Source organism: Chionomys nivalis, chromosome 17, assembly GCF_950005125.1.
Source record: "Chionomys nivalis chromosome 17, mChiNiv1.1, whole genome shotgun sequence".
Classification (NCBI taxonomy): domain Eukaryota; kingdom Metazoa; phylum Chordata; class Mammalia; order Rodentia; family Cricetidae; genus Chionomys; species Chionomys nivalis.
Window position 1 is genome coordinate 56,624,700 of NC_080102.1, and position 58,157 is coordinate 56,682,856.

The 58,157-nt window shown below is 51.4% G+C and overlaps 3 protein-coding genes across 3 annotated transcripts; all 3 read left to right on the forward strand.

Moving 5' to 3' along the window:
* The first annotated feature begins 29,745 nt into the window (after window positions 1-29,745).
* On the forward strand, window positions 29,746-34,209 carry LOC130888951 (aquaporin-2). Its single transcript, XM_057792350.1, has 4 exons — window positions 29,746-30,105; window positions 32,646-32,810; window positions 33,196-33,276; window positions 33,928-34,209. Exons 1-4 carry the CDS (start codon window positions 29,746-29,748, stop codon window positions 34,135-34,137), a joined length of 816 nt encoding a protein of 271 aa, XP_057648333.1. The 3' UTR covers window positions 34,138-34,209.
* Window positions 34,210-40,274: 6,065 nt separating this feature from the next.
* LOC130888639 (aquaporin-5) lies at window positions 40,275-44,402 on the forward strand. The gene is made up of 4 exons (XM_057791874.1): window positions 40,275-41,489; window positions 42,491-42,655; window positions 43,098-43,181; window positions 43,718-44,402. Exons 1-4 carry the CDS (start codon window positions 40,749-40,751, stop codon window positions 43,901-43,903), a joined length of 1,176 nt encoding a protein of 391 aa, XP_057647857.1. The 5' UTR covers window positions 40,275-40,748; the 3' UTR covers window positions 43,904-44,402.
* Window positions 44,403-51,067: 6,665 nt separating this feature from the next.
* Window positions 51,068-53,335, forward strand: Aqp6 (aquaporin 6). The gene is made up of 4 exons (XM_057792425.1): window positions 51,068-51,460; window positions 52,088-52,246; window positions 52,490-52,570; window positions 53,099-53,335. The coding sequence occupies exons 1-4, from the start codon at window positions 51,068-51,070 to the stop codon at window positions 53,294-53,296; spliced, it is 831 nt and encodes a 276-aa protein (XP_057648408.1). The 3' UTR covers window positions 53,297-53,335.
* The last annotated feature ends 4,822 nt before the right edge of the window (window positions 53,336-58,157 follow it).

A 58,157-nucleotide genomic window follows, 5' to 3' on the forward strand; every position in this document is an offset into this window, starting at 1 on the left:
CTTAAAACATCACTAAAAATTCTGAAAGCAGCATCTAGATTGTAAGCCTTGCCCATTGCCCGTACTCTGTGGTCAGGAACACTTTACACTTCCAGTAACTACTAGGTCCCCCAAGGAGTATTAATTATCTATCTGCTTGTTTTTGAGACTCCTGTAGCCCAGGCTATCTCAAACTCCCTAAGCAGCTGAGGATGACCTTAAATTCCTGATCCTCCGGCATCAGCTTCCTGAGTTCTAGGATTACAGGCGTGTGCCACTGCACCCTGTTTATGAGGTGATAGGGGTCAAACTCAGGGTTTCACACGTGCTAGGCAAGTATTCTATCAATAAAACCACATTCCCACCTCACCCTGATCACTCTTAGCACAGCGCACAGGCACTAGGGGTGTGACTCCGGGGAGAACACATTCTTAACATTGTCAAGGCCCTGAGTTCAATCCCTGACATCGGAAATAAAACCACAGGCCAGCACACGCTCCGTTAGTCATCAGGGCCGTGTGACATCACACACTAAGCTGCTTCTGGAAAACTCCACTGTACATTCCTCAGCCGTGTGAAAAGGGCAAACGACACCTTGCATTGTGCAGACAATGGTTCTGACTTCTCGGATCCCCGTGGAAGGGCTCAGGGGCTGCCAAGATAGTTAAACCACACTTGGAGAAACGCCTGTGGGCACACTGTAAAGGGCTACTGTGCCTGACTTAAAAGCACTATAGAAATCTACCCAGAATCAGGGGTAGTGCAAACACACCAGTAATCCCAGCTTGGACAGCTGAGGCAGAGGAACCACGAGCTTGAGGACCCTGCCTCAAAAACAAAACAATGACAAAAAATCCAGCATTGTGTAAAAATTCCTCAATTGTCACATGCACCTTGTCAAAGCCTCCTGACCCTCACACAGCCAGAGCGCGCCCTGAAGCCGGGGATGACACTACATTAGGCCCAACCTTTGTCCCCTTCCGGGAGGAAGACTCAGCTGCGTAAGTTAGACATATAGTTCTGTTTTGCAGGATTTTCTTTTATTTAATTAGCATAAACACTATTAGATATTATAGCATTTTAAAAAAATTATTTATTTCTATTTTATGTGCATTGGTGTTTTGCCATGGGTGTCAGGCCCCCTGGAACTGGAGCTAGAGGCAGTTGTAAACTGCCATGTGGGTGTTAAGAACTGAACCCAGATCCTCTGGAAGCACAGTCAGTGCTCTTACCCACTGAGCCGTCTCTCCAGCCCCCATTATGGTATTTTTTTAAGCAAGTGTGGTTCCTGCTTCTCCCCCCCTGACCCTCCCTCCACTCTCCCCAGTCCCAAGCTCTCCTCTTCTGTGTCCTGTGTGCCCCTTGCACCCCTCCATCCGTCCTCATCATTTCTCTTCTTTTTCCTCTATTTTGGAGATTATAATATAATTATGTCATTCCTTCCTTCCCTTTCCTCCCTCTAAACCCGCCCACGGACCCTGCTTTGCTCTCTTCCAGATCCATGGCCTCTTTTTTCATTAGTTGTTGGTACACACTTGATGTATGAATAGATCCTGCTCGGTCTGTATCATGCTACCGCGTGGATGTTTCCAGGGCTGACACTTGGTATTGGATAGCCGCTTGGTGTGTCTTCTCTGGGGAAAGACTGCATCTCTCCTGGTCTCAGCATTCCTTGCTTGCCTGGAGTTCCTCGCCCAGGGTTTGCCTTGTGGTTTTTCCCCATCCAGCTCAGCATCTCCAGGGTTCTCTCATGTTTGAGTAGTTGTTGGTTAGAATTTTGGGGCATAACTTCTGACATTCCTAGGGGACACAGTCACACAAACGCTCCAGTCCACTGGTTCTCACGGGCTTCCACTCCTCTTCCGCCATCTTCCCTGAGCCTCAGGTCCTTGCCACTTATTTCCACTCTCTCGGTCTCTTTTCTAGTTTTTTAGGTTTTCTAGTTTTTCAAGGTGTGTGTGTGTGTGTGTGCTAAAACTTAGGAGTTGTTCCTCAAGCACCACCTTTCTCCAACCCCCGGTGTCATCACCTGCTGCTGTTTTTGTTTGTAACTTTTGTAACTTGGATTCTGTCCCAGGCCCTTACACTTGTGCGACAAGTGCTTTATGGATTGAACTGCCTCCAGGGCCTAGATGTCATGGTTGCTACCTACCTCCTCCTCTTTTTTGAGACCCTGAGCTCTGGGGCTCAAGCAACCCTTCCCGTCTCAATTTCCCAGAAACTGATCACAGACGCACATCACCACACCCACAAAATGAGTGCTTCTGTCCTTGGTTCTACCTTGAAACTCTTCCTGGCTCCACAAGTCTGCCCTTCACAGGGCAGGAGCAAGACTCCCCAGGGTGAGGTCTCCGCAGCCTTTGCTTTGGGCATAGGGTGAGAAATGCAGAGAAGCAGGGTCTAACTGACGGTGGTCCCAGGAGTGGATGGATGGCCACATTCTAGGCTGCACTGCCTCCTGAGAGTGGCCCTCCACTTGTCTCCTAAATGTGGTCCTCCACTTGTCTCCTGAGTGTAAGCATGCTTGCAGCATGGCAGAATACTGGTCGGAGTGGGAGCCTGTGTGGTCTGGATTTCAGAGCAATGTTCCTGCATGCGGATGGGACTCAAAGTCACACATCCGATCAGAGAACAGAGCTCAGGATCAGGTGGCTGGCACCAATCATGAGGCCGATCTCTGTGACAGACCCCTCTTACACAGTGTTCCTCCAGCCTTACCTGAACCCTTCTGGGACCTTGAGGGGACTTTAACTGCATTCCCACGGCCATGGTGTCTTGTCAACATTGTCACTTGTCTTTTGTGTCTGTGAGAGCCCCCCTCAAACTGTACAAACTTCAGACCTGCACGCTGGGACGCTGCTTGGGAAAAGCAGTGAGTTTGTTAGACTGTGTAGCTACAGACTCTGCGGCTGCAGCCTTGTTTGTCGTTGTCCGGAACGGGGGAAGGGGGGGAGCGGGGGGGGGGCGCTGCCTCCAGACAGGGCAGGACTCAGAAGGAGTCCACGACCCAGTGTGTTCTAGACTTTTCTGCCTGAGGGGGTAAGGGGCAAAGACACTCACACACACTCTTGATGGTTTTCTTCAAACCTTTCTTTCTTCTTCTTTTGCATTCTCTATTCCTTCTCTCATTCTTGATACTTTCTTTCTAACTCTCTCATTCTTGATGTTTTCCTTCTAGCCCATTTTAACTCCTTCTAACTCTGTCTCTATTCTTTTCTCTATTGTTTATATACCCCATAAAATCCTTCAGGCAATATAAGAATTACAGTGTGTTTACGCTGTTTTTCACATGAATGAATACAAGTGAAAAACAGCATGTTTTCCACGTCCCTCACATGACTAAACATTTTACATATTACAGGTAAAAATAATTATCCCAAGAACCCCCATACATTTATACCCAAGCAACTGGTTATCAATCAGCCATGTGGGCACGCAAGCTATTCTCAGTCAGGTCTTTTACTGGAAGGCTGGGCTTTGCAGCTACAAAAAAAGGGTCAATTACTTTATCATTTACCTTGAAAGGTAATCTTATAAGGAATTCTTTTTTTTTTTTTTTTTTTTTTTCGAGACAGGGTTTCTCTGTAGCTTTGGTGCCTGTCCTGGATCTAGCTCTGTGGCTTCGAACTCACAGAGATTCTCATGCCTCTGCCTCTTGAGTGCTAGGATTAAAGGCGTGCACCACCACTGCCCGGCTCTTATAAGGAATTCTTAAAGGAATCATAAATCTAAACTTTTGTATATGAAAAAGAATCAGTCAGCTCTACTTTAAATATTTAGGGTGCATACCCTCTCATCAATAGATTTTTATATCAGGAGATTGAGGGCAGAAATTAATGATAGCCTTTGATCATCAACCGACCCTGGCAAGGAAAATACATCAGCTAGTAACAACTGAGATGCTTTGTGTTTTTGACCCTACCCTAATGAATCTATAACTTAGCTATGTGCCTTGTGAACTTTAGATCAAGGTGTCTGATCCAGCCAGAAGTCACTTTAAAGCTTTGTTTCGGCTAATGATGCACAGGAAACCTGTGCTTGCGTCTTTCAGCGTTAAGAGAATTAGGGCCGGCCTGACTCCTGGGCCTCGATTGTTTTTCTTAATCATTAACTTGAGCCACAATCTATGCAGTTCCTTAGGCGAAACTCATAGGCCTTGGCTGTGTAGCGTTTCCTCGTATTTATTTTTATCCATCAAAACTCTGTATACACTAACATTATTATTATCGACTAGACAGTATAGCTTAGGGAAGAAAGATCCTCCTGACAATCCACATGTGGATGTAGCCATGAGAGACTCATTACATCACAGGCAGTGGGATCTCCCACACCCATTCACACGGGGCCAGATACCAGAGGAAGATGGTTGCTGGGAGCTGATTCGAGTGGCCGCCATTACAAGATGGCGCTTGGCCCCGGCCTCGCTTGGTGGACAGCTCCATATTAGGCAATGCAGTGGAACCGTGCCTCTCACATGTGCAGTGACGATGATGTGCATAGGGCCAATCCCGTGGCCAGGAGCATCGGCAGGCGCGCATCTGCCAATCCAGGCACGACTCGTTCCCTTACCCCCTATATAAGCAGCCACCGCTTGGCGCTCGGGGCCCCTCGCTTCTGCTCTCCCTTCAACCAAGAGGCTCCAATAAAGCGTGATTTGGGATGAATCCTCGTCTGGTGATCGTCTTTTCCTGCTGGTCAGGGAGTTCGCCGCAGATGGTAACAGCAAACATGTAAAGGCACAGCAGAAGAAAAGACGTTCTGGGGTCTGTGGTCTCGGGGCCCTGCCCAACCAAGACCAGCCCATCAGAGTGTTGCCTCCCGGTGGGCTGACACCGTGAATGCCCCCCGCTGCTCCTCTGACATGGCCACAGGCACTTATCACATGCCAGGTTGTTCGAAGCCCTGACACACTTTGTGGTGTAAACATCAGAGCTGTGGCTTGGCCTCTTAAAGTTCCATTTTCTGTAACCATGACAACCAGACATCCATCCCTCACTGCTTCCTACCTGGGTCTGTGCATGGCTGGAAGGCAGGCCCTGCCTTACTGCCCTGACCCACAACTCAGCAGGCGTCAAGGAGGTGAGCACTAGACTGTGCTGACGTGGTGGCTGTCACACGTGTCTTGGAGGACAGCAGTCCAGTGGCAGAGGCTCCACCATTTGGAAACACAGGCAAGTCGCTAATGTACGCAGGGATCAGTGGCACTCACAGCTCCCTCACCACCTGGTTCACAGGATCGGACGGGCTCGCCCACGGAAAGCACTTGACAAAGGGAACACAGAAAGCACTTAGTAAGTCTGAGGGATTCCACACTGTCCCAGGCACGCAACTTTGCTTGTGGACAGAGAGAGCTCTCATAAGTCAAGTCCTAGTTTGACCAAGCAAGAACTGCTTGTGTTCCCATGGTAATGGCCTCCTGGCAGTGCCAGCTGGATCACCCCAGAGCCCTTCCCTGCTCCTCCTGTCCTACAAATGACCCTAGCTAGTCCCCAACCCCCTGCAAGTCTGCATATCACACAACAATGGCTGTAATCACCCTGTCCTTCTTCCAGCACCTTCCAGGAGCAAGCCAAAGGAATGCTTTCTCTTTTTGATTTTAAGCTAGGCATGAATTATCCTTGTTTTTGTTGTTGTTGTTGTTGTTGTTTGTTTTGTTTTGTTTGTTTATTTGTTTTTTCGAGACAGGGTTTCTCTGTAGCTTTGGAGCCTATCCTGAAACTCTCTCTGTAGATCAGGCTGGCCTCGAACTCACAGAGATCTCCCTGCCTCTACCTCCTGAGTGCTGTGATTAAAGGCGTGTGCCACCACTGCCCAGCTGAATTATCCTTTTTTAATGAAATAAAATTCATGTGATGTAAAAATTACCCTGGACAGTTCAAGGCTGACTGTGGCTGCCCGTGCGTTTTGAAGGCAGAGGCGAGAAGGTCAAGAGTTCGAGGTAAACCTCAGCTACAAAGCAAGTTTGAGGACAGCTGGGCTACAGGAGACCCCATCTCAACAAATAAATAAGAATAAGTAGATAAACAAAAAAGCTATACAATTTAGGGGGGTGGTATATCTATACAGCTGAGCACTGCAATCTCATTCCAGAGTATTCTTCATGACCCTTGGAACCCCTCCACACTGGCAGTCACACCTGGTCACCCTTTTTCTGTCTCCTAGCAACTGCTTACTTATTGGCCCTCTATGGATCTGCTTGCCCAGGATTTTCCATATCAATGGACTCACAGAATGCATCCTTTCTGTGATTGGCTCTTTCCCTTGGCCTCCTTTCTGTGATTGGCTCTTTCCCTTGGCATGCTGTCATCAAGCTCGTCTGCATGGGAGCACGTGCCAGAATTCCCTCCCTTTTTCAGGTTAAGTAGTTCCCTGTGTGCGTACATCACTATCCATCCACCTGGGGACGGGCCTGGGTTGGCCTCGCCTTTTGGCTACTAGGACAAAGGGTGTTGTGACCCTTGACACACTGTCCTTGTTCAAGTCTCCTTGCAGCGTAAACCTAGTCGTGTTGGGTCACATGACCAGGCTTTTTCTTTTTGTAGCTGTTGCTTCTGTTGTGGTTGCTCAGATATGGCCACACTGTTTGGACCGTCTTTCATTCCCACCGGCAATGAAGGAGGGATGCCTTTTCCACATCCTGCCACCGCTTGATATTGTGTTTTTGTTTGTTTGTTTGTCTGAATAGCCCTTCAGGCAGATGTGAAGAAGTATCCTATGGTAACTTTGTTCTGTGTTTCCTGATGACGAATGACACCTGAGTATGTTCTCATGTGCTTTCACTAACCATTTGTGTATGGATTTTAGAGAAACTCAAATCCTTTGCCCACTTTGAGATTGAGCTGACTTAATTGTTGAAATGTAAACATTCCTATATATTTTAATATATTAAACATATGATTTGATAATACTGCCTCTAATTTTTGAGGGTTTTGATGCTGTTGTTTGTTTACTTGGTTTGGTTTTTGATAAAATATCTCATGTATTCCAGGCTGGCTTCAAACTTGCTACGTAGCTGAGACTGGCCTTGAACTCCTGACCCTCTGCCTCCACCCCACCCCTGGGATTACAGGCGTCACCTTTCACCCTCATCACAAGGGTTTAAAATATTTTTAGTTATGTGTATATCTGTGTGGGTATGTGCATTTAAATGCCATACCCTTGGAGGCCAGAAGAATATGTTGGATCCCCTGGAGCCGAAATTTCTGGTAAGCCGTCCAATGTGGGTGCCAGCACAAGAAGCCAAATGCAAGTTTTCTATCAAACTTGTGTTTACACCAGAAACTCAGATCTTTTTATCTTCTTCACCTTGTAGGACTGCTATGCTATTGCTTCAGCACATACACCCGCATCCCTGGTAAGAATCTGTGTTTACACAAAAGCCCTGCTAACCCAGGAATTCGATGGCCTGGAGCTGTGACCCCATTTCCCCTCCTCTCTCAGTTCCTGTGTGCCAAGTCAATTGAATAAGACTGTGAAGTGGGACCCCAGCTAATTTGGGGGAAGACGCAGTCACGGCCCAAGTTAAAAAGCAAAGCTGAATGCACTTCTGGTCTCTGTTGGCTCCCAACACCCTGGATCAAGAGTGAAGGTTTGCTTGTCAGGGCACCCTAACTGGAGCAGAGGTCTCTTTCTTGCTAACCGAGACTTATTTTTAACACTGGGAACTGAATTTAGATCCTCTGAAAAAGTAGTGCTTGCTTGTAAAGACCAAAACATCTCTCCACATATCCAAGCATTCTTTTTTGTTTAATTTTTATGGTTCTGGGGGGAGGAATCCTGAGTCATACATGTTCTAGACACGTGTTCTAATGCCCTGCATCCTCAGCCCATAAAAGCTTTTATCTTTTTATAAAATCTAACTCCTCCTCCTCTTTCTTGTTTCTTCAATGTCTAAATTGTTCAAATTACCCAATTCAATGTCTCTGGCCTGTCAATTTGACCTCACCAGATCAAACTAAACATGTCTGTCTTGATTCTATTTCCATAGTTTAGGTACTTGATACATAGTCCTGTAGTCAATTTTAATATCAGAAAGTGTGACTCCCATATCTTTGTTCATCTTCAAAATGGTTCTGGTCATTCCATGACCTTACTTTATGCATTTCTTTGTTTGTTTTTGCAGTGCTGAGGATTAAATCCAGGGCCACCCACCTGTTAGGCAAGCAAGCACTCTCATTGAGGACACTCTACGTTGCCCTTTGGACCATTCTGAAGCTTGAACTACTTTCATGGAAAAGAAACAAGCATGAGCCCTATTAACAAAATGCTCCATATTCAGCTTAACCCCCAACTGCCATCTCTAAGCAGCGTGTCCCAAACTCGCTTTGTGGCCCGCACCTTTCTCCTGCTCCACTCACCAGGGCTCATATTCACACAAGGAGGCTGGCATCCCTGTGCCGGCTAGGCAGAGATGGTTACTCATTTGGAAGTGTTTCCCTGGCCACTGGCATGGAGCCTGGGGCCGCGGTGGGGCTGGGGATATGCCAGATGAATGAATGAGTGGATAAATAAACGACTGACAGGCACTGAGTCACACACAGAGTTCGGAGTCTCATCAGAACCTGGGCAGACATCCTTAACAAAGCCGGACTTAGCAAACACAGTCATTAAATTCGCGGCTACACCTCTATTGACTAGTGTAATGATATGTTGTTTCACCTGAGGTTTCTTTGGTTTATTATAGTCATTATAATGCCCATCAATAAGAGAAAAATGTGTCCAAATCACTTAAGGAATTAGGCACGAATTGCATACTCAGGCATTCCACAGCCAGGGCCACCCTCAATCAATACTGCGGCACAATAAAGTTCTTATCAAAGCATTGGATCTTCACTTAGGACAAAAGATGACCAGCCTTCAAATTAGCAGTGCAAACAGGACTCTCCATTAACCTACTAATGCTTCCTTTGTCTAGAGGGGACCAGCCTCCTCACTTCTAATCCTTGCTGCACTGACGCCTGCACACGCTTATCCCTTAATCCTCAGCAGAGGGCTGGGGTCACAGAACTCTGTCCTGGAGGGGGCAGACCAAAGCACTCTTTTGAGCCGGTGGGGGCAATCCTTAGACTGAGAAGGGAGGTGGGGAGGAGTAAGGCCTTGTTGAACTGAGCCTTGAAGCCTGCCTAGGATTTGCTGAAGACTGGAGGCTCCAGTCAGGGACACTGGGCAAGGTGTTCCTGGCAGCAGGAACACCCAGAGCAAGGGAAGGTCACAGGAACACACTGGACTCTGTCACGTGCCCACGCTCGGTGCATCATCCACCGAGAATCAGGCAATGGTTAAGTCTGAAAGCTCTCAGCCAGTCTACCTGTGCGCTGCTCAGATCTTGTCGTCATGCAGGCTCTCTGCCCAGCGCTGAACTGGACATTTCCTGCAGGGTCTTCCTGCACTGCAGACTCGCTCAGCCCAGAAGTCAGAAAGCCCAGGGAGCCAAGTCACAGGCCAAGGATCTTATGAAACATTGACACACACAGAATTTTCCACCTGTCCCTGGGGCTTTCAGTCAGGCTGAGAGGGCAGGGCAGGTCTCTCCCTGCTGCCTTGGATTTAATGTCTTGCTAGAAGCTGTGTTTTTGTCTATCAGCCAAGCCTTTATCGATTAACCTGGAATGTCAATTTGTAATTAAGGCACACAAACATACATTAAAGCGCACAAATCATTAGTGTGTGCAACCTGATGCAGTTTCCCCAGCCAAATACAACCGTGTAGCTAGAACGCTGGTCCAGACACAGAACACGAACAGCACTCTAGGTTCTGGGTCTGCTTCCGGTCACCACCTTCCCGAAGGTGACCTTTTTCTGGCTTGGGACAATGGAGTTCCATTTTATTGAGGTTTGTGTTTTATGCGTATTTCCATATGAACTCTCTTGGAATTGACTTGTGTGGGTGTGTGGGTGTATTGTCGTGTGTGTGTGTGTGCGTGTTCGTGCGTATGGAAGTGCACATACCAGAGGACAACCTCCATACGGTCCCTCAGGTGCCATCGCCTCTTTCTTTCTCTCGAGCCCGGATCTCTCACCGGCCTGGAACATACCTAGTGGGCTAGCCTAGCTGGCCAAGGATCATTCTTCCTCCGTACCATCAAGCCTGGCTTTGTTTCCTCTACAAGGGTTTTGGGGATTGAAATGAATGCTCCATGCTTGCAAAGCAAGCACTGTATCAACCGACCTATACCCCCAGCCCTGCCTTGTTATTTTTAAGACGAGGGTCTTGCTGCCCTTCTGCCTCCATTGACTACAGCCCTGTGTTGCCGTAGGCAAGCACTGCCCACCCTCCCCCAGTGTTAGTACTTACTCTTTTCTAAAGGATTTATTTCTTGTTTTTATTTATAAATATGTGTGTGCTTATATGCACCAAGTGTGTACAGGAGCCCAAAGAGGCCAAAGGGAAAAGCCTTAAGCGTCCTTAACCACCAAGCTTCCTCTCCAGTGCCAGTAATGGTTAACTTGTGTCCCTGTTCTTGTTGGTCAGAAGCCTATGGAGCAGGCTCAGATCTGCTGCAGATAGCATGCTGAGTAGCCCAAGGCTGATAGAGCTGAGGCTCATTGCTATTTGACTTCAGCTCCAAGTCAGGAAACCTTCAGGGCCTGGAGCTTTCAGAGAAACAGCAAACTGTGAGTGAGACCTCCTTCCAGCCTTGGGGCAGCTGAGTAGGATCACTGGTCTGGCAGACCATCTCTAACTTTCCCTGTAGCCCCCAGAGCCCCAGAACTTGGGGTGCCCTGGAACTGACTGCAGAGCTGTAGGGTGTGAACCCTTCCACAGGCTCTGCCCCCTGCCCTTTCTTTCTCTCCTCTTTACCCAGGAGTCCCCCGTACATGCTGCTGGACAGGTCCTCTGGGGTGAAGGCCGCCTTGAGTCCCTCCAGGCCACTGTGGAAACTCTTGGTAGAACTACAGTTTCTAGAACAAACCTGCAGCTTCAGACAGCTCCCCTCACTCCAGAGAAAACTTCAGGACACCTAAGGAACATGACCTGGCCTGACTCCCAGAGTCCTCTGCTTCCTAGCCCTTCCCCTATTTCTGCCCAACAGTGTGAGTTGAGACTTAGAGAGGGCTTGGGAAGGAGGGAGCCAAGGGAGACTTAGTCAGAGAAAGCCTGTGGGAAGTCATAGACAGATTTTCCTTTGGGCCACCAGCTCACAAAAAACCGACATGGAGACATTATTAATTATGAAAGCTCAGCCTATAGCTTAGGTTTGTCCCACTAGGTCTCATAGCTCAAATGAACCCATTTATATTAATCTACATTTTGCCTTATGGCTTTTTACCTCTTTTCCATCTTATACCTCCTGCTTCCTCTCCTGTTCCTAGATTATTCCTCTCTCTCTCTCTCTCTCTCTCTCTCTCTCTCTCTCTCTCTCTCTCTCTCTCTCTCTCTCTTCTCTGTTCAGAAGTCCCCTCTAACATCTTCCTGCCTATTTATTGGTCACTCAGCCCTTTAGTAAACCAATCAGAAGGCACCTTGGCAAAGACACATCTTCACAGTGTACAAAAAGATTATTCTACACCAGGAAACGCAGGTGCAGAAGGGTGGGACAGCACAGGTGGGTGGGTGTGTTGCACACTGTGATCTCCAGGCAGAGACCCAGGAGTCTCCACTGAAGAAGTGAAGTAGCAAAAAGAATGATGGGGGGGGCAACTGACGGGGACTGGAAAGGTATGATATCGAGGCTCACACGAGCCAGGGTTGGATACGTTCATCTGCAGGGTCAGGCAGCTGCGTAAGCAGTGAAAAGTCTATGGTCCATTGTCTTCAGGGAGCAGTGAGGAATTAAGGTGACCTCAGGGATCCCCTGGGATGTAGTGCTACCCAGGCCAGCTGGGTTAAATGAGACCTTGTCTAATAGAAAGAGAGGGAATTAAAGAGAAATCTGCAGCCCAGTCCAGCCACATGCAATAGCTTGTGCTGAACACTCATATTAGGTGATGTGTTGGAGACCCCAGATCCGAGGCAGGAAGGCCAGGCCACAGACGAGCACAGAGCTTGGACGAGGAGGGAGCTCTAGGAATTCACGAGAGGGTGTTCATGACTCAAAGGGAAGGCTTCCTGAAGGAGGAGAGGGCAGGACTAGGAGCTAGCCAGAGGGAGGGAGGGGGTGTCCTTTGGGAGGAGGTGGCCACCCTTTTCAGCCATGGAGGAGAGTGCAGTGACAAGTGGGGAAAACAGATGATTAAGTGTGATCCGTTCATGAGATGCATCTGACCGAGCGGCTGCTGAAGCCATCCTGCAGGCCTGGGGAAGCAGAGTAGGTCCTATGGGAGGGAGGTGGGGTGCCCCCCTCACTCTGGCTGTGGTCTAGTACACAGATGGGCTTGGAAAGAGGCCTCTGTGCTTGGCTGGAGTGTGGGTCTATGGGCTGAAAATTCCATTTCTTTCAGCTGAAAGCTGCGGCCTGGGGACAGGACATGGACCATGTACATCCATCACATCTTAATGAGGGTGCCGACAGCTGGCTGGAGAGATGGGTGCAAGCTCCTTCAAAAGGGCAGCCCCAACTGTGGCGGCCCCCCTATCAGGATGGAGTCCCTCTGTGCTGGGCTCTGCAGAGGGAACTGGTCTGGACACCTGTGTCCAGCCGCTGGTGCCCACACGGAGGCACACAGCCACCAGCATTTCCTGTTCTGCCTCTCCCACTCCTCCCTCCAGCCTGACTCCTGGCACAGCATCCTGGGACAAGCCTTTCTCTCCCTCCCTCAGCGCGGTCCCAGAGCCCCCTCCCATGATCCAGCCACGCTCAGTCTGCTGTCAGCGGTGAGCGGCTAACTTCTGCTGTACCTTGTTTGTGTCAGTCAGGCCTCCGACCCGCACCCGGGACTCACCTAACCTGTGACCCTGTGACCATCAAAGCTCATGGTCTGCTCTCTAGTCACCTCCCGTCCGACTGTCCCCCAGTCTCACACCCCAAGACTTCCAGGCCCACCATGCCTTCTCCTCACCCCAAGCTCTCTGGCCTTACCGAGCTTCCCTGTCTGCCATCCCTGCCCAGGGGCTGCTACACCACTCAGAGCCTTCTGGGCCGGAAGATCTGGCTGCCTTGGTGCCTTCTGCTGGACTGCTGAGCCCTGCTGGAGAGGACCTGCTGCCATGAGGTTCCACCATCCCTCTCACTGCTGTCCTCCCTCTCCGCTGTCCCCATCCATGACCCCCAGCCCTTCTCTGTTCTCCACTGCTAGTTCAGCCCTGTCCTGGGCCCTCCAGTGCGGCCTCCTGGTGTTAGCGTACTGACAGCTGACCCTCCTCCTCATTAGAAAGAACTCAGAAGTCCAGACCTAGGAAAGCCCTCACCTGCTACCCACCCCCCAAAAGTCAGCGCCCCCCTCCCCCGTTCCTGGCTGGGACCAGCCTGTGGTTCAGCCTGGCTCTGGTGTTCTTGAACACAGAGTCTCTGCCTGCTCTGCCTTTTTCTCCGGCCTGCAGCCTTCACCTGCTGCTCCCGCCATCAGTGAAGCCTCTGCTTGCTGCCCTCCTGCCTTGCCTTCCACAGCTCCCTGGTCTTCTTCTGCCCGTCCTGCCTGTCCTGGAAGCAGGTCAGCCTAGAAATGTCCCGTGTCACCTCTCCAGCCTGCCCACCCCCAGAGCTTGCCTTGCTAAGGCAAGACAGCAAACCCAGCCATTCCCTGTTCCGCCCCTCCCTCGATCCTGCTCCATCTGCCCTCCAGGGCCCTCAGGGCTTGACTTGGCTGGCCTCTGGACCTACCACTCTGCTTGTGGTACAGTGTGACAAGGTCGTACAGCAAACCCTCGTTCCACTGTAAAACAGAATTGCCCAGAATCCACCACTTCAACCATCTTCCCGTAGACGGCTCAGGGTTATCCAGGAGACCCACAGTATGATGCAACTATTACTGCTGGGCAGCTCATCGCCCCAGAGGAAACCCTGTTCCCCCTGAGTTCCCCTTCTCCGTCATCCCCCCGCCCCAGCCTCTCACAATCACTTGTCTATTTTGTGTCTCTGTGGATTTGCCTGTTCTGGACAACGCATAAGAGGTGCCATACAACATATGTCTTTTCATGTCTGCTTCTTCCACATAATGGGTTTCTTTTAATTGTCTCTGATTTTTTGAGATTATAAGATAATTAATTACATCATTTTCCCTTTCCCTTTCCTCCCTCCAAATGCTTCTTGTTCTCTTTCAAATCTGTACCTCCTTTTTCATAGTCACACATGCATATATTTCCGTGTGTCTGTATGATTTTACCTGCATGTATGTTTTCAGGGCCGACCATTTGGTATTGGAGAACCAGTGTGTGTCTTCTTGGGGAGGCTATCAGTCCGGCCTCTGCATTCCGTAGCTGCCTTAGTTCCTGTGGTCTTCCCCGTCCACTGGGCATGTCTATTGCTGTCGTCATTGCTCAGCTCATGCCCAAGCATCAGGTCGGTGAGATTTTATGGGTGCAGTGTTGGGGAGTATTAGTTCAAGGTGTGTGACTTTTGTGTACGCTGCATTTGTTTAACTCTGTGAGGCTGTGCTACTGTGCCTGCCTAGAACGCCTGATGGTCTAATAAAGAGGTGAACGGACAAATAGCAAGACGGAAGCAAGGACAGGCGGGGCTGGTGGGCAGAGAGGATAAACAGAAGGAGAAACAAGAAAGAGGAGGAGGACACTGAGGAGAGTCACAGTTAACTACAGAGTAAGAAGGAAAGTAAGATATACATAAGTAAGAAAGATAAAAGCCCAAAGGGGAAAGGTAGACAGGATAATTTAAGAAAAGCGGGCAAGGGCTGGAGAGATAGCTCAGAGGTTAAGAGCACTGTCTACTCTTCCAAAGGTCCTGAGTTCAATTCCCAGCAACCACATGGTGGCTCACAACCATCTGTAATGGGGTCTGGTGCCCTCTTCTGGGATACAGACAGAATATTGTATACATAAAAAATAAATAATTTTAGCCGGGCGGTGGTGGTGCACGCCTTTAATCCCAGCACTTGGGAGGCAGAGGCAGGCGGATCTCTGTGAGTTCGAGACCAGCCTGGTCTACAAGAGCTAGTTCCAGGAAAGGCTCCAAAACCACAGAGAAACCCTGTCTCGAAAAACCAAAAAATAAATAAATAAATAAAAATAAATAAATAAATAATTTAAAAAAACAAAAGAAAAACGGGCAAGAATCAAGCCAAGTTAAGGCCAGGCATTTATAAATAAGAAAAAGCCTCCGTGTGTGTGATTTACTTGGGAGCTGGATGGCGGGCCCCCCAAAAAGCCAAAAGAGTAAAAGATGACGAAACAGTGCAGCTTCTGACATTACCAGAAGACATGCTCCCACAGCGAACTCCTGGCTCCTCTGGCTCCCACAGCGAACTCCTGGCTCCTCTGGCTCCCACCCTGTTTCATCCCCTCCCCTGCAGCTGTCCCTGAGCCTGGGCTGAGGGAGCTGTGTTACAGGTGCATCCACTGGTCTGCGCGCCACGACTCTGTGTTGATCGTGGTTTTCTGTAAGGGTCTCTATTAGCTGAGAAGAAGTTTCCTTGACGAGAGGTGAAGACTATATTTATGTCTGGTATAAGGACAAATATTTAGAGTGTAGTTAGGATGCTGGTTTAGAGAGGTGGAGGTTGTAGGCTCTCCTCCAAGATTTGTGACTTCACTAGCACTGAGAAGGTTTCCAGTACTAAACACGGCTTCCCTCTTGTTGAGCAGGTATTAAATCCAATTGGAGAGCTGTTGGTTACGCCGAGGTGTGTGTGCCACTACCGCACCATTGAGGCTATCATGCCATGGCGACCATTGATGAGGTTTTCAGGTTGCTTCCCTCCTTTGGAAGCTTGCGTGGCACTTTCTGGTCCCATGGGAGCTAGACCACAGGGAGAAGACTCAGGTCAGTTCCAGCTCGGGGGCCTCTGGGCCCTGTATCTGAGTGCATGGTGTCTTCAGCAATAGGGACTTACCTTCCACCTCTAGTGGGTAACCAGGGCAATAGCAAGTCTGCCATGTGGCTGGACAATCTTGACCAACAACTCAAAGAGGGCTTCTCATGCTTGCTGTTGGGGCTTCCGTTAGATGGTCTTTGGCTCTTGGAGCGAGAATTGTCATCCTGATGGAAATTCTCATTTAAACTGTGTGTGTGGGGGGGGTATGTATGTATATTATATGCACTTTAGGTAGATAATAGTACAGTTCATTATGACTTCTTCTGGCAGTTTTACTGTCATTTCTCTCTCCTCTTTCCTTCTGCCTTTACTTCTCTCCTCCTCCCGCACTGGAGACCCCAATTTCCATTCCCCATTTGTATTCTGCTAGTCTTCTCTTTTCTGATCCCCACTACCCCGCCCCAGCAATGGTTCCTTCCTACTTTCCTGGTTTCTATGGTTGCTCCACACTTAACACGTTTAAGTTTCATCTGTGCTGTCAGCTGAATAAAATTCTACTGTGTGAGCACATCACATGTGTGCTCATCTGTTACTCTACCGATGGTCATTGGAGTTGTGTTCTAACTTTATCCAAATGCAAGTAGTCTGCCTATAGCCATGTGTGAGTGTGTATGAGAGTGTGAGTTGTGAGTGTAAGAGTGTGTGAGTGAGAGTACAAGTGTGTGATGTGTGTGTGAGTGAGGGTGAGGCTGGAATGGTCTGCTCTTTTGGATATATGGCAAAGACAATGTGGGGTCAGATGTTAACTCTGTGATTATCTTTTTTTCTGGGAGAGAGAGGGTGTTGAGACAGGATCACATATATCAGAGAGCGATTTTGAACTCCTGATCCTCCTGGCTCCACTTCCCAGTTCTGAAATTACAGTTGTGTGCCGCCATATCAGCTTGTGGTTATCTTATTTGGTTTTGCTTGAGAATCTATGAAGTCCTGACTGCTCTCTCTGTAGACCAGGCTGGCCTTAAACTCACAGAGCTCTGCCCACCTCTGCCTCTCAAATGCTGGGATGAAAGAAGTGTGCCACCATGGCTGACTGTGATTCTCTTTTAAAAGACACAACATCCACTTAAAAATGCTTTATAATGCGTGCGTGCATGCGCATGTGTGCAGGTGTCAAATGTGAGGGTCGGAGGACAACTCGCAGGAGTCAGGTGTCTTCTTCCGCATGTGGCTCCTGCAGACGGACCTCGGTTTTCAGGCAAGCACGCTGGCTGCTGAGCCGTCACCCAGCATTCACTTCTAATTGAATTACGGAATTCGTGCACTAAGCAGCGGGGCGATGCTTGAGAGTAAACATTATTCAATCTTTTCCTTTCTTCCCTCTTTGCTGCTGTTGATCTTGGTCTGTTTGTTCATTTCTCTTTTGGTGCTGATCTTATGCAGGTTCTCACAAGTGCTGGGCAAATCCTCCCCACTCCGCCTCATCCTGGCGTTTTCGGGCCTTATCAGGTGGTGGGCCTCTGTCTCACACACTAAATGTTCTGTGCTGCAAGCCCCTCCCCCAGCAATCTGTCAGACTTCTTCCGTGGTGGATGGCCAAAGCCTAGACCAGTACCTGGCACATGGCTCATGCTCAGGAAACATTTGTTGCATGGCTAAGTAAATACAATGAACTGTCTCACTGTTCTAAAGCCATGAGAAAACAGCCATCTGTCAACTGGCTGCAGAGCGAATGGGCCAACGTTGTGGCCTGAGGTGGGTGGTTAGATAGTGTAAAGGACTTCCCAGAGCCACACGGCCTTCAACCCTTGCTAAGACCTTGGAAGGCCTGAATGGTTTCAGGCCCCACAGCCAGGCAGGCCTCCATGCCTTCTCTCACTGGAGAAAACAATGGTCCCTCCATCCTAAGGTCAGTGTTCAGCCCCATGCAAGCCTAGTGGCAGCACCAGACACCCCCAAGGGCCTTACATTACTATGGGGGACAGCAGAGGTCCCGGCTTGAACTAGGAGGGAATGCAGACCCAGTGCACAGGTCAGAGGCCGGCACTAAGCTGCTGCAAAATGAACAGAGTTGGGCCTGGGGCTAGGGGCCCTTATGGGAGCCAGCACGAGAAAGGGGCAGAGGCAAATGGATTGTGAGTGGCCTACAAGCAGGGATTACTATTGTGGCTGATGTCTTTCCATGGCATTCCCAAAGTCACAGAGTTGTGGGGTCAGAGCCTATCCTGGGTGAGGACAAGAATGTAGCAAGTGTCCAGGTCTCTAAGGCGTGGGGACAGAAGCTGACTAAGTAGAGGAAGGCTTCCTGGAGGGTTCAGGGTGGGGTGAGGTGAGATCCAGGAAGAACTAGGTTTGAATTATAGCTACTTCCTAGCTGCCTGACCTTGGGCAAACATGTGTTCATTCTATAAACATTTTTCCAGCATCCATCCCAGGCCAATCACGTGCAAAGCATTAGGACAGCAAAGGTACATTCGCGGCTTCTGTGCTGAGAGCTTGCAGCTCGTTTGCAAAAGCATACACTCTATCTCTGCTACGGGATGTGAGACAAGGGATGTGGCAGTAGGGGTGGGACAGAGGAGGTGGCTGCCAGCTGCTCCTTCAGTTCCCTGCTCCCTAATCCAGATACACTGTCTTGCTGCACCTTGTAATTGAGAGGACAGGGAGAGCAGAGCTTAGGGCTGGTTGCTAAGGAAGAAGGAACAGGCTGGGGCAGAAGCTGTGGGGGGTGACACTAGGAAGGTAAAGGTTGTGGTGACAGGCCAGAGGTGGGGGAGGAGGGGTATGGGAGGGAGAGGAGCTAATAGGATGCCCAACCAGGAAGCCGGCAGCCGGCACAGGAAGTCAGGATACTGTGAGCCGAGAGTAAATAGGTCCAGGCAACCTTTGTATACAAGGTCACTGGGTGCTGCTTGTTGCCAGCTCCTGTTTGGTTATGGCTCTGGTACATCCTAGCTGGCATTCACGGCTCCCCTCTTTCCCTGGAGGTGAGCACCCCAGACTTCCTAGGCCAGCTGGTGATGCAAGCAGGCCTTCCCAGGTCCTAAAATGTAGAAACAGCAGTAGCCTTCAAGATGCCCTCAGCCCCTCCCCCCCCCCCCCCCCCCCCGCTGGGCCTCCAGTCTGACCGGCTTCCCCCAGATGCAGTGGGTGAGGAGGACAAGGGGATAAGGAAGAGTTTGGAGCTGCCATGCACCCAGCTGCCCTCCTGTCAGAGGCCCCATTGGCCTGTGACCTATGCCCCCTCCCATTGCTGGGGCTGTCCCCACCCCCGCTCATCCTGCTGAGACCCCTCTGAGTAAGTAGGAACTCATCTCCCCTCAAGACAGTTGTGAGGACATCCCCCTGCCCCCAGCCCACTTTTTACATCCAGTCCTTGTCACATCCACCAAAGCTCAAATACACTCTGGTACTCCCCGTCCAGTCCACGCTCCAAGAACCAGCTCTTCTGGAATCAGTTCCAGTAACTCCTTCACAGAGGGTAGGGTGGCGATCAGAGCCAGGGTGGGCCTGAGGAAGTCCCTCAGCAAACATTCATTGAGCAGCTAGAACACGCAGAGAGTGTGAGAGGTGCTGGGGGTACGATTGGGAACAAACCAGAAACAGTCTCCATGTTCCTGAGCTTCACAGTCAGAGAAGTCAGGGCCCACCAGGTCAGCATCAGCACTAAGAGTAAGAAACACAGACTCAAGAGCCGGGAAATGGAGCTGAGGGTCTCCCCAGGGGGAACACACATTCTCATGGGAAATGTCCAGCAGTGCCTCTCAAACCGACTGACAATTGGGAATGGATCAAAAAATCATTTTGTCTTTGATTTGATTTACCTTTTGGGAAACAAGAATTCAAAGCATCACACTTAGGAATGTTTTCTGAAATCCTAGTTTTATCTATCTTTTCTAACCATCCCATCACTCATCTCACCATTTGAGAGATAATATTTGTGGGTTAGAATAGTAAATGTTCTTCTTAGCACAGGGGCTGGAGAGATGCCTCAGAGGTTAAGAGCATTGCCTGCTATTCCAAAGGTCCTCAGTTCAATTCCCAGCAACCACATGGTGGCTCACAACCATCTGTAATGCCCTCTTCTGGCCTGCAGGCATACACACAGACAGAATATTGTATACATAATAAATAAATATTTAAAAAAAAAACATAAATAAATCTTCTTAGCACAGGGCTCAATCCATAGGGCTGGATGTCAGGACCTGGCTGTGGACCGTGAGGATGACACACGGGCCATGAACACTCAGAAGGATTTAGAAATGAAGAGGACAGAGGGGACTTAGGGCCCAAGGCCCTAAGGACACTGGGAAGCCATGAAAGGTGAGGTGAAAGTCCAACCTCTGTGACTTAGCTCCCACCTCGCCACCCCCCCCCCAAATGGGCAGGACAGAGGCCACAGGACTCTGTCACCTCTGGGTCTGCATCCTTTCCTGCCACAGGCAAGAACAGGGGAAGCAGCCTGGGGTGACAGCCAGCTGTCACCCCACCAGATCTGTGCCACAGTCGTGAATTCTGCTGTGGAAAATGGGGCGACTAAGGCACAGCACCTGAGGACTTAGGATGCAGCTCAGATGTTCCCAAGCCTTCAAGGAGATTGAGAACTGTTTAGAATAACTTTGATATATATCAAATATTGCTTGGAATATTCCCTTTTTTTGAGATTTTTGAGACAGAGTCTGGCTATATGCATTGATTTGAATAAGAACGATCCCCATAGGCTCATATATTTGAATAACACTTCGTCAGTGGAGCTCTCTGATAGGATTAGAAGGATTAGGAGGAATATGGATTCGTTGGAGGAGGTGTGACCTTTTTTGGAGGAAGCGTGTCATTGGGGGTGGGCTTTGAGCTTTAAAAGCCCCATGCCAGGCCCAGTCTCTCTTTCTGCAGTTTGTGGATCAGTATGTAGCTCTCAGTTACTGCTCCAGAGCTATATATGCCACGGTGCTCCTATCATGATGGGAACATCACAAGCCCCCAATCAAACACTTGCCCTTTTGAGTTGTGTGGTTCATAGTGTCTCTTCACAGCAACAGAACAATGACTAGGACACTATGTAGCTCCGGCTGGCCTGAAATTCAGTATGTAGACCAGGCTGGCCTTGAACTCACAGAGACCATCTGCCTCTGCTTCCTGAGTGCTGGGATTAAAAGTGTGTGCCGCCATCTCAGCAGGGCAGGGAGAAGCATAGCAGTTTCCTTTCAAGCTACTAGCAAAGGACACACTAACAATTATATTATTAGGAACCTCTAGCTCTCTTTTTCTGTCTTGATTTTGTTTGTTTGTTTGTTTATATTTATTTTTGGTTTTTCAAGACAGGGTTTCTCTGTAGCTTTAGAGCCTGTCCTGGAACTAGCTCTTGTAGACCAGGTTGGCCTCGAACTCATAGAGATCTGTCTGCCTCTGCCTCCCAAGTGCTGGGATTAAAGGCATGTGCCACCATCACCTGGCTGATTTTGTTTGTTTGTTTGTTTGTTTGTTTATTTTTGGTTTTTCAAGACAGGGTTTCTCTGTGGTTTTGGAGCTTGTCCTGGAACTAGCTCTGTGGTCTCGAACTCACAGAGATCCACCTACCTCTGCCTCCCAAGTGCTGGGATTAAAGGCATGCGCCACCACCGCCCGGCCTTTGTTTATTTTTTAAACAGGATGTTACTATGTAGCTCCAGCTGGCCTGGAACTTGCTATGTAGAGCAGGCTGGCCTCAAACTCACAGCTATTGCTCTACCTCGGCCGACTGAACGTTGGGATTAAAGGCATGTGCTACCAAAGCCAGGCCATCTTGACTATTCTGAGGGATGGAATGAGGTTCACTTTCACAGAAACAAAACCTCCCTTGAGGGACGAAAGGATGGCTCCCATGGTTAGGATACATAGTACTCTTGCAGAAGATGTGTGTTCAGCTCCCAGCTTACTCACAGGGCAGCTTATGACTCCTGTAACTTTAGTTCCTGGGACTCTGAGGGCACCCGCACGCATGTGCACATACCAACACAGTGTATAATAAAAAAAAAACTTCCAAAATCTTTTGTTTATTTTATATATATGGATGAAGGCTTTTCCTGCATGTGTGTCTATGCACCACAGCATGCATGCTACCTGAAGAGACAGGAAAGGGCATTGGTCCCCTAGAACTGGAGGAACATGGTGTGAGCTGCCATGTGGGTGCTGAGAATTGAACCTGGGTCCTCTGAAAGAGCAGCAGGTGCTCTTATCTGCTGAGTCATCTTTCCAGTCCCAATAATTATTTATTTTAAAGGCAGGATCATCTCTGTATCTCTGGTTGTCCTGGAACTCTCTATGTAGATCAGACTGGCCACCAACTCAGAGATCTGCCTGCCTCTGCCTCCTGGGTGCTAAGATTAAAGGCGTGTGCCACTAATCTTAGTAATAAATCTGTTTTTAAAAGCCCCCTAATGGGCTGGAGAGATGGCTCATAGTGCCATCTGCTCTCCCAGAGGACCTGGATTAAAGTCCCAGCACCTATATGGTGGCTCACAGCCATCTATAAACTCCAGCTCCAGGAGACCCAATGCTTTCTTCTGACATGCTCAAGCACCAAGCACACATCTGGCGTACAAACATACATGCAGGCAAAACACTCATATAATAAGATAAAATAAATAAATCTAAAAAAAACAAAAAACAAAAAACAAAAAAACCTAAAAGGCTCTTTGAAATTTGATTACTGGGGCTCCTATTCTGCCTTCCCACTTACTAGTTTTGTTACCTCAAGAAAGCTACCAAACCTCTCTTTGTCACAATTTCCTGTCTTTAAAAATGGAGGTAACCTTTGGCTCATAAGATGTCTGAGGATGAGAGATGGTGTCTTACTCAGTGTTCTATGGCTGCAAAGAGACACCATGAAAACAGCAACTCTTAAAAAGGAAAGCATTTAATTGGGGCTGACTTACGGTTTCAGAGGTTTGGTCCATTATCATGGCAGGAAGCATGACGGCATGCAGGCAGACATGGTGGGAGACGCAGCAGAGAGTCTACATCTGGATCAGCAGGCAGCAGGAAGAGAGAGTGATTCTGGGCCTGGCTTGAGCATTGAAACCTCTAAGCCTGCCCCCAATGACACACTTTCTCCAACAAGGTCACAACTGCTCTAGCAAGGCCACATCTTCTAATTATGCCACTTCCCATGGGCCTATGGGGGCCATTTTCATTCAAACCACCACAGAGAGCTAATACTTTTAAGAGTTCCCAGAATGCATGACAGCGTGAGAATTAAGCACATTTAATGCAGTAGCTGCTGTATCCATCAATCCTGTGGTGTGCCTTATTTTCTCATTATCTTCCTCACAATTATGGCGTGTAATGACATCTGGGGGTAGCTGTCATTGCCGGTGCAAATATAGACTTGGCCTGGTAAGCTCCCAAGAGGCTTCTCTTTGCTATGTAGGTTAGTCACCACTGAAAACGCATTCACACCGGGTGGAGTGGCACTTGCTTGTAATCTCAGCACTCGGGAGACTGAGGCAGGAGGATCATAAGTTTGAGGTCAGCCCTAGCTCTGTGATGAGACTCTGTCTCAAATGATAAAATATGTCTTCAAAATGCTACAGTACAGATCACTCGGATTACACCTGAGTCCGTTCCATGGGAGGGGATTCGTGCTTGGCGCTGTAAACCTGTTCAGAAGCCCATGGCTGGTGAGGTCATAGGCTCTGGTGGGAAAGCGGGGACCAACTGCTTCAGCCGTTTTGCTAAATGGACTTGGTGTGTTAAACTGCATTCTAAACACTTCTGTTCATAGTCATAGATCTTTGGTCAAAGAAGCTTCTTTATGCAGTGGACAGTGGTTAATGGAGAGACTCATAACTCATCAAAATGTGGAAAAGGAGTAACTGTGGCATGCTCAGTGGGCCATCTGATGTATGGCATTCCCTCCAAGGCCCAGGCAACAGCCAGAGGATAGGGAAGAATTCTGTGGAGCACCGTCTTCTGGTCCTGACATGGTTACAGCACCCATGAACTCACAGCGGGGGAGGTTGCCTGCATAAGACCCGGACGAGACAGAGCTCCATCAAGAATAAGGGTGGAGCTCATGAGGCTGCACCCCAAGGAGCCACAAGTACCTAATGGTTGCTGGGGAAGAGAAAGTCGTATTTCTCAGGTGTGTAGCCATTGGTAGGCCGCCCACACCCAAGTGGACGATCTGACGCCCACGTTCATACAACCCTAAAGGCAGTGGGTCACAAACAAGAACTTATATTTTGGGTTGTGAGCCTAGCCTTTAACGGCTGAGAACTTAGCAAGCTAGAGGTGGGCTTGGGAGGTGAGGGGTAGGTAGCTGAGGGAGGGATAAATGAGGATAATTGTGAATGAATAATTAAGTAAATTCGCACAGTGGTTCAGCGTTAAGCAAAGTCACTGAGCACTCGGGAAGCTGCAGAAACAGATGAGCAAGAACCCGGTCTTAGTGAGTCAAGAATGAGCACAAAGCAACAACCGTAAACGTTCATGGCTACAAACGGAAAATCCCACCAGGAGATGAAGCTGTGTCCTGTGGCTTGTGTCCGAGGAAAGAACAAAGTCAACACTGCTCACACATGAGGTGAGCCATCCCTGCAACAGCGCTCAGAGCAGTGTCCGAGGACTGGAAGGAGTTCTGAGGGAGCAACAGTGGGCAGACCAGACCTCAGGTCAGCAAGACAGCCCAGGGGTAAAGGCGCTTCCTGCCCACCCTGAAGAAAAGTCATGGCTGGAAGGGAGAACCTGCTCCCACAGGTTACCCTCCGATGCCCATATGCACACCATAACACACGCACCACTCCCAACACACTAAATACGTAACTGTTTTAAATTCTTTTGAAGAGATGGTACGACATCACTGTTTCCGGTGGCAGAGAAGCTGGCTGTGTTTGGGGCCGGTTGACTTGGGCAGAAGGGTCGGACTCTGGGGCCAACCTTGGATACATTGTTGCTGTTGTTGTTTGGGTGTTTTGTTTTGTTTTGTTCTTTTGGTTTTCAGCCTTGATTACATGAGACCTCAAAGGCAAGAAGCAAACGAGGGGAGGATGAAAAGAAGAAAAAATCTTCTCCCAGCCAAACTGAATCAGGAACACTAAACTTGAATGAGAGGCCATCTTGGAACTTCTTCGCTACACACAGTGATTCTGGCTTGAAGAATCGATTTCTAAGGAAAGAAAAGGCCCCTCCAGTGAGTGAAAAGGACCGGAGCTGAAGAGAAAACAGTGTTTAGCGCTCTGGGCTTAAGAGCAATCTTGGTCATTGTTGTATTGTATGCAGCTTAACCATCAGAAATCCTTTTCAAGGCTGTGAGGCACCTACTCACTCACCCAAGACAGCACATTGCTCAAACTCTACTGAGCAGGCACTCACTCCCTAGACCTCCCATGGTTCAGTGGGTGGCTGGACAGACGGATCAAGGCTTTTTCAGTGTCCCCCACTCATGTTCCTGTTTGTCTGAGAAAGTTTTCTGCAACCCCAGGTATGTAGGTGTGTATAACAGGCACAAACTTAAACACTTAATAATAAGAAATTATAAAGAAATTTACTTTTAAAATATTCTTTGATATACATGTAATCTTAGGTTTGGTTGGTTTGGTTTGGTTTTGGTTTCTTTGAGACAGGGTTTCTCTTCATAGTCCTGGAACTTGCTCTGTAAACCAGGCTGGCTTAGAACTCATAGAGGTCTGTCTGCCTCTGCCTCCTAAGTGCTGGGATTAAAGACGAGTGCCACCACTGCCTGGCAATTTTATCATTTATTAAAGAAAGAAGCAAATTTGCATACTGAGATAAATGTACTCATTTATTTTACAATAGAATTAAATTGTGGCTATTTGATACTGCAAGATGCACGTCTTCAATGTTTTCTAGAAGTACTTACTATGCAGATTTTATAGTGGTCAATATGAGGACATTGGTTCATATAAATATGTGGGACAAAACCAGTGGCTTTAGTGTAAGTTCAAAAATCATTGGAAACTCTGTTCTCATAACAAGTCAAAATCCATTCAGCAATTTTTCATGGAAGTCAGCAACACAAATAGCAATTTTTATTATCTTTTATCTATTTGTGCACATGTGGGTTGTTTTTTTGGTTTTTGTTTTGTTTCTTTCTTTCTTTTTTTTTTTTTCTTTTTTTTTTTGAGACAAGGTTTCTCTGTGGCTTTGGAGCCTGTCCTGGAACTAGCTCTGTAGACCAGGCTGGTCTCGAACTCACAGAGATCCACCTGCCTCTGCCTCCCAAGTGCTGGGATTAAAGGCATGCGCCACCATCAGAGTCTCGTGTAGTTCAGCCTAACTTTGAACTTGTTCTTTAGCCTAGGCTGGTCTTGAACTCCTGGTTCTTCTGCCTCAGTCTTCCAAGTACTGGAATTACAGATATGTGATACCATGTCCAGCAAAACAGCGTAGTTTTTTCTTTTTGAGAGTGTGTGTAATGGTATGTGGTTTGTGTGGTGTGTGTGTGTGTGTGCATATGCAGTCACGTGTGTGTAGAGTCCTGAGATTGACATTGGATACCTTCTTGATTTCTCTCTACTTTGTTTTTTTGGTAGGTTTTCCCCTGAACCCAGAGCTCACCAATTTGGCTACTCTAGCAAGTCAGCTTGCCCTGAGGAATCCTTTCTCAATCTCCCGGTATGGAGATTACAGGCAGACTAGCATGCTCTTCCGGTTGTGAAGATTCAAACATGTATGACAAGCACTTACCCACTGAGCCATCTCCTCAGCTCATAAAAAGCAATTTTCTAAACTCAAGCATTCTAACATGATATAATCTACAAGTATTCAAAAATGATACATGTAGCCGGGTGGTGGTGGTGCACACCTTTAATCCCAGCACTCGGGAGGCAGAGGCAGGCGGATCTCTGTGAGTTCGAGGCCAGCCTGGTCTACAAGAGCTTGTTCCAGGACAGGCACCAAAGCTACAGAGAAACCTTGTCTCAAAAAACCAAAAAAAAAAAAAAAGAAAGAAAGAAAGAAAGAAAGAAAAAGATACATGCAGAAAAATGATGGTAGGAAAATACTAAAGTCTTTTTTCTCATAATTAAATCATTAATTTCTATAAATAAGCACAGAAGACTGAATATGTACAGTAAAAACACTGCAATTCACAACACAACAATCTCAGATCTCACCAAGGTGCTGCAAGCAAGGTTTTGCTGGCCTTGGGAGGTGTACCACCCACGTGTGCCCAGGAAGTGCATGAGCTGTGGACGAGTGTACGACCAAGCCGCCGCAAACACTGATCCACTAGACTTGGGGTTTTGAATTAAGTTTTTGGTTGTTGCACGTTCAGAAACCTTTTACTGTGGCCAAATTGTCATGATGCCCTCATTCAGTTCTGGGAACTGCAATTTAGGAAACTGGAGGGGCCAGACAAAAACAAAAACAAAAGAAGCAAAAACAAACTGGAGTATTGCTGCACCGGAGGCCACATGGGAGGCTGGGCCTGGGGTAGAACCCTCTTCCTCCCTGTCAGGGAGAAAGGCTGACACAATGCCAGGGCATGAGTCCGGTTATGGCTGCCCTCCCCCTCCTCCATGGCTTGGGTCCAAACCAGAATATTCTGAAGCTTCCTGGAAGTCCCAATCTCTGTGAGCTTCATGTTCTGATCTGTGAAATGAGACCCACACGTACCCATGGTCTGCCTGATCCTGTCCTTGGTGTTTTGCTATTTCAGTGCAATGGAACCCAGGGCTTCACCTGTGCTCTTCCGCTGAGCCACACCCCTAGCCCCATGAAAATATGGAGGTATAGCAAAAAATGCTCAAATCTGTGGTGAGGTTTCATGGACCATGCAGAAGCAGATGGCATTGTAGACATCTATTCTGGGTCTGTCATGACACGAGGCTGGTCACAAGCAGTGAACCAATGAACGCTGCCTTCATGATCACAAGAAAAGATACAGACCAGAAAAGGTATGTGCCGCATTGAAGATCCCACAGCCAATGGTCAAGGTCAGTTTGGAGCCACTGTCACAACTTCAGCTCAACTTCAGCCTGAGGGCTTTCCAGGGACCCCTGAGATAGGCAGGGACTGAAGGTGTAGAGAGAGACAGTACATACAAGATAGTATTTTACTTCAAGATACAGTCAAGATAGTCTGGTCCCTGGGAGGGGGTCCTCCACCCTTTTTGTGTGCCAAGTCTGGGTATGCTATGGCTAAAGGAGGAAACTGAGTCACGGGTACCCTTCTCAAAATAGGGCTCTACCACCCTCACCTCTGACTTTCTCTGGAGAGCCTTGAATTGGAGGGCGGGACCCCTGAGCAGCCAGCACCTGGGGACCAGACACCTTGTGCAAGCACTGCCTGAGGCCCAAGCCTTGTGGGGCTCCCTATTCCCTGGAGCTTGCCTGCGTTGGGATCGCTCTTGGTTTCTCCCCTCGTTCTCATCTTCCTCCCGAACGGCAGGAATTGCAATCATGTGTGGGTGTGTGCATGTGTGCATGTGTTATGTATGTGGACACCTGTTTGTTGTGCACTTGTATATTCTGAAAACAGATGTGTGGGAACATCACTGCCACCATCATCCAGGTGAGGAGACAGGCTCAGAGCAGGTGTCAGAAGTGGAGGGTGTCATGGTAAGCAGTCTACACTAGGTTCTAGTCCCATTTCAGTCCCCAATCCTCGGGGACACCTTGGATAAGTAACTGGCCCTCCCTTGGCCTCAGTTTCCCCTTTAACCATAGCATAAAGTCTTCACTCTATGCTCGTCAGTCCCTCCCCAACTTCTGTTCCTCGGACTACTGCTGGCCAGGAGATCTAGAAGGCCATCATCTGAATGCATTGAGTCATCCCACCTTCGAGTCTCCAGAGAAGGAAGAGGCGTGGGGTAGGCCCCTCTTCTAGGCCTGTGACAGCAGGGTGGCCTCGCCTGGACACTGACCAAGTGAGTGGCACCAAGACTAGAGGTTCACTAGCAGGCACTGGGGTTTGCTTGAGCTTATAGGACTGGCTGTGCCTCACACGTGTCACACAAATGCCTTCTTCCTGTGGCAAGGGTGGCTCTGAGCTGACGGGTGGTATCTGGAATCTGTTGCAGCTACAGAGACTCTGAATTTGGGTACCTGTTTGCCTCAAAATGCAAACAGCGCTGAGCAATGGCTGACGGAACCCGAGTTCTTCCTGAGAGCCCGGCACTGTATCCATGTAAATCTCTATCCCATAAGATATTTTTATTATCTCATCTATAGAGACAGACCAGAAATGTCACATCTCAGAGACAGGAGTGGGCTCTGCTGAACAGAAGCCCTCATTTTCCCCAGTTGATTCTAGTGACTGAACCATGCGGGGCCAGGATCCCAGAGCCACTGAGCTGCGGGCAACGGGAGCTGCTCTCTGGCTGGGGTTTTGACTGAAGGTATAGCATAATGACTTATGGGTGATTAACTGTGAAAAAGCCAGTTCTAGGCCTTTTGTCTTAGAAACTTGTCACAGGCCATCCGGTTGTTTTCCATCCCTTTCCAGAAGGAAGACCGTCCAGTCTGCTCCAACAGTTCCTCACAGTCGGTTTTGGATGAGGCACTGCCCCTTCCTTGACCAGTCAGTCAGTGAGAAAACCATTGGACACGGTCTTCTCTACAGGAACTGGTGCTGGTGGTGGCCACTGTGGAGGCGGGGGAGGCCCTGCGGCAGCTCCCTGGGGTAGCTGAGGGAACAAACACGGAAAACAGGGGACGTCAATCCTTATCTGGAGTTCATTAATGAGAACATTAGTCAGCTGTGGAAGCCAAGATGGTAAGATAGGACATTGGGTGGGCAGGGGCAGGGCTGGGGGCAAGGCCACCATGGGAGAACATGGTATTGGCAGACACACCTCCTCTATCCCACGTGCCCAAATCCAGGATAGAAAGGTCCTATAAATGCCCAAGGTCCAGCCTCCACAGAGGCCCAGAGAAAGAGAGGAGAGAAAGAGAGAAGGGGGCAAGGAAAAGCCACTCCCGTGGCCCAGACCCCTGGCCAGGGCTCAGAAGGCTGGGCAGCATGTGGGAACTCCGATCCATAGCCTTCTCCCGGGCTGTGTTGGCTGAATTCCTGGCCACGCTCCTTTTCGTTTTCTTTGGCCTTGGCTCAGCCCTCCAGTGGGCCAGCTCCCCGCCGTCTGTGCTTCAGATTGCTGTGGCCTTTGGCCTGGGCATTGGCACCTTGGTTCAAGCTCTGGGCCATGTCAGCGGGGCCCACATCAACCCTGCTGTGACTGTGGCCTGCCTAGTGGGTTGCCATGTCTCCTTCCTTCGAGCTGCCTTCTATGTGGCTGCCCAGCTGCTGGGGGCTGTGGTCGGGGCTGCGATACTCCATGAGATTACTCCAGTAGAAATCCGCGGGGACCTGGCTGTCAACGCTGTGAGTATCCTGAAGCTCTGCCCCTTCTCGGAGGGGCAGACACTGAGAACTCTTGGGCTGGATGAGAGGTGTGGACAGGCCAAGTGGGGAAACAGAGAGCTAGGCTAGGAACACAGCTACATCAGGAGAGCTGAGGAGAGAGCCAGAGTCACCAGGAGCAGAATCCTGTTGGCCACCTAGGGGCCTTGCACCCAGTCCCATCAAGGGAGAGCATGCTCGGGTTTCTGTTGTGCTCCAGAGAAGGCCTAGGGTGGAGTGCAGCCAGACACAGCATCCTAGAACAGATACCAACCCCTTGGGGCCTGGGGAACTTCCAAGTGCGGTTGCAGAGATCTAGAGAGGAAGGGATGACATCTCTCCACAGCGCTGACTGTGTGAGGACTAGATAGTTAGTTCCTCACAAGCCAAACACTGACAGCTCCGTAAGGGAGGGTGGGCTTGGGTGGGCAAGGTGTGTGCTAAACCCTCAAACCCTGATTCAGCAACAAAGCCCATAATCTCTTCCTCAACCAATTGTCCTAAATAATACCATCTGGGCTTTGTCTCACTAACAAAGAAACAGACTTGGGAAGGGAAGAGGTGGAGCGAATGTTCTAGAGTTTGCTCATGCCAGAATTACCAGAACCTGACAGAAGCCTGCAGGGAGAGTCTGCAGCTTGCCAAGCAATGGTGTCTTCGTGCCATGGTGGTGCACAGTGCCCGGGGCACTTTGAGAGGAGAAAATGGAGCCATGGTCCTTCTCCTCTCCAATCTGTGCAGGCCTAGGAATCTAGGGACCCTTCAGCACAACTAGACCCCTACCCAAAACCAGGAAAGCAAGAACCTCTCATGCCTCCTTCTCTGTTTCGCCACTCACTTGCTCCCTCGGTCACTCACCTCATCTGAAGGAGTGACTTTCCTTATGAGAGGGACAGAAAACACTCGTCTTCAAACTGGAGAGTACAGTGAGGCTAGGGAGGCCGAAGCGAGGGATGGAATGTATCTATTGCTATTAAAAATTAAATGGATTTTACAACAGCCAGACATCCAGCCAGACAGAGTCAAAGAAGAACTTCCTGAAAGCACACCTCAGGCTTTTTCTAGCAGGAAGACACTGGGGAAACTAAGGCCCTGGCCTCCAACATCTCCCAGTCTACCCAGCAGTCACTATCAAATGTCCTCTGCATTGACTCCATCTTGCGTGGTGGCGGGAAGCCTGCCTGTCTGGAATAAGGCAGCATAGTGCCCATTTGCCCTAAGGCTGGTAAGAGACCAGTGGCCACCCGAGCTGCTCATGTTCTCTGAGGATGACACCAAGAGGCAGCTTGGACCACAGGAAGTTGCCCTTGATGCGGATCTGCCCTTTGCCAGGCCACATACTAGTTTATCCTTGGTACAGCGTTGTAAGTTGAGTTCTGAGGTCTCCCGATCCTGTAGTTTTAACCCGGCACTCAGTGGGTCCAAATCATGGAGGCAGTAAACAGTGTCATCTAGAAATAGTCCAGGCTATGTGACATCAGACCCGCATCTTGAGCGTCCCCCTTGAACAGCCACTGCCAACAAGAGTGGGGTTAGAGGCTCGCCCTTGTCATCCTTGATCCTCCAGGATTGGTCTTATCCTCCTCCTTGTACAGAATGGGACACTGAGACCAAAGCAAACAGTCCCCCAGCAAACAGAATCCTCAAAAGCAGCAGTTCCAAGCCCTCTTTCCTGTCTCTAGGAGGCTGTAGCAGAGCAGAGATTGAGGCTAGACTCTAGAAAGACCTTGAAGCTGAGGCTAGGAGCTCAGGACCTAGAGGAGGTGTGTGGGGCTTAGGAATTGTCACCGGCCCTCCCTGTGCAGTGCTCAACCCCAGAGGGCAGGGCGTGGGGCACAGGATGACAAACCCAGAGAGAAATCAGCACTGGGTGTGGTCAGGTTATGAAATGGCCTCTTAGTTCAACCCCAAGTTCTCTTCTTTCCCACAGCAGGAGCTGCATTGACCATGGGCACCCCACCTTCAGCATCTAGAGCCCTTGCCCCGCCCTCCCCACCCCCCCCACCACCCAACCACCCACTCTCCACCCTCCACCTGCCTCCACAGGATTTGCAGGGAGCAGCCCTGGGGACAGAATTCTGAATGCAATGGGGAGAGGTGAAGGCAGAGGTGACCCACCAGACTATAGGTTCTTTGACCTTGGGACCCCAGAAAGATTGATCCCCTCCGCATCCCATTGCATCGGGGTGACCTAGAGAAACAGACTGTTCTGTTACCAGTCCCAAAGCTTCCTTCTGCAATCAGACCCCTCCCCCAAATCTGAATCGCGACATCTTTCCTCTCACGGATCTCAGCCTCCATACCTGTTAGGTTCTGGGATCTACCTCCCACCCTCAGGCTGTCCAGGGTTCCCGCCTGCCTCAGGGCCAGGATCCAGAAGGGGTAGTGGTTGCAATTAGGGTGGAGGGGGCAGTTTTCTGGCTCTCACCCTAGAGACCTCCGTGGAGCTAGAAGCAGAGGAACAGAAGAGGGGGCAAGCAGAGTGAGCAGCTCCCCTCCACTCACTCACCGCCCCCCTCCAGCTCCACAACAACGCGACAGCGGGCCAGGCGGTGACCGTGGAGCTCTTCCTGACCCTGCAGCTGGTGATCTGCATCTTTGCCTCCACGGACGAGCGGCGCAGTGACAGCCTGGGCAGCCCTGCTCTCTCCATCGGTTTCTCTGTAACCCTGGGCCACCTCCTTGGAGTAAGTCACGGCCGCAGGTTCCAGCCACCCTGCAGGAACCAAAACATACACGTCCCCCAAAGAAACACCCACATAGGACATTGTAGAGATAGACACACACAACTCCCCAAAGGGACAGTTTCCCAGAATGCCCAAGGGAGACACATAACCTGAGACTGGGGCTCCCAGACACCCCAAAGGAATTTTTTTTTTTTGAGACTGGGTCTCGCTAGCCTCAGCTGGTCTGAAACTCACTCTATAGACCAGGTTATCCTTGAACTCACTGAGATCCTCCTGCCTCTGCCTTCCGAGTGCTGGGAGGGGGTGGGGGTGAGGCTGCCCCATCCTTTTCTCAGTCTCCTTTTTTCTCTACTCCCCCGCCCCCCACCCCCACCTCCTACTGCAGATCTACTTCACAGGCTGCTCCATGAACCCAGCACGCTCCCTGGCTCCAGCAGTCGTCACGGGCAAGTTTGATGACCACTGGGTAATGGCCAAAGCCCTGACTTCCCCATTCCTAGAAATCATTCCAGAGAGACACTAGGGGGCTATAAAAGATGGGGTGGATGGAGGAGTGGACTTCTCAATCCCTCTCCACTTGTCCTGAGGCCCTGGGAAACATTTGTTCCATCCTTCAGAGCCGTGCCAAAGATTCGGTCTTCCCCTGTCCCTTGCTATAAATGAAGATAACAGTCAGTATTTTATCGGTTTTCTTGGGGAAAATTAAGCGAGTTTATCTCCATAACATAGTGTCTGGCATTCAGGACCCAATAAATGATACTCATGCTTAACAGTTAGCTTGGTATGTGCTGGGCCCTTTGCTCGGAGCTTTGCAAACCTTGCCCGTTTAATTGCTCCATCTCTACGAAGTGAGCATTCTTGTAAGAAAAGAAACAGGTTCTGAGAAAGTGAGTTGTCTAAGTTCACACAAGTGGTAGAATCCGGACTCCCAGCCAGGCAGCAGGCTTAAGATTTTGCCCACTCAACCTCTACACTAACAAGTCGCCCTTGACAGCTCATGCTGACGGTATAAGAGGCACCCGAGGGCCAATTCCTACGCAGCCTGGACAGCAGTGTACAGGGAGCTTCAGCGGGCTGGGTGAGCCGGTGCCAGAACCTCTCCTCTCACTCTGCACAGGTCTTCTGGATCGGACCCCTGGTGGGCGCTATCCTCGGCTCCCTCCTCTACAATTACCTGCTGTTCCCCTCGGCCAAGAGCCTGCAGGAGCGCCTGGCGGTGCTCAAGGGCCTAGAGCCCGACACTGATTGGGAGGAGCGCGAGGTGCGGCGGAGGCAGTCGGTGGAGCTCCACTCCCCGCAGAGCCTGCCGCGTGGGAGCAAAGCCTGAGCGTCCCGCCCCGCACCACCCCGCACCGCAGCGTACCGCAGCGCAGTCAGCGACCGCCCGCCCCTTCCCTTCCCAGGAGCACCGTCCGCCCCCGGTGCAGAGTGGCTGCTCCAACGCCCGCAAGCGCGGTGAGCCTCAAGAAGGGGCTCTCCCAGGAGCCTAGCAGCACCCCCACTCTGAAGTCTTGGCCCCAGCGACCATCCGGCTCACCTCTTGCCGGGAACCAGGAACTTGGGGAAACAAGCCAGTGGGGAGGGAAAGCAGGCAGGCGGGAGAAGGAGAGCTCTGGAGAGCCCGCACCTGGTGCAGGGGGAAACGTGCGTGTAGAGACCACCTTGGGGGCCTGTGGTTGGTATCTGGTTTTGTTCAGGTGTAAAAGTGCTCGTCCATCTCCGCGTGCTTCTGTCCTCAAGTACAGGGTCTGCATGTGCCTGAGAGTGACCCTGAATGCCCATGGTGATACAGGGCGGGGATTTCTCATTCCCGCTTTGGCCGCCCACTCTGGCACCTGCAATAAATCCACTTTCTCTGCTATGGAAGAGTCCCCCTAGCAAGTCAGGAAGGAGTGGGGAGCCGGTTTCCAACCTCATCCTCGACCCTCTGGGAAGACTCTACCAAATAAACAGTCCACGGCCCAAAGACTTGCCAGGACTCATTGCTGGAAGGAGACTGTCAACTAGAGAACAAGTTCCCTATACATAACCTCTGGGGAAGGAAGGACTGGGTATCCAAGGACCCCTTTTCTACCCTAAGGGAGGGCTCTTCAACGGGGAGAGGGTGTTGCTTGACTCTCTTCCCCAGGGAGCCCCCCTCCCCCAAAGATTAGTCTACCATTTGGGCAAAGAAAACAAAAGCCCTCCGTCGGGCCGCAGTTTTTGTCCTGAGAGGAGAGATTTGCAATTAGATACTGCATGAAAGGAGACACTCGGTTTCGCAAGGGAACCCAGGAGCCTGGCACACAGCACATGCCTATGGCTGGCAGGGCAAGGTGCTCAGGCATGCAACCACAGGCACCAAGCAACACCCCTCCGTCACTTGTTGCCCCTCCCCCGCAGGAATCTCTGTTCCCTCTTTCCTTTCCTCCCTCCCTGCCCTGTGCTCCACGCTCCGCCAGCTCCCACAGCCTGACGCTTACTGTGTGGACCTTGCAGTCTGCGCTCTCCTGGATCAGAGGAAGGAAGTGACTGGAGCAGGCAGAGGCGGGTTCAGAATCTGGAACCCAGACTTCTAAACCAGAGCAGGGCAACGGCTCTCAGATGAGATTAAACTGGGATTAAATAAGACTATGTATATAAAGATGCCCTGTGAACTGTGATTCCATTATCACAGGTTATTAGGCTCATTTTCATTATTGCTGCCTTCTCCAGGAGGGGAAGGCAGAAAAGCCAGACCTCTAGGTTTCTCTACTTCGTGTAATTGGTAGTTAGAGCAAACTGGAGCCCTGGGGCCCCAAGGTCCAGACAGAAGGAGCCAGGTTTGGCGCTGGTTGCTTCCTGGTCCAGGCTCTGAGCTTTCCTCATTGCCTGCGTGCTGGCTGGCTTCCACCTTCTCCCTCGGCCACCCTTCCTCTCTCTGCAGCGGCTAACTAATCCAAGGCTCACGCCTGGCGCCTCTTCTCCATATTGTCACCCCACACTCTCAAGGCTTCTGACTGCATCTGTCCACAGCACCAGCCTCACTCCAACACCCCATTCACGTGACCAGATCAAAACAAAATCTCTGTAGCTGTGACCTTTGTGTCTCCCTGACCAAACTTCTCATTGGAGGCAAGAAGAGGCTCATTGGACATGCACACTGTGAGAAGGACTCTCCCATACCTCAACAGCTGCTGACGGTGACTTGACCTCATGGCTTCCAAAGAGTGGCATCAGTGACCTCTGGGGCCTCCTCTCGGTCATTGCCCTGAAAGCTCAAAGGATTTAGGCACCCCGTGCTCACTCCACTTACCCCGACACACCCCTCTTGAAGGTCAAGGATGTATCTGGACCACTTCTTGAGTCACATCCGCCCCGAGACTGAAGCCTAAATGATAGGAGAATCAGAGAATAAGAGTGACACGTGTCTCTGTGTCCCAGCACCAGGGCTGGCCACTTCCTACGTTTTGACTCATCTATGGAGACCTTCCATAGGTTCAGGAAGGGTCACAGTCCCCAGCCATGTAAGACTACACAATTCCCTCAACATTCCAATCTTGTGAGATAGGCAGAGCAGATGTTTCTTCTCCCACTTGATTCTAGAACTGAGGCCCTAAAGGCTGGCCCAAAGACACACAGGTAATACACAGCAAAGCCAAGACTTGAACCCAGGCTGTCTTACACAAGATCCTGCATCTTTCCACTGAGGCCATCCCCAATCTCTTTCTGAGAGCCCCTGACCAAAACCAGAACACTCAGCCCAGTCCAAGTCTCCATCATGTAGTGGACAGATGGTCTTGAAGTGGGTGGTTCCTGCCCTTGAAGAGCACCCAGTCAAGAAGGGGGAGGTCAGACACACCCAAACTAGACAGACACAGCACAGCATAGAGGCAGGTGAGCAGACTTGCAGGTCCCCAAGCTGGGGACACGCACAGCTCTGGACTGTCCCGGTGGTCCCATTTTGTGCAGAATGACTTCATCCCTCCAAAAGTTGCTCTGGTGTTTGTGTCTACAAGCTGTGGCCCCGAAGGTACACCACGCCTCGCAGGCAGAGGGTAAGCCCCTCGGAGTCAAGGCATTCTCTTACTGTCTCTTCCTTTTGGTCTTGTCAACACGGTGTTCTGCATATAGAAAACAATAAATGCTCATTTGTCAATAAATGCTTCCTCTCTCCCACAGCTTAAAAATGATCAATTCAGTCCACTTGCCTGAGGCAGTTCCAGGATCCTAACATTTCCACCCCAACCCTCTCCTTCCAGAGGTCCCTATATTAGGAGAGATGGGAGAAGAACCTTTCTCTGAGAGATGTTAGCCCCTCTGCCACAGGTAGGAAGACACTCTTCCCAGATCAATAGGGAACATCCTTTGGAATAGGAAGGTCAGGACCTTGAGTGTGCAGGGCAAAGACAATTCTTATTATTACTTTTATTTTATCGTATGTGTTATGAACATGTTGCCTGCATATATGTCTGTGCACCATGTATGTGCTTGGTGCCCATGAAGGCCAGAATAGGTCATCCCTTGAACTGGGTTACAGACCATTGCGAGCCACCATGTGAGCTCTGGGAATCGAACCCAGGTTCTCTGGAAGAGCAAGCCAATGCTCTTAACCAGGGAACGATCTCTCCAGCCCCTATTCTAAAATATAGTACCTCTGACAGCAGTGGCAGGGACGGAATCCCAGCCCCGTTGCCACCCACAAGTACCTGAGTTCTCTTAATCTTAGTTCAGATCGGATCCTTGGCTCTGACACAGAAAAGAACTCCAGGAGACGCCAGCACGAAGTAGGGTTGGAGTTCATTAAAAGACACTTTTATTAGAAGAAAAACGAGGACCAGCTGAGAGCGTGGGCACTGGCTTCTCAGTGAAGACTGCCAGTGACATGTCTGAGAGTGTCAGCCACATAGGACACGTTGGTGACTCTCAACGGGGTGCTAAGAAATTGGTTTTCTTCAATAAATGTGATTTCAGGGTGTCTCTGGAAGTGGCTCTGGGGGGGGGCTTGGGTCTGAAAGAGCAAAACTGGAAGCTGCACGAGGTTGGGATGTGCTGTTCTTCTGTAAAGGGCGTTCCTGACGGGATTCCTAGAAAATTACAGGTTTAATTGTAACCTGGGAAGGAGACAGCCTTAAGCAAATGTTAATTGCGTTGGGATTGTTGACTCCGCACTCGTCTGAGTCCCCTCTCTATAACAGATTGTAAAGGAGCTCCCGAGGTGTCTTGGGTGGGATCACAGTGAGATAAGAAATGCCAGGAGACACCATGTTTCACAAGTCTTTTTTATTGTAAATGGCATCTTCCCTGAGAGGCTAGAAAACTGGGGGGTTGTGGTTGGGAAAGGAGAAAGCTTTAAGCAAATGTTGCCAACTGTGTTGAAATTTTTGGTCCACTGCTGGTAAGAGGCTCCATCCAGACTCTGGGGTAATAGGTTCCTTTCTCTTCTCATGTCTCCATAATTTTTCCAGTAAGGGACCTGGTGACCCTGATGGTTAGAGAGATGAAAAGGCCTCAGACGCAATCTTTGGAAACAGAACCGGTTGCCCTTGGGGGGACCTTGGCAGATGGGGCCTTCTTTGGTTACACCAAGGCCATTCCTTGTGACCAAGTCTGTGGTCTCTATCCCAGGCCACTGTGCCAGCCTGAGCAAGTGACTTCTGAGTTCTGGTCTTCTCACGAGGTTGCTTGGAATTAAATAATTAGCACAGAAGAGACAATTCCAATCTATATTTTAATCCATAAAATGGCAGGAACTAGTTCTTTTGTTTGTTTGTCTTTGAGATAGGGTCTCACTACGTAGTCTCTGGCTGATCTAGAACTTACTAGACCAGGCTGGCCTTGAACTCTCAGAGATCTGCCTGCCTCTGCCTCCCAAAGACTGGAATGAAAGCTGTGAGCTACCATGCTTGACCCAAACTAACTTTTTTCCTCCCTAGCACTGGGAATTGAACTTAGGACCCCACACATGCTAGGCAATGGCTCTACCACTGAGCCGTCTTCCCAGCAAAAGCAAGTTCTTAGCCTTCCTGGTCCTTTGTTAGCTGGGGAAGCATAAGGCTCTCATTCTCAGGCAGGAATGCCCTTTGATGGCCGGACTACCAGGAGCTCTGACCTCTGCCCACTCGGGGAAAATAGAATGTGAGACCTATGGATTCAGTAAGACAGTGCCTGGACAAAAAAGGTGAAGAAAAATAAATAAATTATTTTTTTAAAAAAGGAGAGCGGTGCCTAGGGAAGGCAAACTAAGAGCTACAGAGAGGGGGTGGGGGTTGTCTGGCCTCCAGGTCTCTGAAGTGATTGTGGCCCTTCTCCAGTCTGAACCTCAAGCCCTAAAGAAAATCCTTATTGCAGCTGCCTTGCCCTGCTGGGGGCATAGCCTTGCAACTCTACAGAGAAAAGAACAGTCCACCTGACTGGAGCCGTTGGGGAGGAGTCGCTCAGCAGGAAATGCCAGGCAAAATGGGAAACAATAGCAGGGTTTCTTTGGACCCTGTTTTCTTTGGCCTCTTAGCTGCCACCTGGCCTAAAGTCCCTCCTCCAGGGTCTTGCTTTTCTGCAGGCGCCTCCTCTCACCCTCTGCTGGACAAGCGTATCTTTTCTCTCTCCCGGCTGCACCTTAGGACATAACTGCCCTGGGAGGTTTTTAAATGGATCACAGTATGAGATGACTTTCCTGAGCCTTGCTCTATGGCTGGCACAATGCAAAGTGTTCAAGCTTGAATGGTGGAGGGCAGAGGGGGCCCTGAGGTGGGTCCCTGCCCTGTCCCCAAGCCCTGAAAAGCCCTCTCTCCTCCTTCCACACATACCAAACCTGGCTGAGAGCAGCAGAGGAGGTCTGGAAGCCCAGAGAGGAGAGATAAGGGACAAGAGGGAGCAGGGAACTAGAAAAATGTGTGACCCAGTCCTAGAATGTGGAAGCATTTGATTGCGGTGGGAGCGGGGGCCAGAAAGACAAACTGTATGAGAGTCAGATAGGAAAATGAGATAGAGACAGGCAAAAACAAGGACCCACAGATTAAGAGACTAAAGAACGGTGAAATATTGAGTAGCCAGAAACAGTAATAGACAGGTTGACTGTAAAAGGAAGGAAGGAAAAAGCAGAAACCAAAAGTCAGACAGACAGGCAGAAAGAGGGTGACTTAGAAAACAAAAAGAGATAGAAAAAAGGAAATGGCCAAGAGACTGTGTGGGAGGGAGCAGAAATGAACGAACACACAGAGAGAGAGAGAGAGGAGAGAGAGAGAGAGAGAGAGAGAGAGAGAGAGAGAGAGAGAGAGAGAGAGAGAGAGAGCCACGTTTGGAAAAAAAAAAGACCGACCAACAGGGATTAGAAGCCGACTTGGAGAGCGATCAAAACTAAATGAGGGTTTAAATGGACCTCAAGAGTCTGGCTGAGAAGGAAGCGGAGGTCTAAAGTGAGGGACTTCTGGGTCCAAAACAATAGAGGCCAAGACCCTTCACTCTGACCCCAGTCTCAGGGTCTCTTCCCTAAGCCCAAATCGGTCACCACCCCAGGGCTCCCAAGGGCTGCCATGGAGAATGTCTCCTAGAGCCTGCTGCCTAGGAGCCGACACTGCCACACGTGGCGTCGAGGATTGCCAAGCGCAGGGCAGGCTGGCACTGTGTTCCCTACCCAACGCCCCCGCTCCCGCCGGGCTGGACCGGGGAGAGGCCCACGATCGCCGGACCGCCCCCGCCACGGGCGGATAGGGAGCTAAGAGGCGCTGTCCTCAGAGAGTCGCATCACTCTGGCCTGGCCGTGGGTGAAGCCGGGTCAGGATGCCCTGGTCGCGCGAGGAAAAGGAGGAGCTGGACCAAAAGTCCGAGGAGCAGAAAAAGGAAAGACTGTCAGCCATCCCGGTCCGCAGGTGAAGGCCGACGAGAGGGACTTCCAGAGCTCGGTGCGACGGAAGGCAGCAGCCCAGGGAGCCCGGGCACGTACGTCGGTCCGGAGGGCGCGGGAGCAGCGCGGAGCGCACGATGCGCGCGACCCAGGCCGCCGGGCCGGTCTACACCGCCGCGTGGGTCACGTGGCCCGGGCGGGTCCGCCGCTGTGCGGGCGGGGGGTCGGGGGCGCGCGGGGCGGGGGGCGGCGAGCGCGCGCCCGCCAGGCTCGCTCCCTGCGCGCTGCGCTGGCCCCTGGGCACGGGAGCCGCCCCCGGCCCCCCCGCGCTCTGCCCGCCGCGGGGCGCGCGCCCTCTATATAGCGCACCCCTGCCCGGCCCGCGCCAGGCCGCCTGCCACGGAGTGGGCGCCGCACCGCCAGCAGAGCCCCGAAGCCAGAGGCCCGCCGCTGCCAGCGCCGCCCCGACGGCCTCCCTGCGACGCTGCCGCTGCCACCGGACACCCAAGGCCACCATGAAGAAGGAGGTGTGCTCAGTGGCCTTCTTCAAGGCCGTGTTTGCGGAGTTCCTGGCCACCCTCATCTTCGTCTTCTTTGGCCTGGGCTCGGCACTCAAGTGGCCCTCGGCGCTGCCCTCTATTCTGCAGATCTCCATCGCTTTTGGCCTGGCCATAGGTACCCTGGCTCAAGCTCTGGGGCCTGTGAGCGGTGGCCACATCAATCCGGCCATTACTCTGGCCCTCTTAGTAGGCAACCAAATCTCGCTGCTTCGTGCTATCTTCTACGTGGCAGCCCAGCTGGTGGGCGCCATTGCTGGGGCAGGCATCCTCTACTGGTTGGCGCCAATCAATGCCCGGGGCAACCTGGCCGTCAATGCGGTGAGTGCCTAGCAGACGGTAGAGGCATGGGCAGAGACCCTGGGAACATTAAGACCAGATCCTCCATGCTCCTCCATCTTGAGAATGGGTACAACCAAAAGGCTGGTGCACAACAACTTTACCAGGAAAAATAGGTTTACCAACCAACCTCCTGGCCAAGCTGTGCCCCCTGTCCCAGCTTCTCCTCACACTCTACTTCATCTGCCCCTCCTCTTACACTGCTCTGCCTGGCCTTGCTCGCCATGGCTGTCGAAACATCCCCTCGGCTTCTAGGTTCACCTGTGAGCTTTTTCTTGTCATCCCCTTGGCCGTTTACTTTTAATGGAACTTTCAAAGAGCAATGGATCGTAATCGTGGTCTGGGTAACCCCAATCTTCATGGGCTTCCAATCTATTAGCCATAACATGGAGGTGGGCATAGGATAGCAAGTGTCATGGGTGTTACACTTAGAAGCTATGATGTGACACTCCCCAAATACGGGCTCCCCCTTTTGTAACTCCTGCTCCTGCCCCCTACTTCCTCCCCATTTTTGCAGCCCTAGATTCAGCCCCCTGTCCCATGTGAACTGGGTTCATTAATCAAACACAGAGGAGGATTTTCGCGGCCATTGTCAAGCCGTGAGTCAGCCACACTGGAGAGACGGGTTTGAGGTTGGCACCAGCAGCGGGTCAGGCACGGATAGGAGGCCAGGGGCAGTTTGCAGGAGGCAAACTGGGCAGCTGCCCACAGGAGGGAGGGTAAATGCCAGCTTGTGGGGGTTGGGGATTGGGCAGAGCCATTGACAAGATGGTGCTCAGGAAAACTCGCTGACACCCTACCCTCTGGCTACAGGCCTGAGCTTCAAGCCTGTGCACATTGAAGTATAGTTTCTGTAACGAAAGGCTTGTCTGGTTCATGCAGAGGGCTTGGTTTCCAAGAACTCAGGTTCTAGGTGTCCTTGAAGGCCAGAACCGTCACAGAACCTGAAGGCAGCAGGGACCTAATCCAGCTTTTCCTTGTAGCTCAGCAACAGCACAACGCCTGGCAAGGCCACAGTGGTGGAGCTGATCTTGACCTTCCAGCTGGCTCTCTGCATCTTCTCCTCCACTGATTCCCGCCGTACCAGCCCAGTGGGCTCCCCAGCTTTGTCCATCGGCCTGTCTGTCACACTGGGCCACCTTGTGGGGGTGAGTAGTGCTGACACAGGCTGGGATGTCATGGAGAGAGGCCACTCAGGATGAATATGGAGCCCTAGAACAGCGACTCCTCCAGAAAGATGAGACCCGGCAGAGGTTAAGGCCTGGTCTTGGGGCTTCTGGGCTGTAGCCCTACTGTGCCCTAGGTTTGAACTCCCCCAAAAGCCTCTCTGGACTGAGAAACAGTGTGACTAAGTGGAAGGGAGGGTGAGGTCAGAGAATTAGGCCCAAAAGAGGCTGAGACGGGAAGAGGACATGGTCTAGAGGGCATGGTTTGATGGTCAGGTGGGCTGTGTGAACAGTCAGCAACCTAGGAACTGGAAAACCCGACTTTGAGATGTGGGTGGTCCGTACACTGTGACCCTGAGAGATCCAGAATTCTGTGGGAGGGGAAGGGATGGTGCCCTCCTCACTGTGACCCTCATCTACCCAGATCTACTTCACCGGCTGTTCCATGAACCCAGCCCGCTCCTTCGGTCCAGCGGTGGTCATGGATCGGTTCAGCCCCTCCCACTGGGTGAGTGTGGGCCTCCCCTGGCTCCCTAACAGGTGTTGGAAACACAGTGAGCTGAACTGAAAGTCCAAGAGTGATCGGACTTTCTGGATGTTATGGGCCCAGAACCTGGGGGCTGGAAGGAGAAGGGAACACAGAAGGGGCTGAAATGAAGCCCGAGGGGTGGGGTGGACCAACACTTCTCTAGAAGTGGAGTGGGCATCTGTGTGTGTATCTGTCCAAGTGGAGATGTTGGGGGCATGTTTTTCTGGGACTGTCCCTCTGAACAGTGTGTTGTGTCCATATGTCAGCCAGGCTTAGAGTGCAGAAAAGGGTGGCAGAGCCTTGCTGGGGCTTCAGCAGGGGACTGCCCCTTGGAAGACATCGTGCTGGGGGCTCTGTTTGCCTACTCGGAAGGTTCCCTTGCCTCTCTTTAGACTGGGATTAGGAAGCCTGTCCGTCCTGGGCTCTGCCTGCCTCCTTGGAGGGTCTGCGTGTCTGTGTCCTCATGAGGAAGCATGAGTTGAGGGCTCAGCCTCTGCTCTAACTCTGTCTTGCAGGTCTTCTGGGTGGGGCCGATTGTGGGGGCCGTTCTGGCTGCTGTCCTCTACTTCTACCTGCTCTTCCCCTCCTCCCTGAGCCTCAGTGACCGTGTGGCCGTCGTCAAAGGCACATACGAGCCGGACGAGGACTGGGAAGACCATCGGGAGGAGCGGAAAAAGACCATAGAGCTGACAGCACACTGACCAGCACAGGCAGAGGCCAGTCCCACATCCCTGAACTGCTGGCAAAGAAGAAGAAAACTAGACCTCCGAGCATCCTTCCCAACCGCCCTCTTGGTGGGGAAGAGGCACTGGACCCATGCTGGAGATAGAGATGGAAGCAGAAGCCCACAGTGGGACACTCGGCTGGGGCCAGGGGCTGGAGTCTAACGGGGACAGGGTCTCTTCAGGATTAGGCAGAATGAATGCCATGGGGGCAGACCTCAGAGACTGTGACTGCAGTACCGAGCTCACAGACTGCCCAGGACCACACCAGAAAGGGGTGATATCAGCCTGCTATGTCGCTCAGCCCAACCTCTCAAGTGCCAAAGCCAGCCTCCATGTGGGCAGAGGGGACATCGCCCAGAACCCCTCAGCAGAGGGACAGATGGTTCATTGAATGCCATCCTATTTATTTTTGGTCAAGGATGGGAGAGGTGCTGGTTTTGGGTTGGGCACTTCCCAGTAAAACCATCAATCTTCATGTCCTGATGTCATCTCCCTCCAGAAACCTCTTGGGACAATGGCCAGTCATGTCTCCCTTTGAGATACCACACCCGCACACATGTTCATCAAAGGGCACAGAGACCGTCAGACAAGTCCTCCAGAAGAAAAGCTGAGACTAGGGGAGGCGGGCAGGACCAGAGAGCTGGAGGGTGGCGAGCCCACATGTAGAGACAGAAAAATACAGAAACAGCACAAGAGACCAGGGAGGGCCAAGAAGAGGGTCCATAGCCAAGTCACACGCCCATTCCACCTATCCCTTCGGCTATGTTAAGTCCCTGCCACTTGAGGAGGGCCTGGTGTGCCAGGTAGGGTGGGGAGGGAACCAACACAGGCCCTTGAGATTCCAAAGGGGTGAGAGGCTCTCAGTCTTGAGAGCACCAGCCTGGAGCTTCCTTCTCTGGGACTCCAGTGTTTCTGAAAGGCGGCGTCTTGGAGCCTGTGCTCAGAGGTTACCATAGGCACACAGCATCTCCCCACCCAGCTCCTCGGGGCTTCTGTCTCCCCACTTTTGGCAGGGTGGGGAGAGGATCCTGTCACCCCCTCACCCTCCTGTCCTTGCCTGCTTGTCCAGTTGCTGTTGACACTCGGGAAACTCCTGAGCTTCCATTGTTAACCTGTAAAATGTATCCAGACGCTTCCTCACGGGGTCATGAGGAGCCAGATGAGGTGAGGGCGAGGAGTCCCAACGGCCTCTCTGTGAGGAGCGGGTAAAGACCCATGAGCAATCAGCACCCAACCCAGCACCATGGTTAAAGAGTCCAGGATGGAAACTGGCCACCCACATCCAAATCTTTTTTGATTTTGTTTTCTTTTTCAAGTTTGTTTTGAGTTCCAGGGCTGTTCTGGAACTGTCTCTGTAGACCAGGCTGCCTCGCCCACCAAGGGCTGAGATTAAAGGCATACACCACCACCACACGGCCCCACATTCAAATTTTGCTACTCCTGGGATTATGAGCCCATGAATTGGGATCTATTTACCTGCCCCCTGGGTTACCATGAGGAGAAGTGAGACCCTGACGGGGAATTAGACCCTAGTAAGGATGGTACCTCTGAGAGAATAGGGATGTCTGCTCTCCAGATCCTGCCTGAGTCTGCTGCTCCTCAGCAGAACCTCTCCCTTGCTCCTCAGCTTCGCCTCAGCAGGGTCGAAGGCAGCAGGAATGGGAAGGAGAAGCTGCAGACCCAGGCTGGGAGGTCAACCCACCCAGCCCACCCCCGAAACAGCCTAGGGTCTGAAAGGCAGTGAAAACCGCTGGACCCAAACCTGCCTGCCCCACAGGTTTCCATGGAACACCAGTCAACTGAGGGCGAGGGGAGCGGGAGAGTACACGGAACCTACCCCTACACACACACACACACACACACACTGCATCTTGCCCATACACATACACACACACAGACACACACACACACACACACACACACACACACACACACACACTGCATCTTGCCTTCTCTTTCCCACTTCCTGCAAGTGAGGGTGCTGACTGCAAGTGCCAGCTCTAGCCAGCAGGGGGCAGACTCGCCCATCAAATCCATACACATCACTTCTTCCCTGGGATTGGACTCTGGATCCAGGCAGAGACGAGGCTGCTCAAGAGCACAAAGAGGGTGTCCCAGGCTTAGGTTTCTGAGGTAACCAGGGAGTAGCCCCTCGCCAGCCCAGTACCTCACTACCCAAGAGGAGGTGCAGAGGGCAACAGAACACCAGTTCAGCTTTCAGACAGCTCTGACTTGCATTCTCCTGTCTAACAGGCCCCAAGGGACCTGTGAGAGGGTGAACAGAGGCCTACAAGAGACAGACCCTCAGCATGGGTGAGGCATCGAGGCAGAGGAGTTACCGCTTAGCCTGATCCAGTTAGAGCAGTGCGCAGGCAGGTTTGCCAGCAGGGGGCGCTGTGCACCTGTGAGTGATCGTCCATGAACTGACAAAGAGTCATGCACACACACATACACTAATCCTGTCCATCTCTGGGGTTCCTAGCTGTGGCACTGACCTGTACCTGTGCTTGGGGAGGCTATATCTTCCCTGTGTGTTCCTCTTCTCTTAGCATGGGCATACAAGCCACAGTCATGGTGCCCCACCCCCACCCTGGCCCCGCACGCTCAAAGAGCCAGGCTCCATGTACTGTGTGCAGCCAGCGCACCTGTGGAAGTCCCACCCAAGCACACACATGCCCTGTCAGCTCTCTGAAAGACTTCTCTGCCTGAAGGTGGCATGGACGGAGAGCCCATATTCTCCAGCTGAAGGCTCTTCCTCTGCGTCTGTTCCTCTCTCTGGAAGCTGCCGGTTCCCATCAGCGGTGAATGGACAAGGTGCCGTGATAGATGGAAGAGGATTTGAGCTAAAACTGGATGGTGGTGGGCAGGAGGTGGCAGTTTAGGTGGGTGGCCAGGAGGAAGAATTTGGGGGAGGATCCGATCGCAGCTCCCCTCAGCTCCGTCCCCTCCTCTGTCTGTCAGTCTGGTCAGAACCAGCGAGGTGACACAGACTGCCTTGAGCCCCTTCCTTGTGATTGATTATGCCTTAGTTCTCTCTTGCTGGCCTTGCCCTCCCCACACCACTCCCCCCGGTCCTGGCCTGAGCGGGCTTCAGTGGGAGCTTACATCCAGGAAGAGCGGCAGGCAGCCAGGTGTGGGGCTGGGACAAAAGGCTTCTGAGCATGAGTGAGCTCAGATTGGCACTAGAGTCAGGGACTGTTTGGGCCCAGGGAGGTGCTGGCTGGAGCAGGAAAACCAGGAACTGGGCAATGCCCACCTGCCTGCAGGGAGTGAAAGACCTTGTCCCAGGCTGAGTGGGAGCCAGGGAGGTCTGTCCTGTATGATCTTGGGAAAGAAGCTACAGGGCACTTAGTGTATTTTACCTTCCGCCTGCAGAGCAGGGCTGCAGGTGGTACTTGGCCCCGACCTGCCACAGCAGTCGAAACCCTTCTTTGTCTACTCTCCAGTGCCGTGCCCCAGAGGTGAGGGAATGGGAGCAGATAGTGTCTCTGACTGGAGGCACTTTGCTGAGATGTCTTTAGAAACCTCTCCCAACCCATGGGGTCATAAGAACAATACCCACTTAAAAGCAAGGTTGTGCCATCACAGAAGCCAAACAGCTGGTCAGGGCGCAGTTTGTGTTACCAAAACTCTCCACACAGCCACCACTGCACACATCCAGAACCAGGCTAGACCTGGCAGCTGATAAATGGGCATCCTACCAGGCACAGCCCAGGAGAGGGCTGGGAAGCAGGCCTTTGGGGTACGCTGAGGGCACCCCCTCAGTCTCCCCCATTTGCTCAATCCTACATCTTTAAATTTCTCATTTAGATTCTGCTAGGAACAAACACCAGGAAAGGCTTCTCAGGGAAGCTGCACTTGAGAACTGTCTTGAAGGAGAGACAGAAGAAATTCCTCGCCAACGTGGCTCAGAAGGGACACCGTAAATGTCTGGCCCAGCTGTAGTAAAGAGGACGGGCGGGGCGGGAACTGGGGCAGGAGGAAGCAATCTCTCCTTGCGGGTTGGTCATTGAGGTAAAGGGGAGCCATTGAAGGCTTGATGGGTGATGTGACCACTGTGGCATTTTGGAAGGATCTCTGGCATAAGAGAAAGGCCGCCTCTTGTTTAGAGCTATGGGCAGCTGGGTAGGGTGTGGGCCATGGTTGAGCCCTCAGCTGGTAGGAAGCGGGCAAGAAGGCTGAAGGCCTGGCTTTCTAGGTAGGATGGGAGGTACAGGTTGAGTTGACCCACAATTATGGGAAGTCAGATGAAGCAAGGAGTTTGTGCAATGAGGGGAGGTTTGAAGATGGGCAGGGGGATGGGTCAGTGAGGAGAGACACCTTACAGAACCTGATGGCATGACTTCAATCCCTAGGACCCACATGGGAGAAATGGCTCCAGAAAGTTGTCCCCTGAACACGATCTGTGCATATACACATATACACACAATAAAATAAAAATGTAAAGAAAATATTCTTTAAGAATGGAAGAGAGCACCAATCCCAGCACTCAGGAGGCACAGACAGCAGATCTCTGTGTGTTCGAGGTCAGCCTGGTCTACAGAGCGAGTTCCAGGACAGTCAAGGTTATGCAGAGAAATCCTGTCTTGAAAAAACAAACATAAAAGGGAAAGAGAATCTTCTGGGGCCAGTGAGACAGAGCTTCCGCTTCCAATGAGGCCAGGGGCACATGGGTGCCTGGCCCCAGCAGGTTCGCCCTGGGGTCAGGGGTGTCCAGACTAAAGGAGACTGGAGCTGACTCCCAGCTGGCGTCCCCTATCCCTCCTGATCAGGCATCATGTCAACAAGAAGCTGGGGAGGAGACCTGAGAGTCACAGAGGAGGCAGAGGCCGGCCATTACGGCTGTGCCCGCACAGCGTCCAGTGCTGCCAGCTGGGCCTGGCAGCTCAGACCAGACAGAGAGGGGATGAGAACGAGAAAGGAGAGGAGGGGGACTAGCGGCAGGGCGCTGGCAAGAGCGTGCTGTGCCCAGTGAGAAACCAAGGTTCCTCTGAGGAGAGGAAGGGAAAGCCAGGACAGCTGGAAGAACAGAGGGGGCAGGGGAAGGGCTTGCCTGGGACTGAGATGGGGGAAGGTATGGCAGAGCCTGTGGTCCTTTGAAGATGTCAGAGAATTCAGTCCTGTGAGGGGTCAGGAGGACAGCCATAGGAACAGCAGACCAGAATGAAGCCAATGTGACAGCCACCTGCTCGTTACTGAGTCTCTGGTATAGGCAGTCTCCGTGCAAGACACTGTGTACAGCGATGAACTAAATGTGATTCCTTTCCTAAGGACTTAGCACTTGCTGGGGAGACACATCAGCTCTGCAGCAACAGTGTCCTGACTGTGTGTGAAACTGCCTAGGTATGGTGACAACACACAGAGATGTCCTTACCCGGGACAGAAGCAGGTGACACTGGAAGCTGGCCTCAGGGATGGGCTAGGAGTTACCCAGGCAAAGAGAGCGTGGAGGGCTCTCCGAGAAGAGGGAGAGTCTCAGCGAAGGGCAGGATGCTCACCCCATGATGCTGGCCAAGGAGGGTGGCAGAGGCCTAGCAGAGACTTCAGCAGAGCGCAGCCAACTGATCACCGCCTTTGTGAAGCTCCGTTCTGACTGGAGTGTGGAGAGTTGACTAGGGCAAAGTGAGGACCCCAACTGGCTAGTGGCTGCAGGGCTGCGGGAGGAGGGCACAGCCCGGATGCAAGCAGGATTTGAAACCAGCAGGGCTCGATAGCTTTATGGGGAGAAGGGTCAAGGATACTTCTTAGGTACCACCAAACTGAACTAGAGAAAAGGGAGGAGGAGATGGATGCATTTGGAGACAGACTGGGGAGCCTGAGGATAGGCAGGGCCCTCTGTGTGTGGCAGGCACAGCCAGGGGCCAGGGCAGGGCAGGGTGAGAGTATTGCTTGGTCAGCTCCACAGAGGGAAGACCTTTGTTTAAGAAGCTGCTGGGAGCCGGGCGGTGGTGGCGCACGCCTTTAATCCCAGCACTCGGGAGGCAGAGGCAGGCGGATCTCTGTGAGTTTGAGGCCAGCCTGGTCTACAATAGCTAGTTCCAGGATAGGAACCAAAAACTACGGAGAAACCCTGTCTCGAAAATCCAAAAAGAAAGCAGGGCGGTGATGGCGCACGCCTTTAATCCCAGCACTCGGGAGGCAGAGGCAGGCAGATCTCTGTGAGTTCGAAACCAGCCTGGTCTACAAGTGCTAGGTCCAGGACAGGCTCCAAAACCACAGAGAAACCCTGTCTCGAAAAAGAAAAAAAAGAAGAAGAAGAAGCTGCTGGGAACAAGGGGATACTGTCTAGGCATTGGTGACACTTTAGGACCAGCATAGCCGCAAAAGTAGATAACCATCTGACCTGATAAATCACAGGGTTCGAGGGCTCAGAGAGGCAGACAGGCAGAAGTAAGGCTATGAAGCAGGTAAGAGAAGACAGAGAGGCAGGAAGTGAGAGGACTGGAGGAAACTCCCCGGTGGACAGTAGAACTGGTCAGGGCCCCGTGTGGCAGCTGGCACAGTTTGAGGACTATGTGGTGAACCCAAACTCCATTGCTCCCGCCACAAACCCAGGACCACATATCCTCAGTAAAATTGACTCTGTTCGCATCTGCAATATGGGATTGTGGATTTAGGTGGGAATGGTGGAAAGACCTTAATTTCACACCTAGGTTTATGGGGCACAGGATACACCACCACCTCTTCAGAGGAAGAGACTAGATGGTTAGGGCATGAGAAAGCCTGAAGCAGGCCTTGAACTTGGGGTTCTCAGTGATCCTGCTGTCTCTGAGCTGACACTGGGGACCTGACATCCATTCTGAATCTCCAGGTCTCAGGCTAGACTTCTCTTAGCAGCCAGTGTTTGGCTGTCCTGGAAGGTTCCAGCTCAGTGCCCAGTGTCACCCCCTTACTGGCCTGCTCCCCGCATCAGGTGAGCCTTAGGTGGAGCTAGGCACGTGAGCACAACCCTCTGCACCTCCCACCCCAAGACGTGCATAATGCCCTCAGCAGGCTCCCCGTCAGCCTGAGCAGCTTGCTCCTGAGGACAGCCGTGTGCAGGCCACCACAGAAAGGGAGACCAGGGGACAAGAGACCTGAGGAGACAGGGGAATCAGGGAGGAGCAGGAGCAGCAGGCAAGAAGCACAAGGTGACAGGACATGGAGCCAAGGCTGTGTTGTAGGGCTTTCTTACTGGCTGGCAGGCTCTGGACAGCCATCAGCAAGGCTCTGTTTGCTGAGTTCCTGGCCACGGGGCTGTATGTGTTCTTTGGTGTGGGCTCTGTCCTGCCCTGGCCTGTGGCCCTTCCCTCTGTGCTCCAGATTGCTATCACCTTCAACCTGGCCACGGCCACAGCTGTGCAGATCTCCTGGAAGACCAGCGGAGCCCATGCCAACCCTGCTGTGACGCTGGCCTACCTCGTAGGGTCCCATATCTCCTTGCCTCGGGCTATGGCCTATATTGCCGCCCAGCTGGCAGGGGCCACCGTTGGAGCCGCTCTTCTTTATGGGGTAACTCCAGGAGGTGTCCGAGAGACCCTTGGAGTCAACGTGGTAGGTGCAAAGAATGACGCAGGTGATAGGGCACGGGAGAGAGAGACAGGTGGTAAAGGTGGCAGTCCAGGCAGGAGTAAAAGCAGGGTGGAGGGGTCGGATAAGGTCAGCTGCTCCGAGCAGGTCTCTGGGATCTAGAGGAATGGACTTAGGCAGGGCAGGAATGGAACAGGGAGGAGAGGGAGTCAGAAGGACCAGGCATCTAAAGGCCAGTGCGGGGTGAGGCTGGGATTGAGGGAGAGAGGGGACCCTGCCCACACTGTTTAACCTGCAGTGCTCTGCTGTGTCCTCCCCTCTGCCATCTCTCAGGTCCCCGGGGCCTGCTTCCCTCCCCCAATCGCCCCGCAATTGCCTTTGTTCCACCTGCTTCCACTACTGCCCACAGGCCTCCTCCATCTGTCCTCAACTTTCTTGTTCCTTACTTCCGTGTCCCCCTGAACCACAGGCCTCCCTCAATGGCAGAGTGGGAGAGGCGCCTTCCGCAGGCATCAGGCATCCGGATGAAACAGGAGTCGGCCGCTCAGACCTTAGGTTCTAGGACTGAGAGAAGACTAAACTTAGGGAGTCTCACTGTCCCGCGGGCAGTGCCCACGTCCACCCCGGCGTATTCCTTTCCTCTCTGCCCAGGTCCACAATAGCACGTCAACCGGCCAGGCGGTGGCCGTGGAGTTGATCCTGACGCTGCAGCTGGTGCTCTGTGTCTTCGCTTCCATGGATAGTCGGCAGACCTTGGGCTCCCCAGCTGCCATGATTGGGATCTCTGTGGCCCTGGGGCACCTCATTGGGGTAAGGAACAAAAAAAAGAACACCCTGCATGTGCAGATACTGGAGTCCTCCCTGGAGAAACTACAGGACTCCAAAGGCCAGGAAGTGTCTTTCCCTGAGCTCCTCATGTCTTGTGGCCTGAGGTAGTGAGTGCCCTGTAATATAGGGCTAGCCAAAGTGGGAGGCGCGGGGGGGGGGGGAGGGATGTCCTCCCCTAGGCTGCCTCAGACCTCCTCGTACTTTGATCCTGAACGTCTTCCCTAGATCTACTTCACCGGCTGTTCCATGAACCCAGCTCGCTCCTTTGGTCCTGCTGTCATTGTCGGGAAGTTCGCGGTCCACTGGGTGAGCCCTTCACTGTTAGGCGTGGGGTTTAGAGGACTAGAACTAGTAGGCTTTACCATTAGGAGATCCACACAGAGAAAAATCAGCCGCTCTCATCACCAGGTCATTTAGACCATCCAGGAGTACAGATTTCCCTGCATTCAAAAAGCCTAGGTGAGCATCCCGTCTCTTTCAGCTCCAATATCCTGCAGTATCCAGGGACTGGCAAGAAGTGGGCCAGGGCAGGAGCTGCAGCCTTGGCCCAGGCTTTATGTTCTGCTTCCTTCTTCACTTTCTCCAGCTGGACCAATTTTCAAACTTGAATAAAGAAAAAGACAAACAGAAATAGACCACACAGAAGCAGAGATAGAAACAGCAATAGTCAGGGCTGAAACAGGAGGGGTGAGAGGGAAGAGGAGCTGTGGGAGAGGACCGGAGCCCCAGCTTTAGCTTTGGCTGCACCCTCCAGGGAAGGAACAAAGCCCTGGGCGCACAGCTCTCAAGTCATCTTGCGCTGCTGATGGCTCCTACCTACTTCTGTCTCCTCAGATCTTCTGGGTGGGACCCCTCACAGGGGCTGTCCTGGCTTCGTTGATCTATAACTTCATCCTGTTCCCTGATACCAAGACTGTGGCCCAGCGACTGGCCATCCTCGTGGGCACCACCAAGGTGGAGGAAGTGGTAGATGTGGAGCCCCAGAAGAAAGAATCCCAAACGAACTCAGAGGACACAGAAGTGAGCGTGTGACACTGCCCAGCCCCTGGCCCCTCGGGCTTCCAGGGCGGCATGCAGGTGGGCGGCTTGCCTTGTATGACCTGGCTTGAGGTGTCCCTGGTGTTGGGGGGATCGGGAGACTGGTCACTTATTCTAAGTAGGTACCAATCCTATCCCTGACAAAACAGTTCCTTCCCTGCCTTTCTCCCCTGAGATCCACCGCCCAGGCTGACCTTATGTTCAGTCTTCCCCTTTGGCCTATGAAATAGCTGGGACTTGGGCACACCACCGTGACTGGCTTCTGCATTCATAGATAGAAAAAATCTGGAAGTAAATCCGTCCAGTTAATTTAATTCTCCAAGATCTTCCTTGCATTTCCTTTTTCTTTCTTTTGGTGTTTAAATTTTTACATACCGAGTAATGTGTTTCATTGTGTCCTTTTCATTCATACTTTGCTTTTGTTGACCCCCTTCCTGGACACCCCCTCTTGGACACTTTGGGATTTCCTGAGAAGAGAAATCACTTTCCTAAAAGGACTTCATTCCTACTTTCCAATGCTTGGGAAGGTCCGCACCCCGCACTGTGGGACCGGCTGAGACAGAGGAACCTTCTCCTAGGTTAGCAAGGAACAGCATTAAGGCCCTCTGGACCAGATGGTCTTCCCCTGAGGCCCCTCAGTGTAGACACAGGAAAACCTCTACTCCTGGACTAAAGTCTACATCCCAGGCCGGAAGCCTCTCCAGTCTGGTTCTCAGCATCATAGGACCCAAAGAAGCTCTTAAATAAGTCCTCTTAAATGAGACCACAGAATGACCCAGAAAATTGAGATTAGAGGTTTGGCACCTCTGAAAGATCCTGGGAGTTGAATTGATTTTGGTAGATGTTAAAGGCCGCTGTGCATCTTCTCTGCCTCTAATAAGAGCTCGGTCGTGTGGTGGTGGGGATCCTGTCTGAATTTCAGCTTCTACACTGTAAAATGGGCACACTCCTCCTGCAGAGAGCGCTGTGGCAACAGCGAGTTAGAAGATGCTTTGGGGAGTTAAATGCTGGTAGAACAACTTCAATAAATGATGATTATTGTTGCAGTTACTGTAATTATTGGGTTTGAATACAATTGCTGTTAGTAGTGGGAAGGAAGAGGGAAGGGGGGATGATGGAGAGGGAGGGAGAGAAAGCGCTTCTGCTCTCCTTCACTGGGCTGCTTCCCAGGGTCCCTGCCCGCCTTCTCTCAGAGGTCTTCTGACCTGGGAGTTTTGTGGGGGTGGGGCTAGGAAGGGACCCTGGCATGAAGAGATAAGCCAATTCAAGTCAGTTCTCATCTCTATGGCACCCATCACCATGGTACCCTGAGATGCAACAGCCAAATCCATTAAAAAAAAAAAGGAAGAAAAAAAAAGAAAAGAAAGCGAGATAATTGATAAGCACTTGTCTTCAGCTGGGCTGCAGGAGGGAGGGGCTGCCGAAACATTGCTAGGGCAGGGCAATGGGTGGACCTGGAACTACTGCAGCGGTGGCCCCTGACCCAGCATCTGCATCCATGGTCTTCTGCATGTTGCGGTAGCGTTGGTACTGAGAACTATCCACCTCTCCAAGCTGAGCCCTCCTCAGCCATCTTCCTAATCTCGAAGCCCCAGGGCTTCTTGTGCCCTTTTATAAGTAGGGACAGACGTGTGTGTGTGTGTGTGTATGTGTGTGTATGTGTGTGTGTCTGTGTGTGTCTGTGTGTCTGTGTTCATCTGTGTACAAGTGTGTGAACAGAGGACATGACTGACTTGCCGAGGGTCACTTGACTTTATTGCAAAGATCCCTAAGGTCTCTCCAGCTCTCTGCTTAGAATTTTCTAAATCAGAGCTCTCTGGGGTCTCAGAGCTGCAGCCACTGGAGGGAAAGAGGCAGGGGCTCAGAGAGGGTGTGGCAGGGAACTCCTGCAGTAGGCGTTTAAGCCTCTTGACAAATTATCTCTGTGCCCCAGAGCCAAGCACACACTGGGTCCTCAATAAAAGTTTGATGAATGAATGACGGAGGCCTGGCGGCTGGGGAGGGAGAGGAGGCAGTAATTGATCAAGAAGAGAAAATTCAGAACTTGGAGCTCCAAATGGGCCAAAATGACAGCAGCCGAGAAGCCTATGCTTTCACGCAGGGGCTGGGAAGAGGGTGGAAGTCAGAGTTAGCGCCTCCACCTACCACTCTGGAGCAGCGCTGGTAATCCCGGAATTTAGGTGTGGGAGACACAGAGGTCCTTGAGCTCACAGATATGCACTGGGGAACCATGAGTGTTAAACACACAGGCTTGTTCCTTCAAAGGGAGGGATGCAGAACCTGTTATCTGCCCAGAAGGCTGGACGTGGAAGTGACCTGCCTGGTGACCGTTGCACTGTCTGTGTAGCCTACAAGACCACACCAGATCCGCTCCCCACCCACAAGACCCTTATTGTGAATTTGTCACTCTATAGAACCCATCTTTATGGAAAGTGTCACATGTACTTTACAAAGAATTTCAATGTAGTCATGTCTTAAGCTTTATTGTGCATGCAAGATTGAGCTAATTATCACCAGGAAAATTTTCACCAAATTGGCTGTGCTTAAAATATGCCAAAAATAAACTACTTGGCATCAGACTCCCAAAGTTTGAACCAACACAGGCTACTCTGTCTGTTTACCCGAACTGCCTTCTCGCCTCCCTCAGATCTTTCCTCTGCTGGCCGTGGTGGTTGAAGAGATTACTGAATTTAGGAACCCAAAAGAGCAAGGGGGTGGCCTGCCGGAAGCTGGGAACCGTTTTCACTGATAATCCTTTAGCAGCCCTTCTGTAGAGAAGGACTAGAGATGGCCTTCCCGAGAAAGGAGGAACCAGTAATTAGGTTAAAGCGGAAGAGCTTGAAGGTCGACGGAATAAGTAAGCAAAGGTTAGCCTTTTCTCTAGAGGCTTTTCTAGGACACCAGGCCATCTGTTTAGACGAGGGACGAGGGACGAGTTGGCCTTGGGCACTCCAGATCTCAGTGGTTCCAGTTGGAGACGCAGGCATCACCGACACAGGGGCTGGTTGTGGACAAGGGGTCTGGGGAGGACAGAGACCCACCAGGCAGGCCCTCGTTTGTCAGGGGAAGTTTTTAATTAATGGTGTGTAATCTGATCTGGCCCTTCTTCCCGCTGAGTACTGCTTTCAATCAGGGGAGCCATCTGCAGTGGCAATTCATAACTCTCTCCAAGGGGAGGGGGACTCAGGATGGGTGCCTTGGTGATTAATACAATTAGCCTTTTATGTTGATGATTGTCTTAGCAGGGGCAGATGATCTGAGCCCAGAGCCTAGGCAGTTGTTTCCGATTGGCTGGCAGGAAGCCCCCCTGCCTCCGCCACCCCCACCCCCACTGCCACTGCCACCCCCACCGCAACTGTTGGTCTTTAGCTTGCCACCTCCAGGTATAAAGAGGACAGGCCTCATCTGACACCATACTGTGCCACCAGAAAAGCCCAGAAGGGGCCAGGCTGGGGACACTTTTGGTCCCCAGGTCTAAGGGAAGATGGGGACCAAACCAGAGACTCGCATTCCAAGAGAGCCACTTTGGCTTAAGGGATTCTTGTGTGCCGAGGCTGAAAATGAGACAGGGCTAGAAGGTAGTTCAGCTGGCCCAATGCTGGCCTAGCATGCACAAGGCCCTGGGTTTGACCTCCAGCACCAGATAAACGCGGCGTGGTGGCAGACATATTATCCTAGACATCGGTATCCTAGCACTCAGGAGGTGGGGACAGGAAGGTCAGAGGTTTGAGGCAGGGTCTTACTCTGTAACCCGAGTGACCTCAAACTTGAAACGAAGGCACTGCCTTAACCTCCCAAGGGGATGCAAGCTCTCAGGCTCTGGCATGTGGACTCATTTCCTCATCTGGACAACTCAGCAGTCAAGAGGCCGCGAGGATGGCTATCTGAGACCTGGTCTTACCACATCTAACAGTCAGATGCCATTTCACCCACGTGAGCAAGGCTGCTTCCTGTGTGGTTCCCGGCAAAGACAGGGCCTTGCCTCCTTTCCATACCCTGGGCTTAGCTGAGCCGTGGAGGGGTGTGTGCATGTGTTTCTGGAAGTGAGGTGGACTCCAAAGGAAAGGTAAAAAGTCACACACAAGAAGAGAAATAAAATGATAATGGCCTCAGAGCAGAGAAGTGGACATTGGGGTGATCATAGCTGGGAAAGCGGGCTTGGGGGAGCTTTGAGACTGAAGGATGCTGGGTAGGATTGTGGTTAAGTGAAAAGGTGAGGATTTGGAACTTCCTGCAGCAGAAACAGCAGGAGTCAGATGTCGAGGTGCATACCTGTAGTCCCCGTACTCCAGAGACTGAGGCAGGAGGATATTCATGAGCTCCAGGCCTGCAGAGCTATTCTAATCATGTCTCAGCTACACACACACTCATAAAGGAAAGCACGACACATTGCTCCTGGACTTGGTGACCTGGAGGAACGGGAGGTAAAATGGGAAGCACTGAGCACACAGGGGAGGAGGGCTGGCTTCATTTGTGAAGGCTGGCTACACCATGGGTGCCAAGTCAGCCCAGCCCCCACATATGCCTGCCCTACGGAACCCCAGGCTTACATGTGAACCAGCAAGGCCCAGAACAGACTCCAGAGTGCTTGGAGGGGACATCTAGACTTGGGGGCTCTGAAAGCATAGGAGCATTTCCCACCAAAGACTCCAGACCTCTGCACCTACAGGCTTCCCCGAGCTGGCTTACAATCCTAGTTCCTTACAGCCTGTGGGAGCCTGAGCCAGTTTCCAGGATAGCCTACAGTTGGCTGCAGATATACCCAACCTCTGGACCCACATCAACTACAGTTAAAGTCAGCTTGGGGCCTCAGAAGAAACTCAAGCCCCTCACTCCAGAGGGCTCTGCCCTGCAG

Excerpts from the sequence above, each read along its gene's own strand:
- LOC130888951 (XM_057792350.1), top strand. The coding sequence starts at position 29,746 with ATGTGGGAACTCCGATCCATAGCCTTCTCCCGGGCTGTGTTGGCTGAA. Across the intron at positions 30,106-32,645 it reads GGGACCTGGCTGTCAACGCT|CTCCACAACAACGCGACAGC; the intron begins GTGAGTATCCTG and ends GCCCCCCTCCAG. Across the intron at positions 33,277-33,927 it reads GCAAGTTTGATGACCACTGG|GTCTTCTGGATCGGACCCCT; the intron begins GTAATGGCCAAA and ends CACTCTGCACAG.
- LOC130888639 (XM_057791874.1), top strand. The coding sequence starts at position 40,749 with ATGCGCGCGACCCAGGCCGCCGGGCCGGTCTACACCGCCGCGTGGGTC. Across the intron at positions 41,490-42,490 it reads GCAACCTGGCCGTCAATGCG|CTCAGCAACAGCACAACGCC; the intron begins GTGAGTGCCTAG and ends TTTTCCTTGTAG. Across the intron at positions 43,182-43,717 it reads GGTTCAGCCCCTCCCACTGG|GTCTTCTGGGTGGGGCCGAT; the intron begins GTGAGTGTGGGC and ends TCTGTCTTGCAG.
- Aqp6 (XM_057792425.1), top strand. The coding sequence starts at position 51,068 with ATGGAGCCAAGGCTGTGTTGTAGGGCTTTCTTACTGGCTGGCAGGCTC. Across the intron at positions 51,461-52,087 it reads AGACCCTTGGAGTCAACGTG|GTCCACAATAGCACGTCAAC; the intron begins GTAGGTGCAAAG and ends CTCTCTGCCCAG. Across the intron at positions 52,571-53,098 it reads GGAAGTTCGCGGTCCACTGG|ATCTTCTGGGTGGGACCCCT; the intron begins GTGAGCCCTTCA and ends CTGTCTCCTCAG.